The following is a 72,089-nucleotide window of genomic DNA, read 5'->3' on the forward strand; positions in this document are numbered from 1 at the left end:
AACTTGGAAGCAACCAAACATCCTTCAGTAGGTGAGTGGATGAACTGTGGCACATTCAGACAATGGAATACCATTCACCACAAAAAAGAAATGAGCTATCCAGGCACAAAAGACACAGAAGAAACTTAAATGTGTATTACTGGTGCAAGAAGTCAATATGAAAAGGCTACATACTGATTATTCCAACCATATGACATTCTGGAAAAGGTATAACTATGGAGACACCCAGATCAGTGGTTGCCAGGGGTTGAAGGTGAGGGTGGGATTCGAGACACAAATAGGTAGAACACAGAGGATTTATACAGCATTGAAAATACTCTGCATATTATAATGATGGATTCATGTCATTATACATTCATCCAAACCCATTGAATGTACACCAAAAGTGAATCCTAAAGAAAACTATGGATCTTAGGTAATTATGCAACGTAGGTGCATCTATTTTAACTGCTCTGCTCTGTTGGGGGATATCAATAATGGCAGAGGCTATGTGTAGATGGGGGCAGAGGGTATATGGGAAACCTCTGCATCTTTCTCTCAGTTTTGCTGTGAACCTAAAACTGTTCTTAAAAAAATAATAAATCTTTAAGTTTTTTTTTTAAGTAAAACCATACACACATACAAAAAGAAAAGAAACAACAAATTATTTAGTGGTTTAAACTAAAATTCAATTTAGTGGTTACCTCTTGTTGAGGAGGAGGAGGGTGTGGTCAGAGAAGACCTGGTCTAAATTAATGCCATGTTCTCTTTCTTAAGCTAATTTGGGTATTTATTATCATTCTCTAAAGGTATACTTACTTAAAATTAAAAAAAAATAAAGGTATACTTATTTTTATACTTATATGAGTTATATGTAAAAATTTTAAATACATGCACAATATGAATCTCAATATGCCCAAGATTGTCTCTGGAACTTGAGTTTTTAAAACGTATCAGTAATAGTATTCATATGCCATTAACATTCTTGTTAAGGAGGAGACATATTAATTCCAAGGTGGGAAAAGAAGCAATGACAGGCCATACTTCTCTGAAGTCCATGAGTAGTATACTAAAATTTTCCAAGAGGGCTAAAGGTAGAGTTCCTCCCTCCAAGAGGCAAGTATGGTATCTCTGCCTCCATAATGTCCACTCAGCACCTTCCCCGCTGAGCCTAGTTCATTATTACCCTTGGCTTGCCTGCACTTGGCCTCAGAATCCACCTTTTCTTCTGCAGTCACTCCCTCTTCCTTCTTCCCATTCATTTTTGGCCACATCTTGGCTTTCAGATCTTGTTCAATCCACTTTTCAGCCTGTTCATGAGTCTCCCTTGCCTTCGACAACTAACATTCCTGAGTACAAGCTTGGCAGGAAAAGATGAATCATGCCAACAAAATCCTTTATTAAGTATAAATGGACCACAGAATTGTTCTCCAAATCCAACTATCCCCAAACTAGGGGTAGCCAGAGATGATATACTGAGAGATCTTCCTCTGGGGTAGCATTCCTCAAAGTGAGTACTGCAGAGATTGGAATCCCATAAGGAACATGTTAAAAATACAGATTACGGAGTCCACCAGCCAGGCCTTCAGAATAAGAGCATCTGAGATTAAGGTCCAGGTGTCACAATCTCTGAAAAGCACCCCAGATGATGACTCTGATGTTCTTTTGACTTTCCTGATTGATACTGAGGAAACTTGCCCCATCATATATAGGGCTGATCTAATCATGGATATAACCTTGTTAGATGAATGTACGTGTTTTCATTTTGTCAAAGACTGACATACAACCAACCAGAACCAAGCTACGTTCAGGAAAAAAAGTGCAGTTAAACTTTTCTCATTTAGCAGATTTAAACACCATTCAGATTTTACCTACAATGTAAGGAACTCAAAACACTAGGTAGGCGATCAGCTTAGACAAAAACTAAGAGAAAATGGTCTCAGCATTTTAAATTCTCTCTATTCTCATTAGTCCAGCCATTTATTCTGGGGAGGTGGTGGTGGGTTGGTAATACTAGGCTTTTAACAAGTATGCGAGGGCAGAGGTACCAGCCCACTGTAAGCAGGTGATCTGGCTATACCAGTGCACATCAGTTGACTTCTCAACCCTACCTTTCTTCTACAGTAAATAGTTTTGCCCAAGATTGAACCAGAACAGAGTATGTTTCTATTCATTCTATTTTGGGGAAAAGACAATAGATGCGATTAGAACCTTAACGTACTTTTTTTTGCTAGACTTGTTTTCTGTAAAAAAGAACTGATAAAGGATTATAAAACCTCCAACTTTCTGAACTGCCTGAAATGTTACTATTGCTTCAAATTTATAAAGAGCTTTCATGACCTCAATATCCCAGTTATGCAAGCATTTGTTCTATTGTTAAAGACCTACTGAACTGGTATCTGGGAATTTTTTATGTGGGAAAAGGCATATTCCTGGCACACAGCCTTAATGGAGGTGCACATAAGATACAAAGCCTCCATATGCCTTGGGAAAATGAACTAGAGACTCAACTGGAAAACTTTGTTTCAGACCAGTTAAAAACATAAAATATAGCTACCATAGAGCTTAATTGTACAGTGCTAGTTTCAATTTCTGTATCAAGAGACAATTTTTTGCATTTTCGTGGGATTGGCCCACAGCTACAGCCATATTGGACAGATGTTTTTAACTCTAAATGCAAGGCAGAATTACCTCTCATTTCGTTACGCAGATTGAATATTTTGCATGAGCATTCAAAAACGCATGTTTATAGTTTGAACTTCTTATGTTTATTGTTTTCTACTACCAAATGTACTTTCTACAGATGGAAAACTCAGAGTCTTTGATGATGGGTGGTGAGGAATTGCTCAAAAAGATTCAGTTACACACCGAGAGACGTATTACACGTAATGTTGGGAAGAGCTAGATTATACAATTATCAAAATATGTACAAGAGCAATCCTCATCTAGAAGAAGTGTTTCAGGGATTCCAAATGATCATACTCAACAGCTGGGCCTATTTGCAAGACTTGGTCAATGGAAAACACTGCCACTTTTCTCCCCCTTATGGTCCCCACACTCTCTATTGCCATCTTTGCGAAAGCAGAGTGGCACACCGCCTTATCGCGGCTGCTCCTTATTACTCTCAAAGCACAGCAATGAAAGCAGGCAAGACGATTAAGCAATGTGGCAGCTCATTTTTATGAGTTTACCTTTAAAGACAACCAGAGAATTTTAGAGAAGTGGATAGAAGGTTTACAGCTACAGGGAACTGCTGTGGAATATGTATTTTTGGAAGTCAACAACTTCCTTGAAGTCTAAGTGTGCTAATTGATATTACTTATTTTCAACAATACAAAGGTTACATGTTCTTAAGGGGAAAAAAGCACACAGAATACCCTTCTTACAAGGGTGTCCAATGCTTTTGGCATCACCTGATTTTGTCATAACTTGCAACATGTTACAAAAAAAAAGTGTATGAAATTTCTTCTTTAAACTCAAAGACTTGGTTTTGTGTTGAGAATTTTGTAGTAACCCTCAACTTGCAAATATGCCTAAAACATCATGCAGGTTTAAAACAATTGTTTAAGATATATGTAATCTAGTTTTAGGATCTCAAAAATGTTACAAACTGTTATTTAGTTTAGTCAAGGCTAATGAAATATTCTGGAAAATGGCCAATATATATTTAAGTGTCCATACACACACACACATGTACATTTAAGGATTACTAATCTTTAGCAAATGATTACTTTAAACATCAAAACTTCATCTCTAGTGATTCAGAAGGCACTGTTTTATCTTACACAACCTTGATAATACCCAGTTTTCTGGTAATGAGTCCATTAAGAAATACAACATAGGAACCTCCAAAGGGAGAATTTCCTCTCCTCTGGCCTCAGCTGATAGAACTAGGAGTACCGGAGTTTGAGCTGGAAGAGGTGGTGAGTAATGACCTTTTGGACACATCCTCATGCAATAAATACAGTATGAAAATTTAAGCTCTATCATTGACAACTGTGATATCCCCAAATAAAAGGATCACTGAGGGTAAGTGCAAAGTACGTAGTAAAATATTTACAGAGTCCAAAATGATAGGGACCTTGGCTCTGAAACTATAATCACATAGGACTTACCAAGCATTCTCACTAGGCACTGTTCTGTTGATGCATGGCATTGGAACTAACTGTTAACCATTTCCCATTCAATCTAAGAGGGATTATTTTCTCATGAAAACCTATCTCTTAATTTCATTGAGAACGCAGTACAATACAATGTACCAAAATTTGTTTGTATAAACTAACTCTACCAGATTAATAAACTAAACAGTATTTATGCTTCTGAATTTCAAGGATCTACACCTTGTCACATACTACCCACCCAACTCTCCAGCATTTCTTTGGATGATATGACATGAATAAGTAGGTCAAAAATGCACTTGGGAAAAAAAAGTTTCTTTATTTCTATTTATTCATTTACACAAAGACAGTATCAACAATAAGTAATAGGAACATACTTTTAAGTTTTAAAATTAATTTTCTATTTTGAAAGGTTCAGGACTTTGTCTCTTTTTTCTATCTTACTCCTTTAAATACTTCAGTCCAACAAAAAAGCAGAAAAATAAAAAGTTTATTCTCTTACTTTTCTTAAGGTCAGATTGGGATAATTAGAATCGGCTCTTTTGAATTTAGCTATCATTTAGAGTAACCTGGAAATTTATTCACAGAATGATACATGTAAGAATGTTAAAGCACAACCAAAAAAACAAAACAAAACAAAACAATGTTTTAAAGGACAAATTTCAGGGCACTTTCAAATTCTGAGGCATAAGAAAGCCCTCTTTGGGATCCTTAAGTTAAAAGATTCTTCCCTTTGATACAGAGTGAAAATTATTAGGAATTATAAAGCACCCATGGGGACTGATAATAGGGCCCATGGCAGCTGCCTTAAGTTAGGGATAAATGGAATCTCCATGTTTCAGTGAAGGGACCAACAAAAGAAAGTCCAGGAAGCCACCTTAAACTCATTTCCATGGCAGGTCAAATGATGCGGATACATGTTTCCTTTAGAAAGATTTTATCCCACTGACACCTTTCTAAGGCTTAGCCCTCAAACTGTTCTTGTTGCTACTTCTCTTCTTTATACCACCTGTTCTAGGAGCAAAACTCCTGGAAGAATGGTGCTACAGACTGGAAAATCAAGACTGTGGGGACACGAAAGGGGCTCTAGGGGCCAAAATACACAGCATCTAACAAGGAGACTAGCTAATCTAGAAATGGACTCTTAACTCTGACTCTAGTATATTCTCGAGATATGCTTACAACTTTAGTGGTACTTAAACATCAGAATTACTTGGACTCTTCTAAGCATATTTTACTTTTAAAAAAGGAAATACACTAGGCTAACAAGCAAAAATAAAAATGTATTTGCTCTTCAACAAATAATATTTTAATGTTTTTATAAAAACAATTCCTTTCAGATACTCTGATTAACCTTTAAGTGACATAAAAAAAAGTTTCAGCATTCTTTAACATCAGTATTTTGCACAATTTAAAATACAGCTATTGAGTGTAGCATTTCAATGGGAAAAAAAAGAAAAGAAAAAAGGAGAATGGTAACTCACTGAGAAGTTTATATACCTAGTAAAGTTTAGTTTGTCTTGGATTCTTTAAAAAAATCTGGCCCAGAATTTTAGTTATCCTAATTACCATCCCAATCAAATAGGGTATCTATGTGTGGATTCTAGATACAGGTAAAATATTTTGAACTAATAAACACAAGACCCACTGATTGGACTGTTTGTTTAGAATCTTTTTTACTGGGTTTGGACAAAGAAGACTTCAATAAAGCTAACTATATACTGAGTTCCACTGATTAAAAATGCAGTCTTAAACACTCTGCTTTTGTGGTAAATTTTGAGAGAAATCATAAGCGTAAAGAACGATATTGTAAATGTACTGTTTGCAGGTAGTTGTTGGAGAAGTGAAATGCTTGTATTCAAACTATCAAAATTCTGACCTTTCAGAATAGGTTTTATAAAACAATTTCCTGAAAATCAGCAACTGCTTTAAACTCTTAAAATATCAATTTCAATAAAAAATATCCTTACAGATAAATCTTAAAGTTATTCCTTTCAGTCTCAATTATTTTTTACTTCAACTATATATTGAACACAGAACCAGTTCCTAAACATCTAATGAAGAACAATCTGAATGTCAAATAAAGCTAGGCAATCTAACACAACTTGTATAAGAAAGTCTCAGTGTGATTTATCAAAATTCAGAATTAAATTTCTAGAATAGTGAAAAACTTTCAGTCTCTTCTTAATATTCAAAATCAGCAACTTCCCATGAGACTAGAAAGTTAGCAGAAGGGATCAAACAGATTTAAGCACTGCCCGACTTCTTCTAAAGTGATGTACTCTTTTATCCTAGAAAAGACAGAAGTAAGTCCTTTTTATTACTTCACTTTTGTATTATCGCTATGACCTAAGATAGTTGCAAAATAGTTAAGCATTCATTTTGGGTTTAAAAACTGTTAAGAGAAAAGTAGTCCTTTTGGGGAAGCATTCCTGAACAAATGTAACAAGTGTAACAAATGTACCAGTGAGTAGTTTTATTCACTAATTTAAAAAGAAATCTCAGGAAACAGAAACAGAAGACTTGGAGTCAATACCATTTTACAAAGATAAATTAATGATTTGGCAGTGATGCCCCAAAGACAGCTGGCATAAAACATATTTAATTTTTAGAAGTACTGTTTTTACTAAAAGAAGTGCATCTGGTAGAAATCACAGCTTGAGAATACTACAATTCAAACTAAAATTTTATACTTTTAGGTTAAAAGCTAAAAGTTTTGGCATATTTAAAGGTATATCCTTAAACTGTGATGAAGATATATCATTCTTTAGGAAATGAAGAGACAAAGAAAAATACATGCAAAATTTTCCTTTCACTTTATGTTGCCTGCAGATGTGCAGACAGAAGGAAGTGAGGCTGGGGTGCTTGGTTGGCTTAGTCAGTTAAGCATTGGACTTCGGCTCAGGTCATGATCTCACAGTTTGTGAATTCAAGCCCCACTTCAGGTGAGACCCATTTCTCTCTCTGCCTCTCACTCACTTGGTGCCCTCTCTTGGCAGGGGGGTGGGGGGGTGGGGGTGAGGGTGGAGTAAAGCCTTACAAAAAGGAATGGAGCTATTTTCTTTTCTGTAAGAGCTTAACTGTGTGCCCTTTTCCTAGAGATTAAAAATCAGTTGGCATATAAAGAAGAGTAACTTCTGGAAATTATATAACCTTTAATATACTCTTTTATATAACAGGCTAATATCCTGTTTAGTTTTAAGCCCAGAAAAGTGGTCATAAATTCAAGTAACTTCAGAGGTCAGGTAGGACATGAAAGATTATAAAGACAAGATAGAAACGGTATATACCCTGCCTCAATGCATTCAAATTCAACTAAAACAACAATATTTAGCTAATCAAAATAGGTCTAGATACCAGACTTCAGACTACGAACTTCTGACTCCTAGCCCAGAGGAACAGAAAACCGGAAAGTTCAAAGTAGGGTTTTTGGTTAACGCCAAGTTTAAAGACTACTTTCTGCCTTGTAAACAAATCATTTATAAGTACTACCTATTTAACTTTCAGAACTTTGGGCAAGGTAGGCTGTTAAACAATCCTAGTTCTTTCCTTTTAAATTATACTATGTAGAATGAAATAATAAGAAAACGAATGTCAACTTTAAATGAACATGTTTACTTCCTGTTGAGAAGATATGTTAAGAACTTAATCCTACTATGGCTCTACTCTTGTGCATTATACAAAGTCCTTAGTATATCCCCATTAAAAAGGTTGGAAGCTTCGGGGCACCTGGGTGGCGCAGTCGGTTAAGCGTCCGACTTCAGCCAGGTCACGATCTCACGGTCCATGAGTTCAAGCCCCGCGTCAGGCTCTGGGCTGATGGCTCAGAGCCTGGAGCCTGTTTCTGATTCTGTGTCTCCCTTTCTCTCTGCCCCTCCCCCGTTCATGCTCTGTCTCTCTCTGTCCCAAAAATAAATAAACGTTGGAAAAAAAAAAAAGGTTGGAAGCTTCATCCTACATCCATTCATAGATTAAAAAAAAAAAAAAAAAAAAAAAAAGCTTTTCTCCTTTCCCTGTTTTAAGACACAAAGCAATGGTTAAAATTTTCCCTTTGAATGTAAAATGGTGTAGTCGTTTTGGAAAAATTCTCACAATTGCTTGAAAGGTTAAACATAGTTACACAACGCAGCAATTACATTCCCAGGTATATACCCAAGAAAGATAAAAGTCTATGTCCACACAGTAACTTGTCCATGAATGTTCATAGCATTACTCATCACAGCCAGAAAGTGGAAACAACCCAAATGTCTATCAAGTGATGAATAAACAGAGTGGTATATCCATAAATAAAAAGAAATGAACCACTCATACACACTGTAACATTGATGAACCTTAAAACCATTATGCTACGTGAAAAAAGTCAGTCATAAAAGGCCACATATTGTACTATTCTATTTATATGAAATGTCCAGAACAGGAAAATACTTAAAAAAAAAAAAAAGTAGGCTAGTGGTTCCCTAGGGATAGAGGAGTTGGGGGGGGGGGGGCGGATAAAGAGTAACTGCAAATGGTGAAAGGGTTTATTTTTGGGCTGGTTAAAATACCCTAAAAATGATTGTGGTCATGATGGCACAACTCTGCAAATACACTAAAAAATGGTATTGTGTGTTTTATAAGGGTTTACTGTATAGTATGTGGATTATATCTCAATAAATCTGTTGTTAAAAAAAAACACAAAAAACCTTCCCTTTTAATAAGCACAATATTCCTCCCTCATTAGAGTGAGTACTTGGTTCCTTTCCATATTCACAGACTCAGACCTAAGGGATCTTAAAAGAACTTTAGTCCTGTGTCTTCTCATTTTAAACTTGTAAAATCTGGAACCTTAGTTAAGATTATCAAGTAATCTATCTAATGTAACATAACCAGGATTAGAAACCAGAACTTTCTTAAATTCAAACACTCACATTCTCTTCCATGTCTTCAACTCTTAATCAACTTCCATTTCTTTCTACTCAGCTCTTTTCACTGCTTCACTTTATCTCTTCTCCCCCCACATTGTTCAGGTATGTAATTTGAACGATCAATTTCTTCTCTTTCAAAAAATATTTTTTAAAGTTTATTTATTTTGAGAGAGAGAGAGAGAGAGAGAGAGAGAGAGAGAGAGAGAACACACACATGCGTGCTCATACAACATACAAGCTGGAGATGGACAGAGAGAGGGAGACAGAATCCTAAGCAAGCCTCACACCACCTGATGTGGGGCTTGAACTCAGGAAATGTGAGATCATGACCTGAGCCAAAATCAAGAGTTGGATGCTCAGCTAAGCCACCCAGATGCCCCACTTTTCTTCTCTTTCGTCTAATATCCACACACAGCCATACCTCATTTTACTCCAATCTCATGTGTCATTTTTTGCAAATTAAAGGTTTGTGGCAACCCTGCATTGAAAGAGTCTATTGGCACCATTTTTCCCACAGCAATTTGCTTGCTTTGTGTCCCTGTGTTACATTTTGATAATTCTAATACTGCACAATTATTACTATTATATTTGTTATGGTAATCTGTGATCAGTGATTCTGAGCTGCTGAAAGCTTAGATGATAATGAACATTTTTTAGCAATAGAGTATAGATGTATTTTTAAAATGTTTATTTTGAGAGACAGTGTGAGCAGGGGAAGGGCAGAGGGAGAGATGAGAGAGAATCTCAAGCAGGGTCCACTGAGCCCAGAACCCAATGTGGGGCTTGATCTCATGTATTGTGAGGAGGCAGACACTTAACGGACTGAGCACCCAGGCGCCCCAGCAATAAAGCATGTTTTAATTTAGATACATATACCATTTTTTTAGATATAATACTATTGGACACTTAATAGACTACAGTATAGTGTAAAGAAAACTTTTATATGTACTAGAAAACAAAAAACATTAACTTGACTCACTTTATTGCATATTCGCCCTATTGCAGCAGTATGAAACTGAACCCGCATGATATCTGAGTTATATTCTGCTTTGTGTACCTAACATTTCCTCTTTTTCCATTTGGTCAAGCCAATATTCTCTTTCAACTCCCTTCTTTCACAAACCTTTTCAATTACAAGCTTCTGCTAAAGATTTCTTCTGTAAGGACAAACTACACTATATCAAGGTTTGAGCAGTGTAATGGCCAGGTAAAATTCACTCAGAGAGGTTTTCTGAATTACTAACATCAAATGCCAAGAGTTCAATTAAATAAATGCTCTATGCAATCTCAAAATATATATTCTACAGAAACAAAGATACTTCATATCTGACAAATATGCTTTTTATCCTGTATAATACTATTCCTTTTATACCTTGAAGTAGTCATCTTGAGTAACAAGAGAGTTTCTCAGTCTGTTCTCTGGATTAAACAGACAAGATACCACAGTCTGTATGCTTCTGTCCACAGATTTCTGAAAAAAAGAAGTTTTTCCAACAATCTAAGGACTATTCCTTTTACTTACTTTAACAGGTTTTTCAAAGAAAGTTAAATACATGTACTTCTAAAGAATTCTTATGTAATCCATACTACATATTAAATGTGTTACACATTACATTTTCATGTAATTCATTACATATCACTTAATATGTAACTTTTCTATCAAACTTTAAAAATATTTTAGAATCTTAGTGATAACAGTACTGGTTATAAAGCTCAATTTAGTAAAACCCTCAAATATTTCCTTAAGGTTCTTTAATTTTCCCTGTTAAGATAAGAAACAGTAAACTTCAGCATTTGAAGAAAATATATCTAGGATAAAACCTGATAATTATAACTATTTTAATATTTTTTCAAATTCTAATCATGAATCAAATCAAGGAATTTTTTTACTCTGCAGTTCAGTAGTTCTCAATTATTTTTAATTTCCACTAAGAAACACATGGACAAAGTAGCTGATGTGATGGGAATGTGCACACAAACTCCAATGGGAATCCTTCAATGTTATTATGCACATTCCCATCACATCAACTACTTCCACATTCCCACCCATTCAACAAAAACAGGATAATTCAAGAGTGAGAGCACTGTTATATGAATTTGTTCCAATGATAAAAAAAGAAGAAACTGTACCTATTTCGGTATTTCGATTATTACTAGTGACTCTACCACTCTTGAGAGCTGCTGCCATATATAATGTTATGAAGAGAATGCCATAAATATTTGCATATTACTATTCAGCTAAGTAAATGTTTAAACTGGTTAAAAAAAAGAGGTAAAATTCATATTAATCTCTTTTGAAGACAGGATTCTTGAGGAAGCTATCTACTACATTCCACCAAAGTATGTTTGTACGCATTAAAGTATGTTTTAAAAAACAATGAAAATACAAGAGAGAAAAGGACTACTGAATCAGAAACTATATGTAAACACTGAAAGTTTGGGGGTGCCTCAAGTTTCATGAACTTTCACATAAAATGCCAAATTATTAGTCAATTACTTAAGCTGTTATTTTTGGCTTCCATATTTAAATTTGAAAAAAGATACTTGCATCTCTAAGGGCCATTATAAAAACTTCAAAAAACAATTATGAAAATATAAACAAAATATAAAATTAGATGTTTGCCTTTTGTGGGCCATTTCCAGAGGATGGAGTAGCTTCATGAACTGAACATTCACTTTGCAAAACTTCAGCTCCTGGATCAACTTCATTACAGTGGTAGTTAACAGCGGTATAAGTCTACATTATAAAAGTATAATTAAAAAGATGTACATTAGATACATTTCTGAACAATCTATTCTTCAAAATTAGCGGATATTGAGCATTTAAATGTGGGTTGTGTTAAAGCTGAATTATTATGTTATTTCAGAAACTTTATTTTGAACTGAATAACTGAATTGCAATAAGGCAGTATTTTATTTTGAAAAGTCTTCTAAACTTCAACATAATCAGATTAGAAGAGGTCTAAGAAAAAGAAGCTCCAAGGATGCCTGAGTGGCTCAGCTGGTAAAGTGTCGACTTTGGCTCAGGTCATGATCTCGTGGTCTGTGGGTTCAAGCCCCACGACAGGCTCTGTGCTAACAGCTCAGAGCCTAGAGTCTGCTTTGGATTCTGTGTCTCCCTCTCTCTACCCCTCCCCTTCTCATGCTCTTTCAAAAATAAACAAACATGTTAAAAAATTAAAAAAAAAAAAAACAACAAAACAAAAACAAAAACCTTCAACATCTAGTTACAGAATGAGAATTTCCCAGTGCCTGAGAATTTGAATTAATGTCATATCATTCAAAGGTCCAATCTTGATGAAGGATACAAAGTAACAAATACTAAAGTGTTTTAAAGCTAACACCCTCTTTTGTGTTCTTATATATAACATCTAACAGTATTAACAGCAAAACATTTGCTTCTCTTCAGCAGATTTTTTTTATGGAGAGAAAACTAGATAGATTCAATACAAATTCTAAATTCACTGAATTAGAATTAACACAGGTATTAATACTACCTTCCTTAGATTATATATAATTTAGCACCTATTGTATGCAGAGCAGCCATTGCCTGAAAGCACACAAAAACCACATGAGAAATGAAAAGCGGTTTCTCCCATGGAAGAATATACTTGGGCTGACATTAATAAAACATAGCACATAATGTGAAAGGGAATTTAAAAATATTTTTAGGCATATATGAAATGACAGAAGTCAAGAAAAATATGATAGTTAAAAGTTAAAACAAGAAAATATTTTAAATAAAGAAAAGGGAGTATACGTTTTAAATAAAGAAAAGAGAGTAATTCTCCTTACCGGGGGTATAACATAACTCCTTTGTTCCCCAGCAGGCCACTGTGGTGGCATCTTAAAAAAACAAACAAAACAAAAGGAAGTAACAATTAGTTAACCATTCTTACACATTTTCACAAAGATAGACAATGTTGAGGTATTTGTCATGCTGGTTCCTTGAACTTGCAGTAAAAGAAACAGAATGGAAGAATGAAATACTTTAGGTTTCTAATACCTGAGGGAATTACTGTTACTTTATACATAAACCCTAATTTTTCTCAATTTTCTGGTGTTAGCTTTCAGAAAAACTCAAAGATAGTAGTTCTCTGGATTTATTCCCATAGCTAATGGTCATGGGCCATAGATATGGTCATATCTATGGTCAGAAATTCAGAGAACTACTACTTTGTAGTAGTCAGCTAAAATAAACACTACTAAATATAATTGGAATTCAATGCTCTAAAACCTGAGTTATTTTATTTCATCTATCCCCCTAAAAAAGCTTATAAAAGTTAGTTTGGATGGTTCAGCTATTTGCTAGCAAAAATGGAAGAAAACATGCTGAAATACAGAAGAGGACACAAAATCTTATAAAACAGTGTAAGAAATCTTTATGCTAAGTATATTCCTGTCAAATCTTTTTCCCTTATTTTTAAATAATTAAAGGTCCTAATTCTAGACAAATTCTAACTTTCTTATCTTAAGCATGTTCTACTAGTTTAAATGACAAACTATTGGAGAAATTCATATAAATGCCTGAATAATATTCCAAAGTAAATCATTTTGTTCCCTTTTAAATTACCTGATAATTATATACAGGCAGCTGATATCCAGTGATAACCTGAACTGGTGAACTAGGATAAGGAGGATATGCCTGCAAATAAAGTTTATAGAAAGAATGGATTAACATGGAAAATTCTTGAAAATAATAAAGTAAAACTTCCAATACAACAAAAATATGAATATAAATCATATTTTTCTATATACGAATGCAGAATTCTATTGGAGTGATTGGCTACATTAAGAAAAATTCTCTGTCAAATGTTAGTCTTTTGGGAGAGGAGAAGGGATGAATGAGGGAAGAGACTGATTTTGCCCATTTACGTTTATCTTATTTGTGTATTTATCCCCACTGAGAAGTTCTTCCTTATACTGGTGATAAGGCTCTAATTAAGATAGATTTCCATATTAAAGTTATATTAATACATCTGTTATTTCTTTGTAAAAATATTTTTAAGCAGTTTTGTATTCCTTGACAATATCATGGAGTAATGTGTAGTCCTCCTACACACTTTATGGCTCTTTCTGTATTTCATTTCTACAAGTTAAGGGCAGTATATAACCCCAAAACTGAAATGAACAGTAGAATGCCTTTCATCTTTCAATAAATATTTATTAAAAGCATCTATGTAATATCATACATGAATACACCCAAGTTAAGTAATAGCTCACAGCAAACGTTAGGAATGTGTAGTGCTTTTCTTCTAACCATGTTTAGAGCAAGAAAAATAACAAAAGGTATACCCTGTGTTTAGGGTAGATGGAAAATGTAAACAAATGAAAGACACTACAGAAACACTTCTCTACAATTTTTCTTTTCTTGAAAATAAAATGTCTTTTAAACTGAAGAAAATAAAATGAAGAAAATCAATGTTATTCATCATCAATAGGATAGTAAATATTTCAAATCCCATTTCAAATATTCAAGTATCCAAACAAATTATATGCCAGGAAACTCACAGAATTTACAAATACAGTTAACTCATCAGAAACCTATCCATTCTAGAACCAGAATACATCCAGAAGTCAGTAATCTATAGAAGACATCTGAAAATCATTGAAAATAATGAATAAATAGAACTGCCAAACTTAAAGAAGAATAAATCAGGCAAACACATGAGGAAAGCTGCCTTCAAATATTTTAGGAATTATCCTATGGGGGGGAAGGGAAATGAATGAGATATATATATTTTTCATGGCTACAGAGGTCAGTTCTTAAAGATTTACAAACTATATAGAAGCATATTTTAGCTTGGTGTTAGAAACAATACTAAGAACAACAGATTTCTAACAAAAGTAATAGATTTCCTTCTCATCACTCAGAGACAGTATTACCACTTATTATGGAAAATATGCATCTGATTTGAGGGTAAAAAGTGAGACTGCCTTACTTTTAAGGTGCCCCCATCTATAAGATCTGCAATACTATTTAAAAAAAAGAAAAAGGAATGTTAAATAATGTTAAATAATTTTTACCTGAACATACTGAGTTATAGGATTCATCATGGTTGGAGGCTGCATGTAAGTTTCAGTGTTTGGATTACTCCAGACACTCTGAAACTGCGGTGGAGGAGGAGGATTAAAAACCAAAGGACGCGGCTGCACATGATAAGCACCTTTTTAAAGAATAATACGAAAACAAAGACTACTTTTAGTTTCCTGAAAAGCTACATATGTTAATAAGAACAATTCTTCTCCTTACTCACATAAATTTTGTTTCCTGATTGCAGGTCCCAGTTTCAGCTTTTTACCATGGAAATTTATCTGTGACTGAAAATAAAACCATAATAAAGCTAAAATCAATTTCAAAGACTTCTAAGACTTTGGTAAATACCCCAAATCTTCTAAAATTTCTACCATCATCACTGGTAAGAACATACCAAATCAAAATTTATCAGCACGAAGCAACCTTACCCTCACTACCCAACTGTTGAGAGAAGTCTTGGAATTTGATCAAAAACCTTTACACTCTGTCTCTAACCTTTCCTGTATCTAGCTCATGAAGCTAGATGTCCAGTTACAAATAAACAGGTTCTGACTAGTTATGTAAGATTACTCTAGGTTTGGATTTCAAACAGGAAGTTTATTTCTATATTTCATACAAGGCTATATATTCAGGACTCAACACTAAACACTGCATCCATAAACTGAGATTTTTCCATAAGATTACTTACTTCTACTATCTTCTGCACATCCACATCATTATAAAATGAAACAAATCCATAGCTACAAAGAAAGATAAATGAAGTGTAAAAATCACCACCAGAACAGTATATGGTCTAAAACTTCCAGTATTCTATGAAGTAACTGACTGAAATTATACTGATGAAGAATATACTGAAATAAAGTTTTAGATGTACATGATCAGTCATCTATAAATACTACCTTTTGTCTTCTTCCCCTGATCTAGGGGGAAGACATGCGTGAAGGTTAACACAGTGTGGGACATCATTCATTAACAGAAAATTCACATCTATGAACCTGAATTTAACTTACTATCTATTGCAAGATGGTTAAAACTTAAGATACCGTAAGATACATGAAAAAAACAGCTCTGATAGAACTGATTAATCCACTTACGTAAAATAAATGAAGGTAGGAAATATTTACATACAAACGCTATGAAAATGACTACATAGAAGAGTTGGCAGCAAACTTATCTTTTATATGTAAGAAACAAAGCAAAAAATTTATACAAGTGTAAGAACACGCGTTTTGAATTCTTCTATGCTACTCTATATAGAGACTATAGCTCACATATTTTTTATACTTTATACTGAACATTTTGTTTTACTCACCCTTTGGACACACCAGTTCGATCCGTGATTATCTTCACTTCTTTTACTGAACCGTATCTAGCAAAGAAACTTCTAATTTCGGTTTCATCCATCTATGGAGAAGAATTTGACTTCAAGAGTAAAAATTCAGAATTCAAAAATTTCAATTATACTATAAAAAAGATTTGAAAATGTGGAGGTATCTCTCCTAAGGATCCCCAAACCACCTGTAGCTCTTTGTCAAAGATACTTTTAGTCTCTATAGGTTAAACATGAACCCAATTCCAAACCTGCATGAAGTACAAAAAAACCTTATGTTTGCATCAGGACCCAAACCCCAGTGTTCACTAAATATTTTCTTAAATAAATGAAATAGGAATACAATACCCTAACATCAATTCCACCAACAAAAACGGTGTTTGGCATGATTTTGCCTTCTGGTAAAACATAGCCTTGGCTGGTTGTAGCTGATGAGGACTGAGTGCTGGCCTCTCTGGAGATGGTAGAGTTTGGAGTCTCAGGATTTGCAGCAGACTGTAATTTGGAAAGCAGATATCATCACTAAACCATGATGTGAAACACAATCTTTGTATTTAAAATACAGAGTATTTTCATATGAATTACTTTCATAGTAAATTGACCAGTAATACAGCTTAGTTCAGGTTTAGGATTTAAGGTAATCAGAGTAGATCAGTATGAAATTTTAACAAAAGAGTACAGTACATTCTTAAACCCAGTGTTGCTTATCATCATCTCTTACACTAAAGTAGAATACTGACTTTATACTGACTTCGTGAACTGGAAAGTTGAGATTTGTAAAAACAGTTATTAAACTCATTCTATTGTATGCCAGGTAAGCAAATTTTCACTTTACTGAGTACCTTATTAAAAAGCATGGTAAATCTTTAAAAAAAGATAATTTTTAAAAATCTGCATCAAAAACATACATCAAAGCTTTGTTTTCACTTATTTTTTATTTTAAAGAGAGTGCAAGAGACAATGAGCACATACCCATGGCACAAGCAGAGGACGGGGTAGAGAGAGGGAGAGAGAACCTTAAGTTGATTCCATGCTCAGCACAGAACCTGACAAGGGGCTTGATCCCACAACCCTGAGATCATGACCTGAGCCAAGATCAAGAGCCAGACACTCAACTCACTGAGCCACCCAGACACCCCTACCACAAAGCTGTAAACAAATTTCTTTTGCCTCCTCTTTCTAGTCACCAAAATTAACATGCATTTTGTAATTAAATACTCTTTGTGTTAGTATGCATTTACTTTGGAAATGGATCATGAAAAGATTATTTGCTCACATATTGTAATACCTCCTGCTAAAAAAACGGCTTACAATCCTTTCCCTTAGTGCTAGGGTGTTCAAAGCATCTTTTGAAATAACATTTTTCCTCTTCACTAACACCAAATCAGTCCCCACTGATAATTCTAATTTTCACAGTGGGCTGATAGATATAAATGATACTATCTTTATTTTCAAATTAAGAGACCCACACATGAAACTCATTTTTCTGGATTCTGGTCAGAACTCTATCTTTAGTTTTTCCACATAAGATTAATGTAAATTTTTCTGAAGCAAAATTTACTGGTAATATATACGTCGGAAAAGCAGTCTAACATAGTGAAACAAAATTGATTTAGTCAGGAGATCTGGGGTTCATGTCCTTTACTAGGTTATAACCCCTTATTTGGTAGCTATTTATATCTGGAAAATTGCTTTGAGAATAAAGTGAGATAACATCTGCAAATTCATTTTGTAAAGTATAATGTGGTACACCAATAATAAGTTAGCGTTCTATTATCTGCATTTATTTTCTATAGTTTAAAAAGCTTCTTTCTTGGTTTTACCATTTACTTATTTATTTTGTACATACTTTATTAATTAATTTCAATTGGAACTTCAAAGAACCAATTATTGGCACATCCATATATTTGAAATTCATTTATGAAGTACCTATTGAGGGGTGTCTGGGTGGCTCTGTTGGTTAAGTGTCTGACTTTGGCTCAGGTCATGATCTCAAAGTTCATGAGCCTGAGCCCCATTTCAGGCTCTGTGCTGACAGCGTGGAGCCTGGAGCCTGCTTGAATTCTATGTCTCCCTCTCTCTCTGCCCTTCCCCCTCCCCAGAATGAATAAACATTAAAAAATTAAAAAAAAAAAAAGAAGTAGCTATTGATTAAGAGGGAAGTACAAAAGGCTGCAAGAGAAATAAACCCATTACATCTCTGCTTATGGAGAAAAACAGGGACAAAATAAACCAACTGATACATATATTTTTAAAAAGCAAGCACAGTAATTTCTATAGAAATCAGTGACAATAATAAAGTAGGCATAATTCCTATTTTTTTAGATGCTAGAAGTTACTAGTAAATTTAAGATTCTATAAACTTCTATACTGATTAGAGATGAAATCAAAACTCAAATCACCAAACGTGTTTTAGTTTCTATTAATTTGTACACATACAACTGATTCTTGAACAGGGATTTGAACTGTCCAGGTCCACTCATTCACAAATATTTTTCAAAGAAATACAGTACAGTACTGTAAATACGTGGAGGAACGGTGGGTTGGTGTCCCTAACTCCTGCATTGTTCAAGAATCAACTGTACTTGCTATTTCGTGTTTCTATTTGGGTGCTTCCTAATTCTTTCCTCCTAACTGTAGTATACTAATATTTCATAATAATGAAATAGAGTAAAAACCTTCTGAAGTTTTCCCATTTTTTTTTCTAATTTTAGTTTTTTTCCTACATGGGACTGACTATACTACATACTCCACGTATCTTTAACTATTAAAACTTGACTAGATTTCTCTTCACTATAAACAACTTACCAATCTCTTTCAGTTAGTTATTTCATAAGTTCAAAACAAATCCAAAAGTGGCTCTGAAATTCTAACAGACTTTCTTTTCTCCTTCTCAATTTCCCCTTCATTTGTGGATGAACTCTGGATACCTTTCTATTTGACAAGCTAGTATTATCTGCTGTGAATGACCACGGATGAATGTTTTAATTTGAAGGTGTAAGGTCAGGCCAGAAAACTGTACCACATTATAAGGGGTTATGAGAATGTACTGATTCTCAACCAGGAGAGATTTTGTGATGCAGGGGCATTTTTGGTTGTCACAACTGAGGGGTACTCCTTGTGTGTGGTAGCAGAGGCCAAGGATACAGTACATATCCTATAATGCAAAAAACAGCTTCCTACAACAAAAACCTATCTGTTCTAAAATGTGAACAGGGTCGCAGTTGAGAAACCCATGATAGCATCCCCAGAACTGAAGATGAAATTTCTAATTCTCATATTCTATTTAACAAAAGTAAAATGGATACTTGAGACATTAGGCAACAATTTGGGGAAAAAGGCCATTGTATATTATAGGAAATTTGGTTTGGGATTGAGTTATTCAAATTCACAGTCTCGTTAATTGAGATATTAAACATTATATTCAGCACATCATTTTCTTTACATCTTAAATTAAGACACTACCATGTCTTAATCTTTAACCAGCAGGTGGTGCTCAAAGCTAACAAAGTAAGCAAAGTAGTCCATTTTAATAAGACATCAGCAGGGATTTTTTTTAAACTTCTGTGTGTGTACTTGTATACAATTATAATTTATATACACAACATCCAAAACCAATAAACAACCTTTAATACTTTTAAACTACTGCTAAAAATACTCCACAAATAAATGCTTAGGCTAAAGCAAAAAGTTTGGTATTATTAAAGTATTAATATTAACCATCAATAGCATACAGAAATAAATTTCATATAAATTAAATATAGGGAGTAATTATTTTTCTTAATTATATCTTCAGGTGAGTTGGCGGGTTTTGAGAAAAGTAATGCTAGGATATTAAGTAGCAGGAAACTTGGAGGCCTTCATATACAGAATTCTCATCACTGGTATTTACAGTAATACATTCCCTGGTGTACTTGGATAACGAAATGACAAAAATACCTAAAAGCTGAAAAAAAAACCTTATCATTACTAAAGCTCCTGGGATATCAGCTCTTTAACATTATTTCATTCAACTTTTATAGCTACATTTAAGGCAACTGCAATCTGTACTTGACCACAAAAACAATCTATAATTTGTAGTCACTAGAGTTATATCCACAGAAGAAGACACTAATAAAAAAAAAAGCATAATAGGAAATAGGAAATGAAAATCAGAATAAAACCTTGTAAGTAAATCCAAGACTGGACTCTTAGAAACAATCCAAATAATAGACAAACAATCCTGAGAAAACCAAGAGAGAAAAAGGCAAGAAAGCAAAAATATACATTTGTGTTGAAAAAAGGTGGTATGACCACAGATTATAACAGAATCTTGATGAAATGGCCAACTTTCTAGAAAAATGTCAATCTTGAAAACAATCTTAAGAAAAAATACTTGATTCCTAGCTCGGTTTCACTGTGAGTTTTTTTCAAATTGTGAAGAAACAGATAATTGGTGTGTGTGTAGAGGGCACCAAGACAGAAACAATTGTACACAGAAGACAGTATGTATGAGAAAGATTCAGATACTTTAACTGAAAAACATTCCAGAGAAAAGAGAAGAAAAAAGGGTATTTTTCAATTCATTTTACAAAACTAACACCTAAATAACAAAACCTAATCAAAATGGTCCACCTCTGCCCCAACACAAAGATGCAAAATTCCAGCAGTATATAAAAAACATACAATTAAGAACAATTTATATTGAAAACTCCAAGATGGTTCATTCTTAGGAAATCTGTTACTGTCATTCACCAAAGGAAAGCATTTTATAAAATACATCCATCATTGAATTTTTAAAAACCCAAGTAAAACAGAAATCTTACTCTCTGTTGATGTAGCTCTAAGCTAACATCAGGCTTAAAAAGAAACAGCAATTTCCACTGAAATTAGAAAATAAAGGCAACTCCTTACCACTATAAATGACAAAGAATGTTAATGGAGTTCTTATAAATCCTTAAAAAAGATAAACATCCAAATAGGTGGATTAAGAATTTATAAAAAATAAATTTTGAAAGCTAATGACAAACTTCAACTTCATTAATGAGTAAAAAAAAAAGCACATCAGAATGTATTTTCCACCTATTATTGGCAACTTTAAAAAGTGTTAACACCTCTCACTGGAAAGAGTGTGGAGATCATTCTGCACACAGAACACGTACTGGTACATGCTCCATCAAGAATAACTCAGAAAGATGTACTGTAATTTAAAATTGTTATAAAATGGGCATAACCCTTTCACTCAGTTGTTTCCATTCCTGGTAATTAATTTCAAGGAATTAATAAAATAAGTATTCCAAACCATTCACACAAAGATATTTACTATAGTACTGTTTTAATACAGAAAAATTATTCATTATAATTCATTATTCATTATTATTCATTATTTAAATTTGGTAAAACAAGTAATGGTATAATCTTACATCTTAACATTACATACTTGAAATCATTAAAAAAATTTTTTTTACATTTATTTTTGATAGAGAGAGACAGAGCGTGAGCGGGGGAGGGGCAGAGAGAGAGGGAGAGACACAGAATCCGAGGCAGGCTCCAGGCTCTAAGTTTCAGCAGAGAGCCTGAAGCGGGGCTCGAACTCACAAACCAGGAGATCATGACCTGAGCCGAAGTCGGGCGCTTAACCGACAGAGCCACCCAGGCACCCCACTTGAAATCACTTTAAATATATCTTTGAAAAATAATATTCATTATATTAAGTGAAGGATGCAAGATATAAAAAAGTATTATGTAGCATGGTACAACTTTTATAAAATAAAACTTAACCTATCTACGTGCAATACATGCATAAAACAGTCTGGAAGGGCATACATATAGCAAAACTTTGTTAAAGGGTTTGGGACAGACCGGTTTTCTTACACTGATTACTTTCAAATGAGTTAATATGCTACTGTCATAATCGGGGAAAAACGCTATTAGCATTCCCCTTTTTCTCTAAAAATGGAGAGAAAAAAATACTGTACTTTTTTATGAGCAACTCAGTGATTAGATAATGACATAAATAATACGTATAATTGCAGATTTTTATATACAGGATAATACATATAATTGCAAATTTTTATTTTAACCTTTATAGGTAGTAATATAAACTGTCTATAAATGTCCTCCGTTTACTTCTAAAAATGGAGAATACGAAAGATTATACTGCAAATCCACAGAGTCTAGAACACGTCTGTGACTTAAGGGTATGGGTCCAAAGTTTCAGAGTTGCACCTCGTGGTGGGTCACCGCCAAGCATTTACCAAAACTCACCGAAACGTCCCCCGCCAAGAGCAAGGATTACTACCGTGCGGACGTTTGGTTTAAACTCCTGCCGCATCTCGAGAGAGAAAGCGTTTCCCGAGCACAGAACTCGGGCCTCTCGGGTCTGCGGTCCCGCAGGAGCACAGGCAAGCCCGGCCTCGTATGGCAAGGATGGCGTCGGGCGAGTTTTCCGCCTGAGGCCGCCGCACGAGGGAGCCCCGGGCGCCAGGCCAGGCACGAGGTGCCGCCACCGAGGCTCTCGTTTGTCCCCGCCGGCCGCCCGGTTTCCCCCGACGTGAGCACCCCGCGCCCCCCCCCCCAAGAGCCCGCCGCCATCACGTGCGAGGGCGGGAAAGAAACCACTTGCCGAGGAGAACGCCGGCCCTCAAAGTCGACAGCCCAGTTCCCGGAGAGCCGGCGCCAGCTGGCTTCCGGGGGCGGTAGCCCGCCGCCATCTCGCACCAGACGCGCGACCTCCTCTCCTCAGGGTAAGCGCGGGAAGGGAGGCCCGCCGGGCGGGGTGGGGGTGGGGCGGCCGCGCGGTATTCACCTCCCCCCCCCCCCCCAAGTCCCCGCGGTCCACACCGCAGACGGCCCTCACAGCCTAGCGGGCGCCTGCGGGAGGCAGGCGGGGCGGCGTGAAGGTCGTGGCCCTGCACGTGGTCGGCCGGAGGAACAGCGAGCCCCGGGGCCATTCCCCTCAGCGACAGCCACGGGGAATTCCTCCCCTCCCCCACGCCTCTAGGCCGCCTCACCCTCCTCTCTCAGGCCATCTGTGGTGCACCCGGGCCGGCGCCCCAGAACAAGGAAGCGGGGTGGCCCCGATTTCAGCCCCCCTCCTGCGCGGCGCCAGAAAAGCCGAGTTTCCGCCACCTGGGAGATCCCCACCTGGGCGTGCGCCCCTCAGGCCTCCTCCTCCCCAACTCACCATGATGGCGGCAGCTAGCTGTTCCCGCTGAATGGGCTCGAGGAGGAGCGGAGGCTGGGCTTCTGGCACCACTCTTAGGGCTGCCGTTCGCGCTGGTCTTGCCGCTGCCCGGCTTCGACTTGGGCAAAGGGATAAAAGAGGACTAGAGGAAAATCGAAAGCGAGCGGCGAGAGCCAGGAGCCCTAACAACCAAGTGGCGATGCTGAGGGGCGCAGGCGAACTGAGGCGTGGCCTGCGGGGCTCCCAGAGGTGGCTCTTGCGCCGGGTACTGGAGCTCGTGGTAGCCGCCTCAGCCAATGGGTAACAACCCCCCGCCCCCTGCGGGGGGCGCTTGGGGGGGTACCGGCTCCCCCACCGGGGGTATGGAGGGGGTGCGCGTGGGTCGGCACTCCGTAGCCAGGGAGGCGCCGACCTGAGACTTATGGGCTGACAGACCCCCTTTCCCCTGGACCCACACGTCACCCCGAAAATGCCTTTGAAGCACACTTGAAATAAGCGTGCATCCTTAAATGTATATGAAAATTAAAAAAAAAAATTAATGCATCTACGCTCTAGTTTCAAAATGGCGCCCGAACGCCCGGGATTAACCCGTTCCCGGTTATCCCTGTTGTCGCCCCCCCAAATCGATTAAATGACTACAGAAATAGAAAATAGAACCAAGTCTGTAGACTACGGGGAAGGAGACCCCCGAAAGTCCAGAAACATGGGCGCTTTTCTGTCAAGTTTGAGGTAGATGGGGTTGGATTGGACAGATAGGGCAGGCCAGGTTGGTTGGCGTTCAGGGCGTTTATTATTTCAAGAAACGTGTTGATGGTATCGACTGGCGATAGCACGGTACCGCAGATACAGGATAGAAGGAAACGGGCAAACATTTCTTCCTTCAGGGAGTTTAAATTGTAAGGGGGCGGGTGTATTTTGTAGGTCTTACAGGAAGAAACTAGGCCTGCTTAGAGAATTCTAGAACATTCTCAAGGTCTGAGAAACCAGGCCTAGAGCAAAGGTGAGCCGTAGGGCAGTTGGTGGAGCAAATCACACCCCTTTGGAAACTACTCTAGCATTCTCTATGCATAGGGGATAACCGGCTATGACTTTTATCCTCAAACTTCACTCTTGTACTGATGAAAAGCATTAAAATGTTACTTTGTGAGCTGGAATAGTGGTGGACTTCTGTAACCTGAAAACCTTCACTACCAACACTTAGCATTACTGGATAAAATAATAACTAACCTTATTTTTAATATTCAGCTGAACTCATAAGGAATGAAGAGAAATCTCAAGATATCAGAAGTTTACCTGAAAACCAAAGCAGTGACTTCTTGAACTAATTCTTCTCTAGTCCTATGAGGGCTGGGGTGTAAGATGACCAGTCAACTAGTTTGCCCTGGACTTTCCTGGTTTTAGTACTGAAAACCTCCCACACTTCATGAAACCAGGTCTGAGGCAAACCGGGATAGTTACATGCTAAGGGCAGGCAGGCTTGCAAGATATTGTTAGTCTCTGACTTGAGGCCTGGAAGTATATAGGCAGGAGACAAGGGTTTGAAGTAGCTCAAGGTGGAGCTAGAACTGAGTACAAAAACTATTGTCCCTGAAAGGCATCATCCTCAGGAAATGGGTAGATTAAGGAAGATATAAACCTCCCCCCCGCCCCAGTAGATAAGCAGATGAAGAAGTTTGTCCCATTTCTGCGTGAAAAGAAAAAAAATTATTTAACTGTGATGAAATTTTGAAACCCTATGTCTGCATTTCACAGAGAATTTGAAGTTTAGTTTTTAGCACTTGCATGTTATTGGAATCTCAAAACCTAGAAATTGATTCTTCAACCCCATCCTCTTCCCCAGAAAGATCTAGAAAAGGAATCTGGAATGCCTTGCAGAAACAAACATAAAACCACCCTAGAGGGATGTTTCCAAAAAAGGCTCAACAGGATGGTCATAAGAAAAGGACCCTTGGAGATAACACTCACAATGAAAATTTTAAAACATTATTCAGAGCAATACACTCTGTGTATATTTTACATAGGTGTATGGTGGTTCCACTATTTTAACATGCAAACTTAAAGTAGGAAACTAATACCTTGAGATATTTTAACTCTGTACAACTCCTCCATATTTATAATTATTATTCACTATTTTAGTTCTGTCTTGTTTTCCTTCTATAAATTAGACATATTTTTTAGACCCACCGACATCTGTAAAAACATTTTGCTTACCATTTCCTTGCATATCTCAGCTCTTCTTTCTGGATACTTTTCCTTGTGCCTAAGGTAAATTCTGTGGAATTTCCTTTAATGAGAGTGTGACGTGATAAGTGCTCAGATTTTTCCCCACCTGACATACTTTTATTTTGCTCTTGATCATTAAAGATCATTCTACTGGATATATAATTCTAGGTTTATAGTGGTCTTTTTTCCCCTTAGAATATTGAACATGCTATTCTATTATCTTCTTGTTTCTGTTGCTACTGAGAAATCTGCTGTTAATCTAATCCCGGTTAAGATCTATTTTTCTTTAGTGTCAATGATGTGACTGGGGCAGTTTTAAAAATTTCTTCTGGAGTTTTTTAGCTCTATGGATTTGTGGATTAGCTCTCAGCACTTCTAAAAATTTTCACACATTTTCTTTCAAAAAATTAACTGGTTAGGGGCGCCTGGGTGGCTCGGTCAGTTGAGCATCCAACTCTTGATTTCAGCTTAAATAATGATCCCAGGGTCATGGGATTGAGCCCCAAATCAGGCTCTGCACTGAGTGTGGAGCCTGCTTTAGATTTTCTCTCTCTCTCTATCTCTCTGTCTCTCTCTCCCTCCTCCCTCCCTCTGCCCCTCTGCCTCTCTTCCCTGCTCATGCATGCTCTCTCTCTCAAAAAAATTAACTGGTTAAAGAATTTAACCTATATTCTTTTTTTTAAATTATTTTTTAATGTTTATTTTTGAGAGAGAGAGAGAGAGACAGACCATGAGTGGGGGGGGGGGGGGCAGAGAGAGAGGGAGACACACAATCTGAAGCAGGCTCTAGGCTCCAGGCTATCAGCACAGAGCCTGATGAGGGGGTTCCACCTCACAAACCATGAGATCATGACCTGAGCCAATGTCGGATGCTTAACCGACTGAGCCACCCAGGCGCCCCTGGAATTTAATCTATTTTTAATTCTTATAGTTATTTTTGTCTAGGTTATGATTTTTTTCAAATGTTGGTGGTATTTACCTGAAACTTTATGAAATCTTCACTTAATAGAAAAAGAATTGTCATTTAAAATCAGTAGCTGTTATTTTATTTTTTTAGAGAGAAAGAAAGAAAGAATGAGTGGGAGAGGGGCAGAGAGAGAGAGGGAGAGAGAATCCCAGGCAGGTTCCACACAGTCAGCTCAGAGCCCTACAGAGGGATCTATCTCAGGAACTGTGAGATCAGGACCTGAGCAGACACCAACAATCAGATGCTTAACTCACTGAGCCACCTAGGCGCCCCTCAGTGGCCATTATTGAAATCAGTAGCCATTTCAATGTGTTAAGAATGGTAGCACAATTTATATATTGCTTCCTTATCCTCCAAAGACTGAGAGGGAAGGGAGAAGGAAAATGTCTGATATTTTTTTAACTCTTCTGCCAGTTCTTTTGTGTTCCTAAAGCCTGGGATTTTGATTAGAAAGCTTATAATTAGTATAAGCAATCTCAAACTTCATTTACAAACCATTTTTATGATTTTTTGTTGTGTCTGCTCTGAATCTCTATGTTATTATTTACCTAATTAAAAAAGAAAGACTCATTGTCCTAAGCAGTAGTATTTATGAAATCACATTTATTGTGTTAGTTACTTTTTTTTAGTTATGCACATTAAAATTTAAAACAGTGTTTGTCCATGGATCACTTCAAATCCTACTTTCCCAGGGCAACAGGTTACATACTTTTGGATTAGGAGAACTCTTTTAAGCTTTGGATATGCAAAATTAGGTCCAAGGAACTAAGGGGTAGAGTGTCAAATTGTTCTGCATAATGAGTGAGTGTAATTGAATTTGAAAAGGAAACCAAGCAAGGCTAAAAGTGGAAATCTGGGAATTTGGAGAAAAGAGATAAGCTTCAAAAGCAACAAAAAGTTGATGCGTAAAGTGAAAGATGCAATCTGAGTCATTCTAATCATCTGAAGGCTTTTAAAAGTTTATATTCCCAGGCTTTACCCCACACCAATTAAATCAGCTGAGGGTGAGACCCAGACATCAATATTTTTTTAAAAACTGTTTCTCAGGTTACTCCAATATGCAACTAAATTTGAAAATCTTTGCTCTAGAACTTTGCCACTCAAAGTGTGGTCCTCAGACCAGTGGGTTTGTATCACTTGGGTGCTGTGGAATCTCAGGCCTCACCTCAGGAAGCACTGACATAGAGAACATCTGCAGTAAACAACTCGCATCTGTGGACTTGAGAATCCTTCACATTTTGGAGGAGAGACTGCTTTCCCAGCCTCTCTTGCAGCTAGACCTGGGCATGTGACAACATCAATGAAATACACATGTCCTCCGTTTTGAATAGGGGACTGATGATGCCACAAAGCAGTGAGTACCGAGAATACATTTGGAGAAGGGTGGCAACAGCAGCAGCTGTGGCATCAGTTAGAACCGCACTGTCTAGTCTTGTCAGTTGTGCAAACTGCTCTGTAATTCACTGCCCGGCAGTGGCACTGAGGCTTCTTTACTGGACCAGTTCTGCCACGGGATTTTGTGTGTCATTTCTTAAGGCACAAACTTCCAACCTGGTTCTTCAGTCCTTTTTGAGATTCCTTTCATGCTTAAATCAGCCAAAACTTCTGTGGCTATTACTTGTAACAAAGAATATTGACTGAAATAGGTGATGAATGAAGTCAGCCAAAGCACTTTAAAAAAACATTTTTTTTAATGTTTATTTATTTTTGAGAGAGAGAGAGAGAGGTAGAGAGAAAAAGACCGAGACACAGAATCTGAAGCAGGCTCCAGGCTCTGAGCTCTTAGCACAGAGCCTTATGTGGGGCTGGAGCTCACAGATACGAGATCCTGACCTGAGCCAAAGTCGGATGCTTAACTGACTGAGCCACCCAGGCGCCCCAGCGCTTTTAAGAAAAGGGTTAACAGCTAAAAGATTTATGCCTCTTTGCTCTGTGACTCAGTAACATAATGCCCTGCTATTGTTTGTAATCTTGAGTAAGGTTCTACTACATACACAAAAGCTTTGTGCCAGTGGTGTTTTGTGAGGGATATCAAGGAACTGGTCTGTTTTCCCCTTCTATAGCAACATGGTATAACCAGGAAATGCCTGCTGGGCAGTCGGGCAATCCACAGATGAAGTAATTTAGCAGAACAGAAGCTAGGGGCCAGAAGTGACCTGGAAAAGCATAAATCATACTCTCAGAATTCTCAGATAGGAAGAGATGTGTGCTGTTCCCACTGCATGTAGGCTGAGTTTGAGCCAATTCCATTTAAATGGGGTGCGTCAGCTTCTATTGGGTCTGCCTTCACATGGCCTAGCGTAGCAGCATACATCTCCAGTTCACTTGTGCGTACTTGCAGAGCTATCTGTCCACTGAACAATGTTGCTTAAGCCCTGCTTGTTCACCTTTAACCCTAGTGCCTGCATAATAGTTTATTCATTCAACACTTAATTTCTGAGGCACGTTGCCTGAATTTTGGGGTTGGTCTGAACCAAGCTGCCCTAATCTTCACAATGGCTTCATAAGACCTGCCTCAATATATGACTGTGAAAGTGATTAACTTGTTAAAAGTAATGATAATAATTTCTGAAACTGATGTAGTGTTTTCTGTGCACCAGGTACCATTCTAGCCATTTTATTTTTATTAGTTCATCTAATCTTTATGACAATAATAGGTGCTGTTATTATTCTCATCTTATAGAGAATGAAGCAAAGGGACAAAGAAGTCCAATAATTTGCCAGGATCACAGAGGTGGTAAATATCAGAGTGATGGTTTCAACCCAGTTAGGCTTCTGAATGTGATTTCTTAACCATTATGCTATATTAGCAAACCCCATGGTAGAAGAAAGCTAATACAGTGAGACAAAGTTGTATATTACAACCCTGGTTTCCATGAGAGTGGCCAAATAAAGAAGGAGGCTGTGGGTCTTTTCCCATTAAAAATATTTTTTTTGTTATTTCTGATATATCTACATTAATAAGTAGGATCAGGATCAGAACTTCAGATGTTCCATCAAAATGAAGCAAAACCTCCGAATCAACACCCACACCAACCTATACCAATGAATCGCTCCAACACAGTCGGCCCTTGGCTACCCACTTCACAGAAAAGAAATTTTCCTCTGAATTTTGCCTGTAAGAGAATCTCTTAGTCCTTTTCTCAAGTGTTGAAATTAAATCTAAAGTGTCTGACAACCTCATCTCCAGCCCTGGCCTGTACCACTGGCTTCCAACTCACACATAAATTCCTCCCCATCACTTTGAAACTGATTTTCTGAGTCCAGAGGCATCACTGAGTAGGCTTTCACAAATCAGAGAAGCAGAAGCTGTTTGACACTTGGAGGAGCAGGGAAAGAAAGCTTACCCATCTTCCTTTACTCTCCTCTAGTCACTCTCACCTCCATTTCCATAGTTTTATTCTTTCTGTGTTTAGATTTTTTTCTTTTGCTCACCCATTTTTGAGAATACACAAATCTGTTTCTCTTTCTTATAAATAAATAAATAAATAAATGAATGAATGAATGAATGCACTAAAGGTAAGGTTTAAGTTCCCTTTGAACCACCAACTCTGCATCCCAGATCCCTTCCCAGAGGTAACCACTGCTAGTAGTTTGATATGAATCCTCTCAAACATTTTAATAGGCATTCCCTTTTGTATGCTTATGTAGAATATTTGATGTTTGTACTTACTGAAGGTACTTGTACTAATAGAAAATATGTAGTTCTTTCAGTAGACTTGTAGAAAATATACAGTTAGGTTATATATTTATACTCAATATGTAAGTATATTTATAATATATAATAGTTTGTGTGTTTTTAACACAAATAGTGTCATGTTGTATGCATCTTATAACTTGATTTTTTTCCTTTAATAACAGACTTCTAATATCTGTATAGAGGCACCTAATTCCTTTTAACTCTGGCATAATTTTGCATAATGTGGATATATCATAGTTATATAGCCATTCCCTGGTCAGTGGACATTTAGGTTATTTTCACTTTTTCATTGTTATGAATAATATGCAAAAAACCTGTCTAATTGGAGCCACATGAGTATTTTTCTGCAGTGAATACCAAGAAGTATGACTGCTGGGTTATGGGATATGCACATTTCGAATTTTAATAGATAGCATGAAACTGCCCTTTGAAGTGCTGTACCAATATATACCAATTTACAGCTGTGAGTAAGAGTCCCATTTGCCTATTCACCTGCCAATATTGATATTATCACACTTTAATTGCCACCCTGATGGGCAAGAAATGACATCTGTTTTCATTTTACTTTGCATTTCCCAGATTGCTCATGGAGTTGAGCCTCTTTCTATTTGTTGACTGTTCAGGTTTCTCTTCCGTGGATGGCCTGTTTCTAGCCTTGGGCCAATTTTCTTTTGGGATATTTATGTTTTTCTTATTGTTTTGTGGGAGGCTTGTCTCTTTATTTTCCTTGTTGGCCTCTTGGGCAAAGGGTGCAACAGTGTTGGTGCCTCCTTGAAGTTCCAGTCCAGTGTAACGAACCAGAGTTACATCCATTTCCAAGAATGTCTTTCCCCAAACTAAAGAGATGTAAGCCACAAACAAGAGAGAAAAGGAAATCTCTGCTGTAAACACCCAACTATTGACCCTTTCAGTGCCTTTGCACATCCCCTCTTTCCTGGACATCCTCCTAAACAAACCAGATAGAGATTCTACTTAAATCAGTCATTCCCTTATTTTCAAAGAACATTTCTTTAGGATCTCAAGGAATTGCCAAAGAGGAAGAACTGTTAGGGGTGTGATTTCTACTGAGCTTTTCTGTATATTGCGTTTTTGTTAGGCAATGTGACAATTTGAAAGAAATCTGCTCAGAGCAGCAACGTACTGAGGTCCAACAACTTTTGAAGCTCTATTCTTGCCCCTGGTCCCCTTAGTTTACAGTGAGAATGTCTGTAGAGAAAAGAAATAAGGGGCGCCTGGGTGGCTCAGTTGGTTGAGCGTTAACTTTGGCTCAGGTCATGATCTCACAGCTCGTGAGTTCGGGCCCCGCATCGGGCTCTGTGCTGACAGCTCAGAGCCTGGAGCCTGCTTCTGCTTCTGTGTCTCCCTCTCTCTCTGCCCCTAACCCATTCACATTCTGTCTCTGTCTCTCTCAAAAATAAATAAACATTAAAAAAAGAAATAAAAAAGAAATAAGACATTAGTTGAATAAATACAACATTCACAGGGTTAGCATGTAGAACTTAGCAGATAAGGCTCTGAAAATAATTAACAAATTAATTTTTGATCACCCTATATAATGCTAAGTGAAATAAGTCAGAGAAAGATACCATATGATTTCACTCATATGTGGAATTTGAGAAACTCAACAGATGAACATAGGGGAAAGGAAGGAGAAATAAGATAAAAACAGAAAGGGAGGCAAACCATAAAAGACTCTTAAATACAGAGAAAAACAGGGTTTCTGGGAGGGAGGGGGTGGATCTAATAGGTGATGGGCATTAAGGAAGGCCCTTTTCAGAATGAGCACTGGGTGTCATATGTAAGAGATGAATCACTGGGTTCTGCTTCTAAAGCCAAGACCACACCGTAGTTAACTAACTTGAAAATAAGTTAATAAAAAAAAAACAATAATAAAATCTGTGATCACCCTAAAAAGGAGAAGCTGTTTCCTTTTCCCCACCAAGAATTTTTCCTGTGTCCTATGTGGAATTGACTGAAAAAAAAAAAAAAAAAAAAAAAAAAAGCTATAATTCCAGGATCACTCTGACTTCCTTTTGGCAAGTGCTTTGTTTTGTTTAGATGCAGCAAGCATTTCAGCCACCTTGGACAAGGGAAAGGAAGCGAGAAGACAGAAGAATAGAACATAACTTGAAAGAAAATCAGAGAGGAAAGAAAGAAAAGGCACATGAAATGAAGAAAATAGACCTATACTTAAAAAAAAAAAATAGTGGAAGGAAACACTCTTTTGTCATTTCCCACATCTGGTCAGTCAGACCATAGGACATAATCTGGTTAAGAAAAAAAAAATCGGATCGTATTCTCTTTGTTTTGTGCCTGGATGATTCCAATCCCTGTATGACTAGAATCCATGCCAACTCATTCTCCATTGACTACTGTCAATATTTTGCTTTTTTTGTTCTGTTCACAATCTTTCCAGTGTCCGTTAGTTCCAGCTTTATCATATTAAATTTAACCTTTTCAGCCTGGCTCTTAGGACCCTTTAATATATGACCTCATCCCACATATCTCTGATCAGATTGTCTCATCAACATTCCCTTCTCATTCTGCCTTCTCTGTATTCCTTCCATTTGGAATGCCCTTGATTTTCCTCTCTGAATTCGACCTATTCTTGAAGGTCTAGTCAAATTTCTCCTTCTGTGAAATTTTCTGTCCACTCCACTTTTATCTTCTTCTCTCATAGCTATTTCAGTGTCCATAGTATGTCATGTGCAACTTTAGATGGCCACACCTGTGAAACTTAAAAGAGTATAGCAAATCCTTGGATTTGCATTAGTTTTTCATTGTCTCTAGCACTTAATGACACTGGACAAGCTACTTACCCTCTCTGAAGCTCCATTTTCTTGTCCATGAAAGGAGATAATACTGTTACCTTAGAGGATCTGTGGAAGGATAAAGTAGGTGAAAGGATAGGTATGTAGTGCTTAACACCATGCCTGGCCCATAAAAAAAAACTATAGCAGATATACCAGTAATTTCCTTCCTGTCATCATACCCCTTTCGGAAAGAAACTACTTTCTTTAAACTACTACTTTTTTTTAAACTACTTCTGCCACAGCCCCAGAAGAGATACCTAACATCTTGGATGCTTTTTGGATATAGGTAACTGAATACCTGATTAAAAGTGACTAAATAATACTGATATTTAAAAATTATATATATGTTATATATATGTACATATGTATATGTATTAAAATGAATTCTAGATGTAAGCAGTTCCAGCAATTGGTTTTGAGGCTCAGTGATATCAGAGCTCTGAATTGGCACCTCTGGAATTCTTTGTTCCATAAAGAATGACTTATCAAGAATATGGAAGGAAGAAAGGGATTCTCTTCTAACATCTCTCTTTTATTTGGGAGGAAAATATTTCCTAATAGACTTCTTTTTAGATCTCACTGGACAGAGATATCATTTGTGATGTATCCGCTTCCAGCTCAAAGGGAGTCTGGATTAATGCATATCTGGCAAAAGGGAAATGCATTTATAATACTAACCTGGACTAGGTATGATTCATCCTCTGGGCTTGGGCACATTATTGCCTGAAAGTGAAAGTGGGTTCTATTATCAAAGAAGAGGGAATGGCTGTAATGTAAGTGTCAACCATGTCTGCCTTTTGGGCAACGCAAGATGGCACATTGACCTCTTTCTTTTGGCTACAACTGATTGGAAATGAACAGTGAGCTAAACTGAATCAAGGACCAGTAATTCCTGATTCCAGTGCTTTAAATTCTAAGGTATACCTTGTATTTTTCCAGTAAAGTCTCCTTTTAGTGGGTTTCTGTTTCCTGAAATCAAAGCCACAGACTCATTTAAATGATCTCAATTAATAATCACTAAAATAAAAACTGTCATAATATTTATTGGCCTGTTTTGTTTTTTAATGGTTTCACACATGTTAGTCTTCTCTTGAACATAACCTATAAATTCCTTAAGGCAGAAATCAACTGTGTACTTTGTTTTCCATAGTTCTTAAACTACCATTAACTATAAGGTATGATGAGCTCCCTTAATACCTGTGGAATGATTGGTTGATTGGTTGCTATCCTTTTTAGTTAATATTTTTAACTGTTCCAGAAGTAGATAAAAAGAGAAATGTATTATCCCTCAGATTAGTAAAATGCAGTTCCAGATTGCTGGTTTGATAAATTTAAGATCTTTTAAAATATAGCAAATTGATAGAAGAATAAAGAGATGTACTTCAATATAAAAACAGTAGTTATGTTACCTGTAAGAGGTAACACTGTGACTCTATCTTCATCATTTCAAATTTTCCATGTAGGACATGAATTACTTTCAGAATCTAAAAAGAAATAAGTTCATTTCAAATGAGGCAATAAGGGAAAAAATATATTTGGCCACTTAGTACATGTTTCTTAATTTCCTTCTTTTGTCTAACAGCATAACTTTGGCCTTCATTGTATAATACAAAATTCAGATTTTAATCTCTTTTTAACTTAGGATAATATTAATCTCATAGGAAAGTTTAGCACAATTTTTAATTCACAATACTAAATTATAAATTTTCCTTTAAAGAACTTAAAAACATTCCTATTTAATTTATTTATTTTCCTTTTTTTCCTATTTAATTTAAAACATGACTTTAAAATGAACAAAAGACTGCTTGGCTATGTTTTTAGTCTAAAATCATTTGGGTTTTCTTGCATCTCTGCTCATTGTTTAAAAGGAATGCTACTTTGTTAGCAGATCATTCAGATGTTTAATGGGCATTTGTACAAAGTCTGACAAGTAAAAACAAAATTCCCCCAGAATCCAGTATCACAAAAGCTTTTGTTTCAGGCCACAAATTAGACAAATCTGTTTTTTTCCTAACACTCTGAACATTTTATATCAAACAGCTCCAGTTTAAGTAAATATCCATTTCTTTAAAAAACAAAATTAATATTAAAATTCTTTTTGTTTGTAAAAAGAGCTAGATTCAACACATTCCAGATGTTGCAACTGGACCGCAGATGTATCCAAAATAACAATAAGGGAAATACATTTTTTGTTTTGATGCCAAGCAGAAACAATCGCCACTTAAGAATTCACGTTGAGGCCACAAAAAAATTGCACTCTTGTACCCAGCAAATAAACACGATTGTTTTAGCAGAGTGCTTTAGGACATGATGTTGTATAAGTACCACACCTTCCTATCATAGGATTGGCAGCCTACACACAGATTTCTCATCTTTAAAAATCCAGTGCTGTTGATATTAGGGTTATCAGGGTCTAATATTAACCTATGCAACATTCAGATGTGCACAGAAAAGGTAGCTTCCTTAAGTTTAGCTTATTTCAACAGGCCTGCGTGGGGTCAAAGGCTGTGGTGGGTAGAGGAGGCTGTGAATAAGGGTGAGACAAACTCCAATCTGGCCTGTCAGTAACACTTAAATATCTTCTGGTGTTAATGGACCCCTTTGGGGTGAATTCATTCGATTTGTATGTCAGGATCAGACTAAAGCTTCTTCCAGTTGGAATAAAAAATGGCAGCTGATACATGGAGATTTTATAAGGCCTCCTATTGGAGGGGAAGGCCCTCCAATCCATGCCGGCCCCTCCAGAGCGGTGCCTGCAGAGTGGCCAGCCAGGCACTCTTTACTCTGGACGCCGGTGGAGGCTGCTCTGTCTGGGTCCTCAGGCAGGTATGACTCCCCGGTTACCTAGCCCCATGTGAGCCCTTCCTGGCCTGTGATTCTGGGCCCAAGATTCATGCAGTGGCCGGTCTGGGCAGCACCACCCCAACACGGCTCTGCGAGCCCCACTGCAGTCCACACTACAAAGCACAGCAAGGGGAGAAGGGGCAGGCTGGCTCAGGGAGGGCTCAGGGCGGACCCATTCTTTCCCCCTGCCCAGCCTGGCTCTGCCACCCTATGCCCGCCAGCCCACCTGTGAGGCCACTCCTTTCAGGACCCCTTGGTTTTGGGCTTTGCCTCCCTTCCTCTGACACATCCTGGCCCTCTGGGGCTTTGACCTGGAGTGGGGATATCAGGGCACACCGCTCTCATAGCTTGTGTTCCCTTTTGCAAAAAGGGCTGCCTTTTTTTCCTTTGTCTTACCAACTTCCTCCTCCTTCCAGGGACTTTGCCTCCCTTTCCTGGGGCTGTGATAGAAATGGGGAAAAGCCAGATTACCCAGAAAGGAAACATGAAAATATGGAGGAATTGTTTGTATATTTCAACTGTGTATCAGGGTTAGATTTGTCTGGAGTACTACCTCAAAACAATAGTGGCATAAATAAGATTGAAGATGATTTTTTTCTCATATAAAGTCTGGAGGTGGGCAGTCCAGGGCAGGTATGGCCCAAGGAAGTACCCCTGACTCAGGGCTGCTTGGGACTGGTAAGTCTACTATGTGTGACATTTAGTTTGATGGTACCTTGTGGTCCAAGATGGAGGCTCCAATTCCATCCATCTTGTCTGCATTCTCACCAGAAACAAAGGAGGAAGAGAAGAGCAACGAGTGAATGTCAGCTGGCTTTTAAGGATGCTTCCAGAAGCTGCTACAGGACGCTTGTCTCACTTGGTAATATGGCCACATCCAGCTGTAAGGAATGCTGTGAAATGAGGTTGCATAGTGGGCAAGCACGTGCCCACCTAAAATGAGGATTCCTTCGCAATGGAAGGAGGGGAACTTGGTTATTGGGGGACAGCCAGAAGTCTCTGACTTGAAAAGTTTTCATTATTCCATCTTGAAACAAGTTGCAGGAATACGTTCTTGAGTTTCTAAATTTATGGTAATGTAGAAAGAGCATTTGACTAAAAGTGAAAACAAATAGCAAAAAACAAAACAAAACAAAACCCCCAAAACCAAAAATCCTTACTTTTTAGTTCTAGCTTTTCTACTAGCTTATTGTATGGCTTTGAGGAAGTCAGTGCCTCTCTGATTTTGATTTCCTTTTCTATAAAATAAGGAGGTGTACTAGAGGCTTCAGAAGGTTCCTTGAAGCTCTGATTGTACCTGTGTCTACAAATCCAACCTTAATTTTAAGGATCTATGTTTTATAATTCCTACTTTCACTTTGTATAATTATGAGAACTTATCATGGTGGGCAACGATGGATGCATAAATCCCTTGATTGTATGTGCATTACAAAACTGTGTTAATATAATGCAGTTGCCCAATATCCCCCATGCTTTTTATCTTAAACACTCACCAATGATTGTCTTTGATCTGATTTTTAAATTTAAATCTTACGTATCTGGTGGCAGATACAGAACATATTAACCTAGGTGTTCATAACAAGATGGATATATGTATTGATAGCTATGGAACATATTATCTTTTGGTATTGGTTCAAATAATATATATGAATATGTTATGAATAATGTTCATGTGATGTGAATATTTTACTAACAGTTATATATTATATAATATGAATTTTATATGTATATTCTATGGAATGTGAATATGTATTCATTATGATATGAATGCATTATGGATGTTAAGTTTATAAAAATATTTATTAAAGAAAAGATGGAGATATTAGTTACAAATATATTCCTAGTCTCTGAGATTGAGGTCATGTAGCGTAAGTAGACTCCCCTAGAAAAAGACTGGGAGAAAACAATTGGCTAGTTGAACCATTGTTTTGCTCCTGAATGTCATTTTTTAATGTTCTTATGAATTAGACCTACAAATAAAGCTTGGGCATAGCTTGGAAATTTTAGAACACTGTGTCCTTTGGCATGGGCAGAGTTTTGCTCACTGCCTAAGTGCCCTCCTCATAAAGTGTATGTGGGGTTGCCTATTGATTCCATATCTGTTTTATCTTCAAATTCTCTACGTAGAATATTTCCTACCTTAGGTGGTTTTTCTAAGAATCTAAATTCAAAAATCTATTTTCCTTCTTTTTACTGTGTATTTTTGGTGAGGAGGAAGAAATGGCAGAGAAGATGACAGGAATGAAACCTCTGTTGGTGTTTGCAACCTCTCTGGCAATCATGCTTAGCTACCAATGTTCAGAATCTTCTGGAGCTTCTCAACTCAAAATTACATGGCCACTTTTGTCTCCTGTCTATTTCTGGCATTTCTTTTCTCCCTTGAGTAATAGATAGAGGCTCTAAGGACAGAAGCTGCTAAGCCATATCCTCCTTTGAAGGCCAGCAGATGATAGAGAGATAGACATCCTAAAATGCTCTCTCTTTACTGTTTTCAACACAACCTTTGATGTGTCTGTTGGAAGCCACTCAAGATTGGGAAAGGAAACGATGGTGCTGTAAGAATCAGGTGGGGACATATTGCAGATAACTCTTGTTACATTGAATAGTTGTAACATTCACATTTAAATATGTATGTATATTTTTGTTTGAGACTGAGGTATGAATTCCTTCTTTCTCTATGGTTTCCTACATCTTACTAAATTCAAAGAATATTGGCCATTGGTACCTTAACAGTAATTACATTTGTCTTTGCCTTTTCCTCCCAACCTTTGTTTACTATGGGCTTCAGCACAGAGACTATTTGAATTCATAGGTGTTTATTTGTTCACCCCCTTTTGAAAGTGCGCTACTGTTTTTGCAGCTAATTATTATACTACTTTTGACTGGACTACTTGTAGACCATACTAAGTAAGACACAGCAAATTACTTTGAAACATTTTTTATTTAGGGAAGAAATACTTATAGTCTTCCTTGTTTACCTAATTAAAGACACCCACTTCTCTGAAGAATGAGTACAATAGACATTTTCTCTGCCTCGTTAATATCAAGCCCTTCACATGGGCTATATGGTTCATATTAGAAAGTCAAAGTAGTGAAGAGCAAAATTGAGAATATTTAAGTGTGATCAGGTTCAGTTAGTATTTTAGAAGTTTATCTCCATATGAAGAAAATGGGACTTGAACCAAGAATAGAATTAAAAATACAAGGATGGTGAAAAATCAGACAGGTCAGATTAATACCAACTGGTGTCTCTGAGATCTAACAGAAAGCAAACATGTAGTTATTTGCATAATTTTGATCATCCAAGAGTAATATGGCTTACACACACTTGGATGAAAACTGACTGGTATTAGGGTGTTCACCAAGGAAGGATTGCAGAGGCATCAAACAAGGAAGCTTAGGATACCAACCACTCCCAAAAATATAATAATATAGTGACTATAAATGCTTACTTTGGGCACAGAAATAGGTGGCATTGTGGGGGTCATACAAACCAGACTGAGATAGTGGGCAAAACTTCACAAAGGAGGGATTGTGGCAGATGTTGTAGGCTGGCTGACCCAAACTCAATCTCCAACGTTTTCCCTTATCTCCCTTCTTTTCCAGCCTCTGGTATAGCTAGGGCACCAAAAAACATACTTCAGGTCAATGAGATACAGGCAGAAGTCCTTAAGGGGAAGCCCCTAGTATGTCACTTCCTGAATAAAAAGGCCAAGCCTCCTGAAGAGAAAGCCCCTTGCCCATTGTCCCTTGTTCTTTTCCTTTTGGGACATGGTCATGAGGCTTGGAGGGGCCGCAACCATTGGAGAACAATGAACTGACAGACATGGATGTGAAAGTCATTACATTAAAGATGGAGTAGTAGGAAAAAAAAGAAAGAGACTGGGTCTTTGATAGCATCACTGGGCTTCAGTACCAGCTTTGCTTAACTTAAGAATGTCATGTTATGTGAAAAAGAACATACTCCCTTAAATACTAGTTATTTAAGTCATTTTGGGCCTTTTCTGTTATTTGCAGATGAATATAATCTTAATTGACACAGTGATCAAAGAAAGGAAGGGTTTTAAATTTAGGATAAATAAACACAAGCGTGTATGTTTGAGAGAACTTCTTGAATGTTGGCAACTTATTACTTCTGCTGAAACGAGTTAACTGATCATATGGCTTTATATCCAAGATATGGCACTTATTTTATTTTATAACTAGTCAACATCACTATATGGATGAAATCATGAATAGGGGGAAGATGGTGGCTCAGACTTCTAGAGTCCTCCAGGACCTGGCCTGGGATCAGACCTAGCTATGTAACCCATTGCTGAAATGGCTCTCCTGACCTTGACATTGCCTCTGAGTAGGGAGTAGAATAGTCAGTCAATAGAATGCTGTACCCATTGCTAAAGAGGAGGAAATCCAATTTGCATAAGGACCAAGGGCCTTCTCAGAGGGAAGAGTCTGACACCCCAATCCCTACTTTCTGAAATTCAAAGTTAAAGAAAAATGGTGGGGTAGAATGAGATGGCTTTGACCAGGAGGTGTGGTCCCAGTATGAACTTGGGCATGACCATGTGATTTACTTTTGTCAGTGAGATGTAGGAGGAAGTAATGTGTGTCACTTCTAGGCAAGGCAAAGAGGCAGTGTGAGGTTTATACTGCTCTCTTTCCTCCAGCTGGCAGTGTTCCAAATAGTGGCTGCTCTGTCCATGGGGATCCTGGAGTGAAGATGATGCAGAATAGCCATAGCAGACCCATACGGGTCTATTTCTATTATCTATTTCTATGTAAGAAATAAGCCCTTGTTATGATCCAATTAAGTTTGGAGTCATTTGTTTCTTGAACATAGCCTAGCTATCCTGACTCCTCAACTAGGACTAATTGGGTGCATTTAATGATATTAAGCTCAAAATAGATGCTTTGTGGTTACATGCTTTGGAGTGCCTCATTTCCAAACCTGGGTCCCACAGAGGGCTAAAGTTGTAGCAAGCATCAGTAGGATTCAGTGTTGGGGGTGGGGAGGAATTGATACTAGTGGATTTTTTCTTTTTAAATATCTAAGAAAAAAATCAAACCTGTAGCATCATGGGATAACTTATCATTAAGAAATGGTATGGCATTCCTGAGAATACTGCTATTGAGGGATAATATTGAGAATAATCTATTGGTGCTCTCCTTACTTCCCTCTTTCCATTCCAAAGTTGTACTTAAAAAAATTTTTTTTTCAAAGTTGTATTTTCAAATCAAATTCCTTCTCTTCGGCCTTTCGCCTCTCCCCCGACCCCAGGCAGCCAGATATGACCAGTCACCTTCTGTGCATGGACAGAGGCACTAAAGACAAGAAAATAAAGGTGGCATATTTGAGTCTTGAATTCAAAATATACTGGTGAAAAGTAGACAATTGTAGAGGTAGTGAAAAGCGGACTCGATAGAAAGAACTCATGGGATGGGGAGAAATATACTGGGAAGGATTGGGAGGAATTGTTTGAAAGGGATGCAGCATACAAGCGAGACACCGTAAGTCCCCACCAGAATCAGCACAACCTGAGGTCCTCCAGAAGCCAAGCACAGGTTCATCTATGTTGCCTGTTGTGGTCCAGAGAGGACTACTGATAGGCAGTCATCAGTATAGTGCTTGCCAGTCATCCAGCAGGAGTGGTGGCCATCTGTGCTCTGAGATTTTTTTCAGGGCCCCTCTCTGACTCACCACAAGTAGGTAACAGCCCAGATGCTTAGGAACCCCCTGGATTATAGAGTGGGGTGTGGACACTTTGTAGAGGGTAGGGTAGTTTTGGGGGCTTGAAGAGAAAGTTCCTGCTTGGACGAAGATGGGACCCAAAAAGGCCAGCTGGAAATCTCCCAGCATGTCCCTATTACCCAGAAAGTTACTTCCTGCTGATGCACAGATGAGAATGTTTAATCTGCACTTTGTAACAAGGACAGAATTTACCCAGGTCTGTGTTCTGTATTTTGTCTTAAAACATATTTTTTGTCTTAAAATCTTAATTTGATCCAGGAGAACTGAAAACATATTATCACATAAAAGCTGGTACATGAATGCTCATAGCAGTATTATTCATAATAGCCAAAAGTGGAAATAACACAAATGTCCATCATCTTATGAATGGATAAACAAAAAGTGGTATATTCTTCACATAATGGAAAATTATTGAACCATTAAGAACGAATGAAGTCCTGATTCATGCTACAGCATGGATGAACCTTGAAAACATTATGCTGAGTGAATGAGCTAGACATAAAAGATCACATATTGCTTAAATTCCATTTGTAAGAAATGTCCAGAAAAGGCAAACCCATAGGAACTAAGTAGATTAGTGGTTGCCAGGAGCTGGGGGCTGAGGGAAGTGGGGAGTGGCTGGTAATGGGAATAGGGTTTCCTTCTGGGGTGATGAAAATATCCTGAAATTAGTGGTGATAACCGCATGGTAACTAAAAATCATTCTAAAAGCCTGTGATATATCTTGATAAAAATTAATTTGTAATATTTAGTTTTGATTGCATGTAAAAATATTTATACTTTATAAACATGTTCTCTGTGGATCTGAAATTGAAAAAAGAGTTTTAAACAAAAAGCAGTCTTGATAGCTCACAAACTGTGTCAGTCTAAAACAAGCAAAAAGTGAAATGCTTCAAAGTGAAAATGAAAAATCACAGACTTTGTTTTCTACAAAAAGAAGGAAGTGAGCTATTCAGGATGAAATAATTGAATTTTAGAGAAGCCTGCTTCAGTAGTCCCCAAATATAGCAAAGCACACTGATCATATTGTTCTTCATTTTCTGGAAAATGTGAATTTTTTCAGATTATAATGTATTAAAGGCAAAATTTCAGAATGGACTGTATACTCTTTGATCAGCAACCTTGTTGCTGATATTAAGCAGGCTCACAACTTTTAAAAAGTCACATAAGAAAATCTGGATGAAACAAAATTGACTTTGAAAGTCAAAGAAATGGTCTCGATTTGTTGATTCTTAGCATAAAAATGACTTGTTTTTGGCTTTATTCTAAGACTAATAAGACATGCAAATCAAATTTTGATCATTGGCTCAATTAATTGATCTGTGTGACCTATTTTTTTCTGTCCTCACTAATATAGTCTATGCATTTTATCTCATGACTTCTAATTAATATCCTGTCAGTAAATTATACTTGCAAAAGTGTTCTGCAGTTAAGCAAGTTTGGGCAGTCTGCTGTGGCATCCTTCTCTGCACACCTTCACACCAGAAAGCTATATTTAAAAATAGGTTATGCTACAGGAATGAACAATCCCAAAATCTCGATTGCTTTTTTTTTTTTTTTTTTAAGTCTATTTTGAGCTCACATTCCGTATCTTAGGTGAGTCAGCAGGAGTCTCAGCTGGCAGTCAGCATGCCAGCAGTTAAGTCTTCATGTTCACCTCCACAGTTTCTTTGGAGGGCACTGCAGTGTCTTGCATGGGCAGTTACATGCACCGTGCAAAAGAGCACATCTCTCACTCACATTTCATTGGCCAAAGCAAACTACATGACCACACCTAATTTCCAAGGGGGCAGAGACCTGCAATTCTACCTTGTACCCTGAAGGAAGAGAAGCCAACTATAAACAGCCCTAATATCTACCCTCTAGTCCACTCACTGTCCAATGGAAGTATAGCCCAAGCCCCAAATGTAATTTCCAGTTTACTAGTAACAACATTTTTTTAAAACGTGAAAGAGAAGCAGGTGAAATTAATTTTATTTTTTTTTAACGTTTATTCATTTTCTTTGAGAGACAGAGAGAGAACGAATTGGGGAGGGGCAGAAAGAGAGAGGGAGACACAGAATCTGAAGCAGGCTCCAGGCTCGGAGCTCTCAACACAGAGTCTGACACGGGGCTCAAACTCACGGTGAGATCATGACCTGAGCCAAAGTCGGACACTTAACCGACTGAGCCACCCAGGCACCCCTGAAATTAATTTTAATAATGTATTCTACTTAAACCAATTTTTCTAAATATTATTTCTAAAATATTTCAACAATATTATTATTAATATTAATATTTCAACAAATATTTCTCAATAAGAAATTGAGAAGTTTTATCCTTTTTTTTGAACCAAGTCTTTCAATTCAGGTGTGTATCTTACATTTGCAGCATATCTCAGCTTGTACTACCGTGTTTCAAGTGCTCAGCCACATGTGGCTAGGGGCTGCCTTACTTGATGGCACAGTCTAGTGTTTATGGCTTGTGAACATAGCCCTAAACACTACCACAAGCTTGAATTTCCTTGAAGAGCTTTGTTTTAATAACAAAAATTAATATGTATATTTTAGTATAAAATAACATCTTCTAGATTATTATTGCATAAAAATTGTTCAGGAAAAATAAGCCGTGTTAATCCTATAGCTCTGCTTCTTGCCAACATATTACCTTGAACCTCAGAAGGACTGGACCCGCACCTGGAGATTTCTGTTCCAGTTCCAGGGGATACTGATTAATTGGAAGTCTTTACATAAATCATGTGGCCTTACTGAGCCTCAGTTTCCTCATCTGTAAGATGGCATGCTTAGATGAGATCATCTTGAAAGAGCCTTTTAAAATCTCACATCTGAAGATTCTAGTTAGGACGACATGGGCTATCATGGAAAGAACTGGAATTTTTTTTTTTTTTTCAAGAAAAAGGGAACTTTTGTACGGTAGCCTGTAGAGTAACGTGCTTGGCGCCACTTTTTTCCAAGGAGGAGAATCGCTAGCCGTCTAAACCGCATCATTACTGAGCAGCCATTGGCAAAAGGAGGCCTCTGCAGTCCCCTAAGTCAAGTGGCGCAGGCAGCTTCTGAGAACTTAGGAAGACTTGCCTTTGGTTTAGGTTTAGTTGGCAGCGAGTGCCTGTAAATGGGGTCTGATGAATCCTCTCTTCTGTCATTGCCATTGGAATCCCACTGGGCATTTCACCTCAAGGCAGGGAAAAAGTCCAGTGTCTGTAAGATTAACAATCCACAGGGTGTTTCCAAAGCCAGAGTATTTCAACATAAAGGGGGAGGAGAATGAAAACTTCCTTTTTTCACTCCCTGGGGAGTGAACTAGTCTGGTTGAGGATGAAGCTAATACCTGAGGATAGGACCTCACTCCTGTACCTTCAGGGGGTTATTCACTGGGGTGGTCTTGATTACTCTTTGGAGGGATGTCCTGCACAGCCAGGAAGAGCTTGAAAGGGCCTCAGGCACAGGCTCTGCACAGTCCTGAGTTGCCTTGTTGCCTGACGTGTTCTTCAGACAAGGACACATCAGCTTCTTGCCTTTTCTCCTGTCGATTTTTAGAGCAACAGCAATGGAAACAGAAGTGTCTTCCTGTGGTCTGCTCTGAATTCACTCACAAGGCAAATTTCAGTTCCTCTAATTATTCTAAGTTTCTTCTCACATAAGACACCAGGATTAATTAGCAGAGTTCATTTACTGTCACTTGTGCACTTGGGAATAAAGAATTTAGAATCAGGTCACTAGGTGAATATAATTCATTATGATATGGCAGGGCAAAAGGGATTACTTGGCGATATCAGCAATGGTATTTTATTATATGTCGATTGAAGATGTATAGTATCTTCTAGTCCCTTTCTTCAAACCCATGTAAAAAAGATACATTGAGTGTTTTTATGAGAATCTCTGATTTAAACTGTTGGTCTCCCTTTAGATCAAGGAAGTGAGAAATTGCAAACCGAAAACTTCCTGCTTAAATATTTGGACTCCAGAATCTGGGCTAGGACACCGGTATTTTGAAGCTTTGTGCAGAAACTCTAAGCTTCAACATTTTTCTTACCCCTTTGGGCAGGAATTCATACCCAGGTTGAGTTTCCCCTTAAGAAATGGTCCTCATGTTAAAAAAAAAAAACCAAAAAACATGATAAAAGAGGACAAAAGAGTGTCCAGTTCAGCTTTCCTTCCAACTGAAACATCTTATCAGTAAATTCTTACATTCCTGGATCAATTTCTGGTGAGTGAGACAAAATGAAGTATGCAATATGAGTTCAGGTGAGGTGAAGTGAGGGTGTTTACTTGAAAAAAACACCTGTGTTTTTGTTCTCTTACAGCTGGGTGTTTCTTTCTGGCTCTGTGTGCCACACAGGACTAACAGAGAAGGCCAGTGCTGCATTGAACGCTTGATGCATGTTGACTGGTTCTGATTCTTGCTCCGGCATTTTTGGTAACCTTATGTAGAAGATATGTCAGGACCTCCTGAAATAGAAGATAGGCAAGTCATTGAGGGTTACATCAGGTCTTCTGCTGGCCCATCTTCAAACCCCAGGCCCACAGGCCTGGCCCTTGTTGGTTAGAGACCATCATGGGCTCCCAAACGCCACTTGCCTTTCCTGTCGGTCCCATCCCTGGTGTCATCCCAAGCCCTTCCCCACCTCTGACACCTGTGACCGCCCAGAACATGCTGTGCACTTTCTCACACCTGAGCTGTCACTCTTGATGTTCTCTCTGATTGGAAGAAACTTCTACTCTCTTCTTGTTATTGGTTTTTCAGTTTGCAGCCTGAATATCTCTCCCCTTATGAAGTCCTTCTAAGATCCCTGCCCCCACCCTGCCACCCTTCGAAAGTAACTGCCACTTCCCTTGTGCTTTCAAAGCACACTGATTGTTTCTCTCTCTCTCTAGTCTACCACATGGCTTTGACAGAGTTCAGGACAGCTTCCCCAAAATATAGTATCTTGTGCATTGAATATTTTAAAGTGAAGGAATATGAGAAATGGCAAGTGCAAGAAGAACTCTCTGACCTTCCCCTGAAACAGATCATAAGACCCTCATGTGAGAGGTGCCTTCCCTAATCCTGGAAGAAAGGAGCATCCTTATCTCTTAAGAAGAGGAACACCCAGAAGAAACTGAAATGGGTCTTACTAAGTTCCCCACAGTTTACTACTCTTAGCTCATACCCTTGTCCTATTACATTTCCCTACAACTTTCCTCTCTTCATCCAACTGAGCTTAAAAGCCCTCAAGTTTAACCGCTTCTTCTGTCCTCATTTCCTTATAGAAGGTTCCGGTGTCATGTAAAACTTACATAAATTTGTATGCTTTTCTCTTGTTAATCTGTCTTTTGTTACAGAGACCCAGTTGGGAATCTTAAAGTGTACAAGGAAAGATAGTTTTCTTCCTCTACAGTTTCATAGTGTCACGTGGCCTTAAACACGTGCCTTACTGCACCTCGGTTTCATCATCTGTAAAATGTGAGCAGAAACAGTGCCTCCACCATAGGGCTCTTGTAAAGACATGAAACTTAGCCCTAGCACAGTGCCTGGCACACAGTAAGAACTCAATTAATGGCTGCTACTATCCTTATTACTGTAATTATCATCATAATTATTAATGTCACAGAACAATGTGGAATAGTGGCAGAATACCACTTGATCGGCAGGGTTTAGTGGGAGGACTGAAGCGACAGTATTTTCTAGCTCTACTCCATTCCTTTTTAAAAACTTTTTATTATGAAAAATTTCTAATACAGACAAAAGTAGAAGGCACAGTATAACAAACCCCATTACCCATCTTCAACAATTATCAATATCCTGTCTAATTGTTCATCATCAAGATAAGCATACTGTTTTGTATACTTAATACAGTTGTTTTAACCACCAAATTAAAAAATTTCTAAATATATCATAAACTGTACTGTATAAGATATTACTTATTATATAAGTAATGGAACAAGACCATGCATTTGTACTATTCTTTGCAGTTTATTAAAAGCTCTAATAATATGCCACTAACTCTTTCAATAAACCCATGGCTTAGATATCATTATCTTCATTTTACAAATGTGATCCTGAAGCTCACAGAAGTTGAATGCCTCCCTATATCAGTCAGCTTGGGGTTGTCATAACAAATACTATAGACTAGATGGCTTAAACAATAGAAATTTATTTTCTCACAGCTCTGGAGACTGTGAGTCCAAGGTCAGGGTGCCAACATGGTTAGGACTCTCTCTTCTAAACTTGTAGGCAGCCTTCTTCTTGCCATGTTCTCACATGGGAGAGAGAGAGAGAAGCAGGGAGGGAAGGGGGAGGTGGGAGGAAGGGAGCTAGAGCAAACTCTCTGCTATCTCCTCTTATTAGGGTACTAATCCCATCATAAGGATCTCCCTTCATGACCTCATCTAAATCTAATCACCTCCCAAAGGCCCCGTCTCCAAATGCCATCACACTGGGGATTAGGGCTTCACCATATGAATTTAGTCAGGAGGGACACGGTCCAATCCATAGCATTCCTCCTCTCTCTTTCATGGTCACGTGGCTCATAAGTGGCAGAGCCAGAAATTAAACCCCTAGTTTTCCAAATCCAAATCTTGAACTCTTTCTTTCCCTAAAACCAGAGGCATTTAACATTATTTTGGAAGTAATTTAGTCAGGACTTTCACCTGTTTTATTGGCTACTTCTTATGACTGACACCCCTTAATTCATTTACCTGGCTCTTGTGGAAATTGGATTTGAGAACATTTCTTCCTGGTGGTAATTTCTTTACAGGTACTAGATAACAGATCCTGGGTAGAGCCCAGTCGGACACTAGGGAGTTGCCAGAAGACCTTCAGGTTTTAAGGTGCGCAGTAACTTCAGAAATTATTAATATCATGGAAAAAATGAAACTTACAGAAATTGAGGTTTTGGTTCTTTATTTGACCTATTGAATGTAGTGTGATTTTTTTTTTAAAACCTCTTTGATATAATATGGTTTTTCTTGGTAACCAGTGAAGTTTAGGAGAGTTTTGTTTTTCTCTTTCATAAAAAGCAGGGAAACAATGATTTTATTTTCCTGGGGACTTTAATCTCCATAAGCTTTTTACCTCCAGTTGAATATAGTGATAACTGTTGTAATTAGAGTGGAACCAGAGGTTGTCCTTTGCTCTTTTTCCCTCCTGTAGATTCCTGCTGCTTCAGATTTTAGGATTTATTATTTTGTTGCTTAACTGTTATGTTTTGAATGTGACAAGTGACCTTGAAGAGTTGAGTATTCTTAAAGTTTTAACTCTTTTTTTTTTTTTTAATTTCTTACTCTATTCCTAAAGAGAGAAGAGACCAATTTGTTTTTCACTTTAACACATCATTGGAGGTTATTTCTGGAATATTCCAGGGAAGGTTTAAGAAGATGTTGACATAAGAGAACCAGAATCTTTTTTTAGAAGTCTGATGAACAACGCAATTGCTAATAATAGAGTGAACTCAAGGTTCTGAGGAGGCCTAGAGAGAGGCTCCCTATTCTGCTCCCTGTATGTACTGATACACAATCTGGGAAATGCTATAAGCAATCTCAGATGGTTAATTTTATATTTTAACTTGTCTAGGCCACAGCATACCCAGATATTCGGTCAAATATTATTCTGGGTGTGTCTGTGAGGGTGTTTCTCAATAATATTAGCATCCGAGAATAGCAGGTTGCCCTCCCTAATGTGGGTAGGCCTCAACACATCAGTTGAAGGCCTGAAATGAATAAAAAAGCTGAGTAAGAGAATGTTTCTGCCTGACCACCTTTGAGCTGGGACACTGGTCTAATCCTATCTTCAAACTTGAAACATCAGCTTTTCTTTGGTCTTGAGCCTGCTGCCTTCCAGACTGGAACTTACACCATCAGCTCTACTGGGTCTCCAGCCTGCTGGCTGCAAATCTTGATACTTGTTGCCCTCCATAATTGTATGAGCCAATTCCTTATAAGAAATCTATCTATATGTCTGTCTATCTGTCTATCTATCCATCCATCCATCCATCCATCCATCCATCCATCTATATATCTATCCTTCCATCTATGCATCTATCTATCCATACATCCATACATCTTATTGGTTCTGTTTTGCTGCAGAACCCTGACTAGCACACTTCCATGTATCTCCTGTGGTAGCTTTATAAAGTGTCAACTTGATAACGCTGAATTACATTTTCCAGAATTTTCTTCCCTGTGTGTTGAAAGTGGATCACAAGACACATTCTGCCCCAAATTTGGGAGCAGCAGCCATATTGCTTTCATGTGCAGGGGGCGGAGTTGGGGGATTGTTTGGGCAGTCAGTACAGAGGCACCATGTGCTGCTGCGGCTCACACCTTTTTGCTACTTGCTGGCCCACTTTGTTGGTGTGGCACAGCAGCTGGGCCTGCAGCTTTTCCTTGCCCCTGGATCCTTCTTTGGCTGAGCCAAGCACATGGCTAGCTCTGTGACAAAAGGCACCAGCTACTACTGCAGGACACCTGCATTCCTGAACTTGGACGCAGTAAGGGACGTTGGTTTTAGTCCATCTTCATGGGCTCTGGATTACACTTGCAGGTTTTAGTTTGTTCTTCATTTTACATCAGAGTTTCTAAACCTTAGTACTTTTATTGACATTTGGGTCAGATTAGTCTTTATTGTGGGGAATTTTCCTGTGCATTCTAAGATGTTTAGCAGCATCCTTGGCCTCTACCCACTGGATGCCAGTACCCCATCCTACAGTTGTAACAACCTAAAATGGCTCCAGAAATTGTCAAATGTCCCTAGGACAGGGGCTAAGTGGGGTGGGAAGGGGTGGGGCAGTGTTGGCCATGAATGAGAACTGCTGCTTTATATACATCTTCCCTTCCCAACTACCTGTGGATAACTTTAGGGTCTAACACCAGACCCAGCGTCTTACAGAGACTATACAACTGAATCCATTATTGCAAAGGTGAAATCCCTAAATAAATTCCTCATTGTGTATCTCTCCTGGTGGTATATCTCCTACCGTATAACTCTCCTGCTTCACTGATCAAATTCTGAGTAATATCCTCCTTAGAATTGGTTGTGTCTTCCTGAATCTCTGGGAAGATTCACTCATTTTCCTCATCCCTTTATTCCAACAACTTGCCACACCCCTCGGCACCCTCCCCTCCCCCCGGAAGAATGCTACCTTGGAAAAGAGATGATCGGATCTGTAGGAAGTGTGCTTGGTGCAGAATCTAGTGTAAACTCTGATCTTTGCACTGCCAGGGCTTCCAAGGAGCTGGAGCTAAGGCAGAGCTGTGGAAAGTCGCAATGGGATTCAGAACCACTAGGGATTTTATTGCTTTATTGAGAGTCTAAGCCTAGAGGGAATAGTTACAGGCTCTGTTCTTAAAATCTTTCAACATATATGTTTTTTCAAAGTGATTTATAAGAAGTGTGTTGTATATTTGAACCAGTGAAAATAATTTGCTGTTCACCTAGTCTCTAGCTCCAGGAAACTTAGTAGAATGCAGCGTTTTATATAGAAATAGAAATTGTCAAAATCTAAGATCAAAGCCTTTATTTTCTGGGTAAGAAATTCCCCTTGAAAAACTGGTGAGAGTAAGGTTGAGCGATGATATAATGAAGTCTCTATAAAAACCCAAAGGACAGTGCTTGGAGAGCTTTTGGGTTGGTGAACACGTGGAGATTTGGGGAGAGTGGCACACCTGGAGAGAGCATGGCAACTCTGCATAACTTGCCTGTACATCTCTTCCATCTGGCTGTTCCTGAGTTATATACTTTTATAATAAGTCAGTAATCTAGTAAAAAAAAAAAAAAAGATTGAGCTATAATAAAATCAAATCTATTCATTTTTTTCTTTTTAAATTTATTTTATTTTATTTTGATTTTTTAATTTACATCCAAGTTAGCATATAGCACAACAATGATTTCAGGAGTAGATTTCTTAGTGCCCCTTACCCATTTAGCCCATCCCCCTTCCCACAACCCTTCCAGTAACTCTCTGTTCTCCATATTTCAGAGTCTCTTATGTTTTGTCCCCCTCCCTGTTTTTATATTATTTTTGCTTCCCTTCCCTTGTTCTGTGTTTTAAAGTCCTCATATGAGTGAAGTCATATATTTGTCTTTCTCTGACTAATTTCGTTTAGCATAATACCCTCTAGTTCCATCCACATAGTTGCAAATGGCAAGATTTTATTCTTTGATTGCCGAGTAATATTCCATTGTACACATATACATCACCTCTTCTTTATCCATTCATCTGTCAATGGACACTTGGGCTCTTTCCATACTTTGCCTATTGTTGATAGTGCTGCTATAAACATGGGGGTGCATGTGTCCCTTCGAAACAGCACACCTGTATCCCTTGGATTAATACCTAGTGGTGCAATTGCTGGGTCATAGGGTAGTTCTAGTTTTAATTTTTTGAGGAATCTCCATAGTGTTTTACAAAGTGGCTGCACCAGCTTGCATTCCCACCAGCAGTGCAAAAGAGATCCTCTCTCTCTGCATGTTTGTCAACATCTGTTGTTGCCTGAGTTGTTAATGTTACCCATTCTGACAGGTGTGAGGTGGTATCTCATTGTGGTTTTGATTTGTATTTCCTGGATGATGAGTGATATTGAATATTTTTTCATGTGTTGGTTGGCCATCTGGATGTCTTCTTTGGAGAAGTGTCTATTCATGTCTTTTGCCAATTTCTTCACTGGATTATTATTTTTTTTGGGGGGGGGTGTTGAGTTTGATAAATTCTTTATAGATTTTGGATACTAACCCTTTATCTGATATGTCATTTGCAAATATCTTCTCCCATTCTGTCAGTTGCCTTTGAGTTTTTCTACTTGTTTCTTTCACTGTGCAAAAGCTTTTTATTTTGATGAGGTCCCAGTAGTTCATTTTTGCTTTTGTTTCCCTTTTCTCTGGAGATGTGTCAAGTAAGAAGTTGCCGCGGCCAAGATTAAAGAGGTTTTTGCCTGCTTTTTCCTCTAGGATTTTGATGGCTTCCTGTCTTACATTTAGGTCTTTCATGCATTTTTAGTTTATTTTTGTGTATCGTGTAAGAAAGTGGTCCAGGTTCATTGTTCTGCATGTCGCTATCCAGTTTTCCCAGCACCACTTGCTGAAGAGACTGTCTTTATTCCATTGGATAGTCTTTTCTGCTTTGTCAAAGATTAGTTGGCCACATGTTTGTGGGTCCATTTCTGGGTTCTCTATTCTGTTCCATTGATCTGAGTTTTTGTGCCAGTATCTACTTTTTTTTAAGTTTATTCATTTATTTTGAGAGAGACAGAGACAGCATGAGTGAGGGAGGGGCAGAGAGAGAGAGGAAGAGAGAGATTCCCAAGCTGGCTCTGCACTGTCAGCATGGAGCCTGATGTGGGGTTCAAATTCATGAAACTGTGAGATCATGATCTGAACCAAAATCAAGAGTTAGACGCTTAACTGACTGAGCCAGCCAGGCACCGCAAATCTATTCATTTTTAAGTAAGTGTTATGAACCTGGCACTGTGTCTGAGGTTGAAGATCTAGTAGTCAACCAGACAGACAAAATTTCTGCCCCCATGAAGTTTACAGTGGTGTAGGAGAAACATGTGTCGCACAGATAATCATATGGCCCAAGCTGTATGAAGGAACAGTGTGAGAATCTTAGGAAAGGCCAAATATGGATGGCAGAGGTGGTGAGGAATGGCTCTCCTGAGGACTGAGACATGAATGGAAGAGAGTTCCAAGCAGGGACAGGAAAGAACTTAGTCCATTCACGAAACTAAAGAATGCCAGAATGGCTGGAGTATGGTGAGCAAGGAGGAGAGAGGAGGGCGTGAGGCTTCAGGGGAGGGAAGGGATCAGATTACTTCAAGGTTTGGAGGCCAAGTAAGGAGCTTGGACTTTACTCTTAGGGCAGAGTCACTAAAGGGCTTAAAGTCAAGAAGTGGCACAATCTGATTTATAATTTTAAAAGATCTCTCTAGCTGCCATGTGGAGAATGGATTAGAAGGAAGCAAGTGTGGGAGGTGGGAGGACAGGCATGGGACTGTGGGACAGTCCAGGAGAGTCCAGAGGAGAGAGGATAAAGGCCTTGACAAGAATCATGGCAGTGGAGGTAGTGCAAAGTGCATCATCAGGAAGTAGGTTGGATACAACTTTGCATTGACTTCAGGGTGAGCAATGTATGAGAGGGAGCTGTGGAGGAAAATACCTGGCTCTTGCAATCCAGTGGGTGGTGGTGACAGAAAGGAAGGTGTGCTATTCATGTCATTGCTGCTTTCACATGATGTTTACAACATGAGAATCAGAAGAATCAGCACTCATTCGTATAAACTCAGTGCTGAATCGCTTTACAAAATGGCAGTCTGTAATATGGATACAATATCAAGAAAAACACTAGGGCATTTATTCTTTTTGTCTGTTGGTTTTTTGGTCAGTTCTATTCAAATGAGCCTTTAAAATTTTTACTTTAGGCTTTATTTGTCAGTTGCAGTTTTTCAGCACTCATCCAAAGATGGACTTAGTAAAACTCAGTTTTGAAAGGTGGACACCTTCCCACTGGGTACCCACTTCCCTCATCCAGCCCATTATCCAGAGATGGGAAGAAGAATAGTGTCCAGAAGAAAACCACAATGGAAAGGATCAGAGCCCCTGATGGGCCTTCTGGCTGTAGAAGGGAAAGCAAAGGCATTGCCCAGTGCTACAACACCTAAACAGGGTAAACCTGTACACATAGTCATTTTGTGCTGTTTTTGCAGAGTGATTCAACAGCAAATAGTTTGTACCACAAAGTTTCCACAAAGTTTAATACTGTGGTTGGATCCACTTGCCAAATGTTTATGCTACATGTACCGGTTGGTAAAAGATGAAGTATCACCAGAGAATAATGAAAAGGAGGGCACAGGCTGGGACAGAGAAGTACAGAAGTAGGCAGTTCTAGGATTTGGTCCAGAGACTCAATAATATCATCAAAGATTCAGACTTTTTGTATCTTTCTGCTCTGCCATCCTCAAGGATGAAGGCTTGCTTTTTTAAGTTTGTCAACTCATGGTCACAAATTGCTGCCACAGCTCTGAACATTACATCCCAAACATCTGGGGATTTGAAGTAGGAAAGAAAGGGATGAAAGAGCTCTCTTTTTATCAGAGAGGAGAATGCTTCCCAGATGTGCCCCACCTGAGTTCCTCATGTATGGTAGGATTACATGGCCACCTGAAGGGGCCAAGTGACTGAAAAATGAGTTTCTAGAATTGCCATAACTGGGTTAGACCCATTGTGATTAAACTCCTGGAGCTAAAGACACTGTCATTATTAACAAAACCAGAGTTGTATTAGCAAGAGGCAGGGAGGGAAGAGAAGAGAATGGCTTTTATAGGCAATGAATAAAATTTACTACAGTTCCTTTAGAAAATACATTTTAAATAGAGTAATGTGTGTAGGTGTGTAATAAGTTAAAATTCCCTCAAACTTTTTTAACAGTCCAGCTTTTGACAGAAAATGATCTTTTTTCTTTTTCTTAAAAAAACCCCACACATTCATTAATATCCAACTAATATTTTATGAGCACCTATTATGTACCAGACACTAGGTTTACAGCAGTGAGCAAAACAGACACAATCCCTGCCCTCGCAGTACTTCCATTTCAGCAAAGGAAGACAGATATTATACAAAATAATTATATTTCTAGTTTTTTTTAAACTTTTTAAAATGTTTATATTTTTGAGAGAGAGAGCAGAGGGGAGGGGCAGAAAGAAAGGGAGACAGAGGATCTGAAGCTGGCTTTGTGCTGACAACAGTGAGCCCAATGCAGGGCTCAAACTCATGAACCATGAGATCAGGACCTGAGCTGAAGTTGGATGCTCAACCCACTGAGCCACCCAGGTGCCCCTGTTTTATAGTTTTTTCAAAGGCTATAAGTCCTATGAAGAAAAATTGGGCAGGGAAGTAGGATAGGAAATGATGGGGCATGCAATTTTTAATTGAGTGACCAGGAAGATTTCTTTGGGGAAATGACTTTAATAAGAGAGTAAATTACATAGTTATATGAGGTGGAGGGAGAGAGAGAAGGAGTAGTCCAGGCAGAGGGAACGGCAAATCTGAAGCCCTAGAGTTCACGGCGTGTCTAGTGGTTTGAAAACAGGCCAAGGGGCTGGTGTGGTTGGAGTGGAGAGAACATTGGGAGGACAGTGGGAAATAAGTGGGGGCTAGAACTTCTAGGGCCACCTATGTCATCTAAGGATTTTAGCTTTTGAGTACAATGCAGAACTACTGAGTATATAAGGGACAAGAATTGACTTACATTTTATGAGTATTACCCTGGCTGCTGTGTTGTAATAAACTGTAGGGGTGGACAAGGGTAGAAGCAGGAAGAACAGTTAGGAGGTTATTATAATAATTGAGGCCAGATGATGGTGGTTTGCACCAGGATGGTAGGAGTGGTGCTGGTAAAAAATGGACACAGTCTGGAGATACTCTGAAGGTTAAGTCAAAGATTGGAGGTAGATTAAATATGGATAAGAAAAAGAGAGGAGTCAAGAATGATTTCAAGGTTTTTAGCCTAAGCAACAAGATAACGGGCATCCCTTAAACTGAAAAGTGGAAGGTGTTGGTAGATAAAGTTTTGAGGAGTAGATGACTAGCCAGTTTTGAACATGTTGAGTTTTGAGGTGCCCCGCAGATATTTAACTGGCTGGATAGCAGTCTGGGATCTGGGGAAATGTTAGGTTTGGATATGTATATTTGAGTGTCATCATCATATGGATTTTTTTTTAAGTTTATTTACTTTTGAGAGAAAGAAAGAGAGCACAAGTGGGAGAAGGGCAGAGAGAGGGGCTGGGGGTGGGGGCGGGTGGGGAAACACAGAATCCAAATCAGGCTCCAGGATCTGAGCTGACAGCAAAGAGTCTGACAAAGGGCTCAAATTCACAAACCATGAGATCATGACCTGAGCCGAAGTTGGACACTTAACCGACTGACCCACCTAGGCACCCCCATCATATGAATTTTAAAGTCATAAGATAGTTGAGCTCACTGAGAAGACACTGTAGATCAAGAAGACCTGAGGACCAATGACTGACTGGTACTTGAGTCCAGGAGGAGCCAGTAAAGGGGACTGAAAAGTGGCCCATGACATAAGCAGAAAACCAAGAGTCCTAAAAGTCAAGTGGAGGAAAGTGTTTCAAGGATGATGCAGCAATCAGTACATAAAGTAAGATAGGACTGAAAACTGACCATTGGCTTTACCACCATGGTGGTCATTTGGTGACCTTGACAAGAACAGTTTGGGTTGGTGGATGGGGTCAGAAGCCTGATTGCAAAAGGTCATGACAGAACTGAAAGAAGGGACTAAGAGTCAGCAAATACAAGTAACTCTTCTGAGGGATTTTGTTATAAAAGGTAGTAGAGAAATGGAGTGGTAGGTAGATAGATCAATGGAAATCAGAGAATGTTTGTTTGTTGTTTGCTCTTAGGATAAGATAAATAATGTATGTTTTTGTGCTAATAGGAGTGATCCAGTAGAGGGGCTGGAATTTAGACACCAGAAAAAGTACTGGCCTTGGATAGAGGTCATGGAGTCTTAGGAGGGAAGGCAGAGTACATGGGAACCCATGCTTATTGCTTGGTTGATGTGATGGAGGAAATTTGCAGGTCTCTCTTGTTACTCTATTTTCTCAATGAAAAAGGTCATTGGCTGAAAATGTGAATGGGAGAGGTGGAGCCAAACACTGAAGGACAAAGAGGTGTGAAATTGTCATGTAGTAGATTAGCAGAAGAAAACGACCAGGGAAATGTACAATTGGTGGGCAACATTACAGTCCTACTTGGAAGTGTGTTTGGGACCCACAACTATATGGTCAACTAATCTTCGACAAACAGGAAGGAATAGCCAATAGAAGAAAAACAGTCTCTTCAACAAATTGTGCTGGGAAAACTGGACAGCAACATGCAGAAGAATGATACTGGACTGGGGCACCTGAGTGGCTCAGTCGGTAGAGCATCCAACTTCATTTTGGCTCAGGTCATGGTCCCAGGGTTGTGGGATGGAGTCTCACATCTGGCTCCATGCTGAGCCTGGAGCCCACTTGAGATCCTCTCTCTTGCTCTCTCTCTCTCTTTCCCTCCATCTCCCTCCCTTCCGCTCTCTTCCCCTCTCCCCTTGTGTGCACTCTCTCTCTCTCTAAAATAAAATAAAAAAAATAAAAATAAAACATGAGTTCCCCTCCCCCCCCAAAAAAAGAATGAAACTGGACCACTTTCTTATACCATACACAAAAATAAATTCAAAATGGATGAAACACCTAAATGTGAGATAGGAAACCATCAAAATTCTATAGGAGAAAACAGGCAGCAACCTCTTTGACCTCTGCTGGAGCAACTTCTTACTAGACACATTGCCAGAGGCAAGGGATACAAAAGCAAAAATGAACTATTGGGACCTCATCAAGATAAAAAGTTTCTGCACAGTGAAGGAAACAATCAACAAAACAAAAAGGCAGCCTATGAAATGGGAGAAGATATTTGCAAATAACATATCTGATAAAGGGTTAGCATCTAAAATCTGTAAAGAACTTATTAAACCTAATACCCAAAAAACAAATAATCCAGTGAAGAAATGGGAAGAATACATGAACAGACACTTTCCCAAAGAAGACATCCAGATAGCTAACAGACACATGAAAAGATGTTCAGCATCACTCATCATCAGGGAAATGAAAATCAAAACCCCAATGAGATACCACCTCATGCCTATCAGGATGGCTAAAATTAAAAACACAAGAAACAACAGGTGTTGGCAAGGATGCAAAGAATGGGGAACCCTCTTGCACTGTTGGTGGGATTACAAACTTGTACAGCCACTCTGTAAAACAGTATGGAGTTTCTTCAAAAAGTCAAAAATAGAACTACCCTATGACCCAGCAATTGCACTACTAGGTATTTACCTAAGGATACAAAAATACAGATTTGAGGTACATGCACCCCAATGTTTATAGCAGCATTATCAACAAAGGAAAACTATGGAGAGAGCCCAAATGTCCACTGACTGATGAACAGATAAAGAAAATGGGGTATATATACAATGGAATATTACTCAGCCATGAAAAGAATGAAATCTTGCCATCTGCAACAATGTGGATAGAGCTTGAGTGTGTTATGCTAAGTGAAATAAGTCAGAGAAAGACAAATACCATATGATTTCACTCATATGTGGAATTTAAGAAACTAAACAGATGAACACATGGGAGGCGGAAAAAAGAGAGAGAGGGAAACAAACCATAGGAGACTCTTAAATGATAGATAACAAACTGAGGGTTGATGGAGGGAGTTGGGTGGGGCATAGGCTAGATGGGTGATGGGTATTATTAAGAAGGGCACTTGTTATGATGAGCACTGGGTGTTGTTTATGAGCGATGAATAACTGAATTCTACTCCTGAAACCAATATTGCACCATATGTTAACCAACTAGAATTTAAATAAAAATTTTCAAAGAAAAAAAAGGAAGTGTGTTTGCTCTGGCCATTTGTTTTAATGGCATGGATGCAGGTGCAGAGCAGGCAGAATTGGATTCAACCCAGCTCTTTGAGGTTTTGCCAAGGAAGAACAACAAAACAAGAGAGGGGACAAGGGAGTTGAAGATATATGAAAGATGTGATTACAATTATTGGTCATGGAATTCTAGCCGGGTAAGAAGGGAAGTGAAGATATGAAGCAAGGTGACAGAAAATTCTAAGTTGTAGGAACAATGAATTTTAGGTCATAGGGGGTAGAAGCATCACTGGAGTAGAGACCTGTGGTAGGCAGAATAATGTCCCCCTTACCCCTCCCACCCTAAGATGTCCATGTCCTAATTCCTAGAACCTGTGATTATATTCGATTGCATGACAAAGGGGAATTAAACTTGCAGATAGAATTAAGTTTGCTAATTAGATGACCTTAAAATGGGAAGATTATCTGGGTGGACCCCATATAATCACAGGATCCTTATAAATAGAAGAGGATGATAGAAGAAGAGTCAGGACGGACGTGACTATAGAAAGTGGTTAGGATGATATGATTTAACATGGACTCAACTTGCCTTTGATAGTTTTGAAGGTGCAGAATGAGACATGAGCCAAGGAATGCAGGTGGCCTCTTAAAGCTGGAAAAGGAAAGGGATCCTATCTAGAGCCCATAGAAAGGAACACAGTCCTGCCAATATCTTGATTTTAGCCTGGTTTGATTCATGTCAGATTTCTGAACCACAGAGCTGCAAGGTAATAAATTTACATTGTTTAAGATGGTGAGTTTATGATAACTTGCTACAGCAGCGATAGAACAATAATCTAGGATACTAGAGGGAAGGAGCTAGACATTCATAAAGTGAACTTAAGATTTTAGCGGGTTTATGGTTTTGGTAGTGTCAAGGTCAAGGATGAGGCCATAGGTGGGGGTCTGAGGGAAGGTAGTCAAGAGATTACTGAAAGAACATACCTCATAGAACTAGACAGTTCAAAACCAAAATTGTTGCCATATATAAGTCAAAATTAAATAGCAAATTGTGAATGTATTAGAGTTTGGGACTTGTTTTTTTTCACTAGCAGGCATACCCAGCAGAATTTTTGGCCCTCCCATTCCTGCAGCTGATCTTTATTAGTGTTTACTGCTCACTGGTATAAACTGTGCTGCTCAGAATTGGATTAGTGGGAGATCTGGTCTAAATTAAAGCCTTAATAAATGAGCACTGTTTACATTTCCTCACACCCGCCCTTCTCCACACACACATCAAATTATTCTGGAAATGAAATGCAAAATAAAACAAGGAGGGATTCTGTTCTTCATTAACGTGTAATTATAAAATGCTGGGGCTCCCCTGCTGGGTGGAGAAGCAAAGCCCATAGCAAGGGTGGGAACACTTGAGGGTGGGACATTCTTCCTAGCTTGTAACTATGGGTGAATTATTATTTTCACATCTTTACAAAGAGATGGATAAAAACGAGGACTTAGATAAGAACTGTAGTCCCCTCCTAGAACCATAATGAGACAAGGAAAACAAGAGAAGAGAACTGTTTGTCTTGCAAGACTAGAACCAAATAGTCTAAAAGACGATTTGATTTGATTTGATTTGATTTGATTTGATTTGATTTGATTCGATTCCCCTGAATTCACTATTTTTTTTTAAATAAACTACAGCATTGATAAGTAACTTCTCATAAGCTTTATTCCCAATCTCTGAGTACTTAGTCTTTTCTGTAGAAGAAGCAAAAACGATAGAGATGCTCTCAATTTATTTCAGTTTATTTTAAAGATATTTGGAGTTTCTGAGCTGAGAGAGGAGGGTGAAAGGTAGCACAGCATAGGGCTAAAGCTCCGGATCAGACAGACTCAGTATTCCAGGCTGGCTGTGTGGAGGAAGTTGTGCTTTCACAGGCTCATCTCTCTCTGTGTTGAATGGAAATGTTAACAGTTTAAACAGCCTCACAGGACTATGTGAAAATTTGATAAGATTATTGATTAAAACACAAACCAGTAATAGATATGCAAAGAATAAAAAGAAAAGAATCCAAGTATACCACTAAAGAAAGTCAGTAAACCATGAAAGAGAGCAAGAGAAGAAAGGATCAGAGAAAAACTACAAAAACAACGACAAAATAAATAACAAAATGGCAATAGGTACACATCTATCAATGATTACTTTGAATGTAAATGGACTGAATGCTCCAATCAAAAGACACAAGATGACAGAGTGGATAAAAAAACAAAACTCATCAATATGCTGCCTACTCATATCAGACCTAAAGATGCCTGCAGATTGAAAGTGAGGGGATGGAGAAACATTTATCATGTAAATGGATGTCAAAAGAAAGCTGGAGTAGCAATATCTGTATCAGAGAAAATAGACTTTAAAACAAAGTTTGTAACAAAAAACAAAGAAGGACAGTATATAATATTAAAAGGGACAATCCAACAAGAAGATATGACAATTATAAATATTTATGCATCCAACATGAAAGCAACCAAATACATAAAACAGTTAATAGCAAATATAAAGGAACTAATTGATAATAATACAATAATACTAGGGGACTTTAGCACCCACTTACATCAATGGACAGATCATCCAAATAGAAAATCAACAAGGAAACAGTGGCTTTGAATGACACACTGGACCAGATGGATTTAATAGATATATTCAGAACATTCCACCCTAAAACAGCAAAATATGTATTTGTTTTCAAGTATGTACATGAAACATTTCCAGAATAAATCACATATTAGGCCACAAAACAAGTCTCAACAAATTCAAAAATATCAAAGCCATGCCATGCATCTTTTCTGACCATGATGCTATGAAACTAGAAATCAACCACAAGAAAAAATCTGGAAAGAGCACAAATACATGGAGGTTAAATAACATGCTACTAAACAATGAATGGATCAGCCAGTAAATCAAAGAAGAAATAAAAAATTACATGGAAGCAAATGAAAATGAAAATACAATGGTTCAAAATCTTTGGGATGCAGCAAAAATGGTTCTAAGAGTGCAGTTTATAGCAGTACAGGTCCACCCCAAGAAGCAAAAAGAAATCTCATACAACTTAACCTTATACCTAAAGGAGTAAGAAAAAGAAGAACAAATAAAACCCAAACCAGCAGAAGAAAGGAACTAATAAAGATTAGAGCAGAAATAAATGATATAGAAACTAAAAAAACAATAGAACAGATCAACAAAATTAATAAACCTCTAGCCAGACTCAAAAGAGAAAGAAAGAAAGAAAGAAAGAAAGAAAGAAAGAAAGAAAGAAAGAAAGAAAGAAAGAAAGAAATATGAAAGAGAAAAAAAAGAAAAAGAGAGAGAAGACTCAAAGAGGAGAAATAACAACACCACAGAAATACAAACAATTGTAAGAGAATATTATGAAAAATTATATGCCAACAAATTGGACAACCTAGAAGAAATAAATTCCTAGAAACATATAACTCACCAAAACTGAAGCAGGAATAAATAGAAAATTTGAACAGACTGATTATTAGCAATGAAATTGAATCAGTAATCAAAAAACTCCCAACAAACAAAAGTTCAGTACCAGACAGCTTCACAGGTGAATCCTACCAAACATTTAAAGAAGAGTTAATACCTGTTCTTCTCAAACTATTCCAAAAAATAGATGAGGAAGGAAAACCTCCAAGTTCATTCTGAGGCCAGCATTACCCTGATACCTAAACCAGATACAACACAAAAAGAGAGAGAGAGAGAGAGAGATGATTACAGGCCAATATCTCTGATAGATGCAAAAATCCTCAGCAAAATACTAGCAAACCAAATCCAGCAATACATTAAAAAAAATCATTCACCACGATCAAGTAGGATTTATTCCAAACATGCATGGGTGGTTCAATATTAGCAAATCAACCAGTGGTATACATCACTTCAATAAGAGAAAGGATAAAAAGCATATGATCATTTCAATAAATGCAGAAAAAGCATTTGACAAAGAACAACATCCACTCATGATAAAAACCCTCAATAAAGTAGGTTTAGAGGGAAAATACCTCAACATAATGAAGTCCTTATATGAAACACCCACAGAAAACATCATACCCAGTGGGAAAAACTGAGAGCTTTTCTCCTAAGATCAGGAACAAGACACGGATGTCCACTGTCACCACTTTTATTCAACATAGTACTGGCTGGAAGTCCTAGCCACAGCAATCAGACAATAAAAAGAAATAAAAATCATCCTAATTGGTAAAGAAGTAAAACTTCACTGTTTGCAGATGGTATACTATATATACAAATTCTAAAAACTCCACCAAAACTAAAACTGATAAATAAATTCAATGAAGTCACAGGGTACAAACCAATGTACATAAATCTGTTGCTTTTCTATACACTAATATGAAGCAACAGAAAGAGAAATTAAGAAAACAATTCCATTTACATACAATTGCACCAAAAGTAATAAAATACCTAGAAATAAACTTAATGAAGAAGATGAAAAGACCTGTACTCTGAAAACTAAAAGATTGATGAAAGAAATTAAAGATGACACAAAGAAATGGAGAGACATTCCATGCTCATGTATTGGAAGAAAAAACATTGTTAAAATGTCTATATTACCCAAAGCAATCTACACATTTAATGCAGTTCCTATGAAAATGCCAACAGCATTTTTCACAGAACTAGAACAATCATAAAACATGAAATTTGTATGTAACTACAAAAGACCCCAAATAACCAAAGCAATTTTAAAAAAGAAAAACAAAGCTGGAGGTATTACAATTCCAGACTTCAAGTTATATTACAAAGCTGTAGTAATCAAAACGGTATGGTACTGGCACAAAAACAGATATTATAGCTCAACAGAACAGAATAGAAAACCCAGAAATAAACCCACAATTATTTGGGCAATTAATCTTCGACAAAGAAGGAAAGAATATTTAATGGAAACAAGACAGTCTCTTCAACAAATAGTGTTGGGTATACTGGACAGCTACATGCAAAAGAATGAAACTGGGCCACTTTCTTACATCATACACAAAAATAAATTCAAAATGGATTAAAGACCTAAATGTGAGACCTGAAACCATAAAAATCCAAGAAAAGAACAGACAATAATTTCTCTGACCTTGGCCACAGCAGTATTTTTCTAGGTAGGTCTCCTGAGTCAAGGGAAATAAAAGCAGAAATAAGCTATTGGGACTACATAAAAATAAAAGCTTGTGCACAGTGAAGGAAACAACAAAACTAAAAGGCAACCTTTGCGAATGACATATCCAATAAAGGTTTAGTATCCTAAATATATAAGAACTGATATAACTCAATACCTAAAAAAAATAATAATAATCCCATTAAAAATGGGCAGAAGATATGAACAGATGTTTTTCCAAAAAAGACATACAGATGGCCAACAGACACATGAAAAGATGCTCAACATCACTCATCATCAGGGAAATGCAAATCAAAACTGAAAAAGATATCTCACACCTGTCAGAATGGCTAAAATAAAAAACACAAGAAACAAGTGTTGCTGAGGATGTGGAGAAAAAGGAACCCTTGTGCACTGCTGGTGGGAATGCAAACTGGTGCAGCCATTGTGGAAAACAGCATGGAGGTTCCTCAAAAAGTTAAAAATAGAATTATCCTATGATCCAGTAATGGCACTATTACATATATATCCCCCAAAACATAAGAACACTAATTCAAAGAAATTATGGACACCTATGTTTACAACAGCATTATTTATAATAGCCAAATTATAGAAGCAACCTAAGTGTTCATCGATAGATGAATGAAGAAAGGAGAAGTGGTATATATACAATTAAGCCATAAAAAGAAATGAAATCTTGGGGTGCCTGGGTGTCTCAGTTGGTTAAGCATCCCACTCTTGATTTTGGCTCAGGTTATGGTCTCACGGTTCATGGGACGAGCCCCATGTCAGGCTCTGTGCTGATAGTGAGGAGCCTGCTTGGGATTCTCTCTCTCCCTCCCTCTCCACCCTCCCCCCTGCTTGCATGCTCTCTCTCTCTCTCCATCCCAAAATATATAAATAAACATTTTTTAGAAAGGAATGAAATCTTGCTATTTGCAACAACGTGGATGGAGCTAGAGAGTATAATGCTAAGTGAAATAAGTCAGTCAGAGAAAGACAAATACCATATGCTTTCACTCATATGTGGAATTTAAGAAACGAAACAAATGAGCAAAGGAAAAGAAGAGGCAATATAAGAAGCATACTCTTAACTATACAAAACAACTTGATGGTTATGGGAGAGGTGGATGGAGGGATGGATGAAATAGGTGAAGGGGATTAAGAGTACTTATCATGAAAACACTGAGTAATGTATAGAATTGTTTAACTAAATTTTACACCTGAAACTAATATAAAACTGTATGTTGACTATACTAGAATTAAAATAAAAATCTTAATTAAAAATTCATCAAAAATAGATTATTGATGAAAAAAAGTGCTTGCACAGTGCTTCAGGAATGGAAATGGTTATCATCATTTCTGTTCTTGGCAGTGAAAATGGAAAAGAGATAGGAAGAAATCTGTGTCTTCATTCCAGTCTCCTTTTCCCCCAAACTGGGGGCCATCTCTGGTTTAATTTAAAACTTTGCATATTGGGGCACCGGGGTGGCTCAGTCGATTAAGCGTCTGACTTTGGCTCAAGTCATGATCTCGTGGTCATGAGTTTGAGCCCCACATCAGGCTCTGTGCTGACAACTCAGAGCCTGGAGCCTGCTTTGGATTCTGTGTCTCCCTCTCTGTCTGCCCCTCCCCTGCTGTGCTCTGTCTTGTTCTGTCTCTCAACAATAAAAAAGTGTTAAAAACCAAAAATAAAAAAATAAAACTTTGCATGTCACCTAAAATTTGACTCTCAATAAGTCACTTCTTTCTACAATGCTGTACACAGTTCTGAATAAGAAGGGAATACTAACTGGTTTTCTTCTTAATTCATATGATGACAAATGAGGTATTTGTAAGGGCACTGTGTTAGGAAGACATATTTTTCCTTAAAGACCTTATAAATGTTCTTCAAGGATGAAGCTACACTTTCACTAGCTATGTGTAGCTATTTAAATTTAAACCAATCGGATTAAATTAAAAATTCAGTTCCTCAATTGTGTTAGCCTCATTTCAAGTGCTCAGTAACCACATGTGGCTAATGGCTACCACACTGGACAATGAACATTACTTCATTACAATGAACACTGGGACATTTCCATTACTCTACTATTGTGTTCATCCTAACTGGCTTAAGCTTGTGGTCAGTAAACACAGGAGAGAAGGTGAGAGATGGGGACACAGTGTTCAAAGACAAAGTGGGAAGATAAAGAAGAGAAATTTTATCAGTTTCATAAATTTGTGAAGAACTGGTCTTTCATTTTGTTGTAATAAAACTACTAAATGCTGAACAAAATTGCCCATAAATTGCCTTTGGAGGGTCTGAGAAGGAATGTTCAACAAATATTTTTAAGTTCTTTTTTTTAATCTTTTTTTTTTTTTTTTTTAGTTTATTGTCAACTAGCTAACAGAGAGTGTAGTCTTGGCTTCAGGAGTAGATTTCCATGATTCATCACTTACATATATCACCCAGTTCTCATCCCAACAAGTGCCCTCCTCAATCCCCATCACCCATTTTCCCCTCTCCTCCACCCCCCCCATCAGTCCTCAGTTTGTTTTCAGTATCCAAGAGTCTCTTATGGTTTGCCTCCCTCTCTGTTTATATCTTATTTTTCCTTCCCTTCTCCTATGGCCTCCTGGTAAGTTTCTCAAACTCCACATGAGTGAAATCATATGATATCTGTCTTTCTCTGACTGATTTATTTCACTTAGCATAATACCCTCCATTTCCATCTGCATTGTTGCAAATGGCGAGATTTCATTCTTTTTAAATGCTGAGTAGTATTCCATTGTGTATATATACCACATCTTCTTTATCCATTCATCAGTTGATGGACATTTGGGCTCTTTCCATGATTTGGCTATTGTTGATAGCATGCTATAAACATTGGAGTACATACTTTTAAGTTCTTGAAAATTTTATTGTTGTACTTTATTTTTCATAAAATAAAGAAATTCATTCTTTTATTCATCAAATATATTTTGAGTGCCTCCCATTTGCCATGTGTCAGGTAAGGGAATGAGTGAACAATTTAGCTATCTGAGGGAAGAGTGTTCCAGGGCTATGGGGGGAAAAGTAGATCTAGATAAGTAGGATCAAGAATGTGGAGGTGGGAAATAGACTGGAAAGAGAAGGTAGGATTGAATAGATTGATCAAAGGAGGCACCTCTGATTGAGAGAAGGGGAGATTGAGCAAGTCTGGAAAAAGGTGAAGGAGTGAGACTACCTAGTGTGGCTACCTAGAGGAAGTGTTCTCAAAGGCATGGGTCCTTAAACAAGGACATGCCAGGCTCAATCAAGACCAAGGAACTGCAAAGGCCAGTGTGCCTAGAGCAGAATGAGTGAGGAGAGTGAAGGAGATGATGCCTGAGAGAAAATGGGGGAGATGGGGCAGGTCATATCCAGTTTTATAAGGCACTGTTAGTTCTTTGGTTTTTACTCAGTGTGAAATAGGGAGTCATCAGATGGTTTTTTGAGCAAGACAGACTGGTCTGACTTAGGTTTTAGAGTCTTCTGGATCCTGAGTTGAGATAGTGGTAACTTGGACCAGGGTGGTAAAAGGAATGCTGGTGAGAAGTGGCAGATTCTGAATAGAGCTGACAAGATGTGTTGACAGATTGGATGTGTGGTGTAGGAGAAATACAGGAATCAAGATGATTAAAATTTTTGGACTGAGCAACTTCAAGGATGGAATTGCCATCAACTGAGATGCAGAAGACTGTAGAGCAAGTTTTTTCTTTCTTGGTGGGGTGGAGGAGATGAATAAAACATTCAGTCTTGGGGACATCTGGGTGGCTCAGTCGGCTGAGCATCCAACTCTTGATTTTGGCTCAGGTCATGATCTCACGGTTTGTGAATTTGAGCCCCACATCAGGCTCTGTGCTGAGTATAGAGCCTGCTTAAAATTGTCTCTCTCATTCCGTCTGCCCCTCTCCTCTGCTCTCTCTCTCTCTACAAAAAAAAAAAAAAATCAGTTTTGGACATGTTGGGTTGGAGATGGCTTAAGTAGTGAGGTTGGACAGATGGTTGTATATAAGAATATGGAGATCCCTCCAAAAATAAAATGTTTGGAACTAGAGTAATATAAAATTTGACAGAGTATTTAAAGAAACCATATAAAAGGTAAATCTAATTATCCACTAAATTATCAAAATCATTCATAAACATGGAAATACTGCATGTCTGGCTATGAGTGGAATCCTTTCCTCCAAGGTGTTTGCAATTTGCTTGAGAGTAAGTGGAAATAATAATGGTTATGTGCTGTTTTTATGTGAATTCTGAATTTTATTGTCAAGGTCTGCACAAAGCACAGTATACATATACTGACATTAAGCAACATCTATTCCTGTCTTGTTGAGAACAATAGCCGTGAGTCACATGTTCCTCAGAGCACTTCAAATGTGACTAGTCCAAATTGAGATGTGCTGTACTTATAAAATACACATCTGAGTTCAGAGATTTGATGTGAAAAAAAAAAAGAATGAAGAATAGCTCATTAGTAAACTTTAAAATAGTGATTACAAGGACACCAGGGTGGCTCAGTTGGTTAAACATCTGACTTCAGCTCAGGTCATGATCTCATGGTTTGTGGGTTCGCTCCTCGCATCAGGCTGTGTGCTAACAGCTCAAGGTCTGGAGCATGCTTTGGATTTTGTGTCTCCTTCTCTTTCTGCCCTTTTCCCACTCATGCTCGTTCTCTCAAAAATCACATAAAAAAATTAAAAAAGTAAAATATTGATTACATGTTGAAATTATGTTTTGGCTACATTGGGTTAAATGAAATACATTATTTAAACTAGGCACCTGTTATTCACCTGTTTCTTTTTACCTTTTTTTAACATGACTACTAGAAAAGTTAAAATTACAAATGTGATCGGCATTATATTTCTATTTGACAATGCTTCTGTAAAGTACATCCCTTAGGCTTAAAACTTTTAAAAACAAATGGCTTTTCTTAGGAAGAAAGTAGTTTCTGTTTTTTGTTTTTTCCTTTTTAATCTTTATTTTTGAGAGAGATAAAGTGTAAGAGGGGGAGGGACAGAGAGAAGGTGGGACAGAGGATCCAAATTGGGCTCTGTGCTGACAGCAGAAAGCCCAGCACAGGGCTCAAACTCACAAACCATGAGATAATGACCTGAGCCAAAGTTGGACGCTTAACTGTCTGAGACACCCAGCTGCCCCTCCCCATTGTTTCTTCCACTGTGAAGAAGAGGATCCAGAAATCATTAGTGACATGGACTGTATCCTCTGGGAGGCTTCCCCACTGTAGCAGGAGGCTCTGAAACCTGTCCTAACCCTGAAGCCATATTACAAGATTTGTGATTGGTCGTTTCCCCCACAATGACCAGATTGAAAGTGGTAATGGTGTCCGATGTCCACATTGTCTGACTAAATGCTCCTGGTATGTGACAGAAGAGCTGGTTTCAGGCAACTCCTAGAGAGCAGCTCACTGTGTCCCTGAATAGACAATGAAGGTTGGGGCTGCACCCCCACAGCTCTCCTGTGTGGCTTGACACCTCCACACCAGCTCAGACTTGCAAGATAAGAGGGAAGAATGGTTCTGAGAACCCCTGGGAAGTTGGGGGGAGGAGGGGACGAGACCCCTGCTGGTCTCTAAGAGGCATTCTAAGAAAAGACTTCACAGAAAATCAATTGCTATCACTTAAGACCTTTAACTCACTATATTCCATTGTAAACTTAGTTTTTTCTTGGAAGGGCACAAAGCAATGTGTGAAAAATTGTATACTGTTCCTGTGGTGTCTTTGAAGGAAAGTTTATAAATTCCTAATATGCATTCCTGTTAGTTAGGAGTCTCAAAGAGAAGAGGGTGTCAATAAAAATCATCCACAGGCCAGATGATGGTTTTTGAAGCAGGGAGAAAGGGCATTGTTGGAACAGAATGATATGGGTTCAGGAAAGATGAACTGAATTTGAAGAAAGGAAAAGTGTTGAGGTGAAACACAAAGCTGCCCACCCCCAACCCCGCAAAGTTTCTGAATAAGTCTCCCTGGCCCTTTTCACGCTTTTGCTTCCCTGTGGCTTGAGGCTTTCATTCTGCAGGGGAACCAAGGAAGGATTTCTCCTGGAAAGACCAGACCCTGTTAGTTCACGGACTTCCTCCTTTTACTCTGTCTGCCCCTAATACTCTTTATTTTTTAATCTTTTTTTTGTATGTCAGCCACTTTCCCCCAGCATGCCTTGTGGTTAATGGCATGGTTTCTAGAGGCAAAGCCTGGAGTCTAACCTTGGTCTGTTACTTCCTAGCTATGTGACCTCAGCAAGCTGTCTAATCTCTCTGGGCCTTCCTTCCTCCTCTACAGTTGAGAGCCCTGGTAGTCTCTGCCCTGTGGGTGGCTGTGGGAGGGAATAAAGTAGCATGTATGTGTTGGGCTGAGGGTCTGAAAGTGCTCAGAAATGTTAGCTATTATTATAATTATTGTAATAAAAAATTGTGTGTAATTTTAGGGGACAAACTATAAAATAAGCATGTCTATAGTTCATAGATATTAGAATTTCAGATTACTCAATTTGTCTATTTTGGCATAAGGCATTATCAGTCTATATCAGATACTTGATTTATAGGCATGTAGGTTAGCCAATTGGTCATTTCTTAGGTGTGGATAATTAAGAACTGGGACAGTATACTTCTAATACACACACACACACACACACACACACACACACACACACATGCACACACCATCCCTTCCTATATTAAAATAGCAGAGTGTTAATATAATAAATCAGTAATTCCCAAGCATTTATATATGGTACAAAATGTAGCTGGATGCTACCAGATGGATTTAAAAAGCAAGCCCCCTACCTAGCTGGGGCTGAGGAAAAGTTGTACATGCATCCATATGGAATAAGGATCTCTGTTTCCTCCTCTGTAATGTACTTTCTAGGGCTCTTATGGCTCATTAAAGGGTTAATGGGTATAAATGTTACCTCAGTGGCTGGCATATGTTACTAAATATTCTTAATATTCTTGCTATTAGAAACTTCTGACTGACTGATTATAACTGGTTTCTCCCAGAGCCACTGGCTGCATAGACTCAAGAGACTCTGGAATGAGCATCTTTGGTATTAGGTTGCAGTCCTGACTTGGCCCCAAATCATTCATGGGAGCCTGGGTCTGAAGATTACAGAGATCCATGCCTACCTCTAGACTCCTGGAATGTATGCTCTGGGGAAACCTGAGAACATTTCCTGCAGGTCTAACTCAAGCCCGCACGGGTCAAGCTGTCTGAGGTCCCTCAGCTTGTGCTTGCCAAATTTAGGCCTGTAACACAGGGAGTGGGTTATCATTTGCCTACTAAAATCTTTGCTTTGACTTTCCAGAGATGGGCTTCGTCACTATACAATATTTTAGCAGAAAGAGTGCATTATGGATCATCGGAACAAAAGCAGGCCAAAATCTTCAGTCTCTGGCTGGACCATTATGGACAAAGGAGAGGGGAACTCTTCATTCCTGTCAGCTCCTGCGTAAAGTGAGCAGGCTGGGAATAGGAGTAAACAAAGGGCCTGGGAGGTCCTCGCGCTGCTGAGTGGCAGCCGACGGACATCGGGGCAAGTGTGATGACTGGATCAGATGAGGCGCAGGGGAGGTGAAAATCATGCTCTGTGGGATCTAAAGGGAAAGCCCTCCGCTCTCTGCAGAAGACAAGCTGCAAATTGAAATGGTTGAGTTTGAAATTAGGCTTGCCCTCCTTTTCACCCTGGCTCTTGTTCCAGT

At 38.2% G+C, this 72,089-nt stretch overlaps 1 protein-coding gene across 1 annotated transcript; it reads right to left on the bottom strand.

Annotated features, from left to right (window-relative positions):
* Window positions 1–4,391: 4,391 nt before the first annotated feature.
* Window positions 4,392–24,028, bottom strand: DAZL (deleted in azoospermia like). Its single transcript, XM_015068464.3, has 11 exons — window positions 23,534–24,028; window positions 16,717–16,863; window positions 16,351–16,442; window positions 15,727–15,778; window positions 15,259–15,322; window positions 15,029–15,168; window positions 13,575–13,646; window positions 12,797–12,847; window positions 11,625–11,738; window positions 10,374–10,472; window positions 4,392–6,388 (listed from the first exon to the last, which is right to left on the bottom strand). The coding sequence occupies exons 1-11, from the start codon at window positions 23,534–23,536 to the stop codon at window positions 6,335–6,337; spliced, it is 888 nt and encodes a 295-aa protein (XP_014923950.1). The 5' UTR covers window positions 23,537–24,028; the 3' UTR covers window positions 4,392–6,334.
* Between the last annotated feature and the right edge of the window lie 48,061 nt (window positions 24,029–72,089).

This window comes from Acinonyx jubatus, chromosome C2 (assembly GCF_027475565.1).
Source record: "Acinonyx jubatus isolate Ajub_Pintada_27869175 chromosome C2, VMU_Ajub_asm_v1.0, whole genome shotgun sequence".
Lineage (NCBI taxonomy): Eukaryota > Metazoa > Chordata > Mammalia > Carnivora > Felidae > Acinonyx > Acinonyx jubatus.

What these genes read in the sequence shown, in the direction of transcription:
- DAZL (XM_015068464.3), bottom strand. An exon ending in TTGGTGGAATTGATGTTAGG is followed by an intron (nt 16,443 to 16,716) that starts GTATTGTATTCC and finishes TCTTCTCCATAG; the next exon opens with ATGGATGAAACCGAAATTAG. An exon ending in ATGTGCAGAAGATAGTAGAA is followed by an intron (nt 15,323 to 15,726) that starts GTAAGTAATCTT and finishes TTTTATTTTCAG; the next exon opens with TCACAGATAAATTTCCATGG.